Raw genomic sequence first — 57,379 nt, 5'->3', positions numbered from 1 at the left:
GTGTGTCTGGGTGTCCAACATACTTCACCCTTTCAGAGACAGCAGGTATGTTTTTTCTGGGTGTCCAACATACTTCACCCTTTCAGAGACAGCAGATATGTGTGTCTGGGTGTCCAACATACTGCACCCCTTCGAAGATATTAGGTATATGCTTGTAAAACGTGTGGAAATAAACTTGTGGAAGAAATAAATAAAACTCGGTGTAGGTTAAATATTTTTTTGCAAACCTTTGAAACCTAAAATATTTTTTTAAATATATAAACCTACTCGGTCTAGGTTTATTTGTGCAAATGTTTATGTGTTGTATTATATTAATATTCATAATCTATCATTTGTTTTACGTTCCAGTTTGAGCCTGGTTCTGCCGAGGGACACTCTCACAAGTGTCCCTCGGCGGGCCCTCGGCGGGCCCCCTCTTAGGGGGCCCGCCGCCTGCTTGGAATGATGAACATAACGACGTGCGCGTTCCACGAGCCGGGCTCGGCGCTCCCGGCGGCCGCGGCGGCACTCGTCCTCGACGCGTCCAGATATCCGTGGCGTTATAGGGGTCCCCCGAGGTCTAATTTAACTGAGTTATCCGTCGAAAACATCGTCCAGATATCCATGGCGGTATAGGGGTCCCCCGAGGTCTAATTTAACTGAGTTATCCGTCGAAAACCTCGTCCAGATATCCATGGCTGTATAGGAGTCCCCGAGGTCTAATTTAACTGAGTTATCCATCGAAAACATCGTCCAGATATCCATGGCTGTATAGGGGTCCGCCGAGGTCTAATTTAACTGAGTTATCCGTCGAGAACATCTCCCAGTGCATGCAAAATATGTAAAATTTGAGAGTATCTGGCAGTTAGATGCAAGCATGAGGCGTGTGAATTCATGCTTCCAGAATACGCGACAACTTATTGGAAGGAACGTTCGCCCATACTTAAAAAAATTAAATACTATGAACGAACTCCAAATTTATCTGAATAAATAATTACATGATTTTCGAGACAGCACAGCAAATATAAGTTGATATTCATTAACATTTAAATTTTTGAGGCTAATTCCGCGTTGTAACTGAGACCAATTCTTGTCCTATAAACTTAATTGAATGTTTTGGGTTCAAAATTCAATTCACCTAGTTCCTCGCACAGCAAGACTGTCCAGGGATTTTTTAAACCGTGTTCAAGGAATCACCGGCAGCACCTCAGCCACTGGCCCCGGAGAGAAGAACGTTATACTTTATTAACTTATTTGTTTCTGGTTTGCCGTCTAAATGATCTACAGGTCTATAATAAGAAGTGCAACATAGTCTAATGATTCTGATAAGAAAGAAGACGTAAAGTAAATTAACGATATCTTTATTAAGAACGTTTCGGAGACCAGCTCCACCATAAGTTCAAGAATTTTATAAAATAATAGTACAATTAGCAGGGAAAATGGATTATACACAAAAGAGATTAAAACCTTAGTAATAAGAAAAAACAACGGAATATAAAAATCTATCGGTTTACACTTTCAAGAGCATAAGAATGCGTTATTAAGACAAGGTTCCGTTTAAAAATATTGGATTTTAAAATCCATAAAAATCTGAACCAGCAGAGGTGGGATCGAGAACTCCCTCTCATACCCATTCATGTCGCAACGTTCAGAGCGAAGCATAGCAGAAAATAAACTCTAAAAAACATCGCGGCGCGAGCTCAAAAACACGATGAAAAAATTGTATAATAAATGGTAGTAAAACGGCGATTTATTGCAAGTTAGTATGTGAAAATTGAGCCAAACTGGCAATGAACGACAAGATGGTGTAATTTTACGGCCACTAAAACGTCGGCCAAGCCGTTTTTTGCCTTTTTTTGTGAACAGTGCGGCCACTTCAGCCGAGAGCAAATGAATGCTTCTTATAGCAGCTAGGGATCGAAGAAACGATCGGTTTATGAGTATAAAGAATGTTGGATCTTTGTTCTGGGGATAGTTCAGAATGAAAACGCGTTGTAGATTGTAACGGTTTCTGAAAACAAAGTATGAACAATTTGAACACAAAGTTGAGGTTATTCGAAATTATAAACAATATAGAGAAAATAATCCGAGGTTAACAAGCAATAAAATGATCATAATAAAAGTATGTGCTCACGTACCAAATTGCCGAACAATCTAGGGCAAGTTTGGTTAAAACTGAATTTTGCCTGAGCTCGTCAACTCTGGTCCTACCTAAAAGGTCCCAGCCTTATGTACACGGGAGAAGTATGTTCCGTAAAATTCTTTCAATGAGTACTTCATTTGAACTTGGAGGTCTGAATAAATGATACCTACTTATATTGTCACTTTACTTTTTGGTTGCAGATTCTCGTAATTTAAAAGCCGCATTGTTGTGATTGGTGAATATTAATTTTTAAGTTTCATTGTGACTTTACTTCAACCTGTATTTTTTAATTAATTTATTTGGCTTTAAAACAAACGTGTACGCAGTAGAAAATGTCCGTCAACATATTTCAATCTCTTGAACAACTACAACAACGGGCCAGACACATAAAGTTAATATAGAATAGATTTTCCTTGATTTTCTGTTCATTAATCCTACTGCAATCAAAATTACATGTTTACTTTCCAGTTTTAGCGTTATTCGTTTTTTTCTAAGATGACAACTACGCATCACCGCTGCAAGATAAGATAAACGAGGTATTTTTTATTGATAATAACCTCTCAATTGCCTCTTTATCCACGGAGAATACCATGTGGTCAAGCTGTCTATCAATGATGAGACATTATATGATGCACCGTAGCCTTAATTACACGTTACACTGACACTATTCGTCCTCTACAGTGTGCAGCGTACTGTACAATGTACTCTACCGGGCCACACACACGAGATTGTAGCAATAAATAAAACTCGGTGTAGGTCAAACGGTACATGGTTTATAGCAGGCTTCAAGCGTACTGCTATATGAACCGTTGCAGTCTTCATGTATTCAAAAAATTTATAGATCTTGGTGCCTGGTAATGAAACACTTTCTTAGCCAAAGCCCAAATTGAAGGCGGATGGATGTAGCGCTGATACTTAATTTTGCCGGGCAAATCTGGGTCAGTATGACCCACGCAACAGCAAAAAGTGTATCTGGGTCAATATGACTCATGCACACAACCGCAAAAAAGTGTATCGCCATTCGTATGAGACGTCTCTAATTTCTTTCAGTGTGCTCGGAAGAACGCCGTTTGACGTCTAAAGCGGCGCTTTAGCGACCGGTTTCCCACTGAAATCTATTATTATTATTCTACGAAACATTCATTGTGGCGTCTGGTTCAAACGAACTTCGAGGGCACATTACACACATGTTTAATAGCAAGCCATAAGTATATAGACACGAGAAAAAATGACACGAGGTAAAATTGACTAGAAGAAGTGAGCAAATGAATGCTTCTAGTAAAAATTGATAAGCGCAACGAACATTTAATTTGGAGGTGGTATCGAAAAATCTTAGTTAGTTCTTCAATTCGGCCGAGGAAATTGTGGAATTGCGAAGAAATGTGCCGTATTAATTTCCTGTTTTCACCGCCACTGCACGGTTATCGACACCTGAGCTCATTCTGGACATTTTTGATTTATATTTAGGCAAACAAGGCCTGATACGCAAACAAGGCATGTTTAAGTAACGTTTAATCTCCACCTAACAGTGGAGAATAAAATTGAAAAAACTAAAGACTCTATATATTCCCTCATCAGGAGCCTCATTCTTGTTGTGGTCTGAGATTCCAAGTTACGGAAATAAAAATAAGATGTTCACTTTTATCATAATTTTTGGTGAATACTCACGATTAGGCCGACACAGAGTTGCAGACTATGATCACAATTTATTTTGAATCTAATTAATTCAATAAAACCCTCCCGATGCAGGCGTTCATTCATTCTGACGAGGAATGGACACTGAGGAAAATTAATTAACAATTTTATTTACTGTATAGGTACGACAATTATGCATAACTGAAAATTGAACAATAATTTAATATGACATTAAGTGAGGCCTCACGTTAGGTAAGGCTCGTAATTTTTAATGATTGTTAAGCCTATAGGGCTATAAGCCTATAGGCTTAATTAGGCGAATTTTTCGAAATTCAGATTCCCAAGATTTTTATTGAAGGGTCATTTGAAACCATAGTTTCGGCAGGTATGACATGAGAAAGGTTAGGTATCTACTATAAATATTGACATAAGAAAAACAATAAATAAGCAAAATTAATTCCAAGTAAACCATGACAATTTCACGTCAATTTAATTACGAACGACTAACAAGTTGCAGCACTAAGTCAACTCACCGAAATATTACGCCACTAAGACAAATACGAAGTGCAAGTGACAAACTTACATCAGGTAAACTTCGGACGGACGACTGAACGTCTGAACTAAAGGACAACGTGATGCATACCTGTTAAATTGCGATTACAAAGATATATTATGATTTTATCAAAGATATTATCAATGTTTTAGAATGGAAAATTAGAAGAGTAAATCTCATATCAAAAGTATTCTGGTCCATGCTATTCTGCCTTATCTCGATTAAAAGTCACTTTTTAATAGCCATATAAGTGAGACACTGATATCGCATGCTTGTTCAATTTTGAGCGAGTTTAATTAAGTTCCAACGGAATTTCCCGTTTAGACTCACGTGGAGTCTAATGTGAGTTTCAATATTTTTAGTAGATGATGAAATGAAACAAATTTTTCTCTCAATTTAAAGGTAATTATCCTTTACGGGAATGTGAATGGCCAATACGTGTTCGTAATTCACATAAATCGAACAGAATTCTTGTGTTCAAGATTCCGATACATCGGATATAATTCGCTTAAGTACAAGTTACGAGGCTACTTCTTCTCAAGCCCTTGCATTCGTTGATGAGATGTTTACATGATTGTTTACTCTAGAAGACATAGATATGAAGCCTCGATAATCAGGGCTGCAATCTATAAGTACATATACATATAATGTCCAAAATGAGTTAAGATAGAAATGTTGATCGGAACATTTTCCCATTAATGTTACTCGTACTCAAGATGGCTTTCAACGGTACTTATATTATGCCACTTTTAAATTTTTTAGCCATCAGTGTCACAACTCAAGTTGCCATTAATCATGGCACCTTGGTTTAATGGGGAATATTATATAAAACAATGGTGAATATTAAATATAATATATTAATCACACAAGTACCCCTCGTTTTTTCTTTATTTCATTGTCTCACATCGTCTACATAAGGCATATGTAAACCAGCCCACGATGCCTGAGTGGATGAGAATGAATATAAAATTTCTTAAATTAAGAATAAGCATCGGCCAAGTCTGAATAATTCAGACATTTATTGGCACGCAAAATATGATTTTTTAACGTTCATAAGTTGTTCATAACAGATTAAATATTTTCAAATTCAATTTCTAGATCATGTTTCTCGAAATTTTATTGCTCGTCCTCTTGTTGGCGCTGTTGAGTTTTCTCAACAGGAAGCCTTCGTCAATGCCTCCAGGTGAGTCAAAACTATCTTAATTAATTCATGATTTAAATGAGCTCTAAGGCAACTTTGAAAGCAATGAGCTTCTGGCAACTGAAAGTAATAACTGCACATGAAACTCGCATACACGTCAACGTAAGAATTTATAGTTGAGAACCTCTGAAAATATTCGTACCTGACAGACATAACACATGGGATCCACATTCACGACGGCTTTAAGATCAAAGAATGCAGCTTTTAACTCCTACACAAACTATAAAGTGAATAAAAACTATAAACTATAAAGTCAATAGAATATAATGGCTATTCTCAGCTTGACAACTAATGAATTCTAATATGCATAATCAAATTTTAATTATTGTCTTACATTCCGGTACTCAAATTTAGATAAACACAAGAGCTTAGATACTGCATTAACTTATATAATTAAATTAAATAAACTTGATACTCTTTATAGCTCAGAAATGTATTAAGTATTGAAAGAATCGTACATCAATAATGCATGCATAATCAATAATGAGTTAATAAACGCACATGCTTGATATTCCTGAAGGTTCTTTTGGGTGGCCGGTGATCGGAGAGCTGCCACCAAGAAAGCTGTCCCTTTCTGAGCACATGAAGAATCTGAGCCGACGATATGGCAACATCTTCACGTGAGTTGCAGGCGACATGGCAACATATCGCCGTCATTTTTCCGGTGGTCTGGTTTTATCATATCGTGATTTGCCCCCGATATGACTAAATCTTCACGTGAGTTGCCGGCAATATGGCTACATCTTCACGTGAGTTGCCGGCGAAATGGCAACATCTTCACGTGAGTTGCCTGCTGTATGGCAACATCTTCACGTGAGTTGCCTGCTGTATGGCAACATCATCACGTGAGTTGCCTGCTGTAGGACAAAATCTTCACATGAGCTGCCTGCTGTATGACAAAATCTTTACGTGATTGGCTCTCATTCCAGAACGAAGTGGGGCGCCCGCACGTTTGTCGTGTTCGCAGACTTCGACCTCATCAAGAAAGCCTTCCAGCATCCAGACTTCCAGGGGCGGCCTGACTTTTTCTCCTTCAAGCTCCTGCAAAAATTTGGACGAAGAGGTTAACAAGTGTTCCTTTCACGTCTAAAGTAAACACGGAATATTTTTACATGATAAGGTTGATATATGCATAATAAATTTCTTTTAGTGACCGCACGCAAGCCACACATCGGTTCCATGTAATAAAAGTTGGTTATTCGAATGGTGACAATCGTAGCCCGTGCGGATACAGAAATAGCATTATATAAAACTGTAATTTTATACATTAATAATTTATAAATGAAATCAGTCTAGACTAATTTTGGTCCAAGTGAATGGAATTTGTATGTATTAGCCGTGATATTCATGGTCGGTGCAGACACATAATTAAAATTGTATATAATGATAATTTTATATTTTAACAATTGATTAATAACTATGCTAAAGACAAATATCGATCCCGAATTACTGAAAGCTATTTGTTTCAGGCGTGGCATTTACGGATGGGGCGGAGTGGTCCGAGAATAGACGCTTCCTGCTGCGGCAGCTCAAGTCCCTGGGGATGGGCAAGACCGTCCTGGAGGACTCCATCCAGCAGGAGGCGTCGTTGCTGGTGGGGCACCTCGAGAGGACCTGCCTGGACAAGCCTGCCGTCATGGACTGCGCCATCAACACGTCTGTTGTCAACGTCATCTGGCAGATGTTCGCTAGTAAGAACTGGTCTACTGACAACCACTGATTTATTTTTCAATTTCACTAAAATCAGTGAAGAATATCAAGAGACTTGTATGTAGATGGAAATTTTTATAATTTTAATGTTTCTAGACGGGCTTATTGTTAGAGGAATGTCGAAAGTTTGAAATGCATTAACGTCGGATAACGCAGGAATATATAATATACTCAATTTTAAGTAAAATATGTAAAAAGTACGTTTTTCCATCGTTTAAACACCACCATGTCCACCTGTCCCTCCCCGACGTCTGGTATCTTCGTTTTTGTAAAGGAATGCTGACATGGGCCACAAATTAATCTCTTCTCTTAGCTCCGGAACGAAAGTCTATAACATGCGAGCTCAAACATCCTTCTATCTTATTCTACATGTTGCGCTGGACTACTGTTAACTGGTCCAGCTCCGTACTATGTAGAGTGGCGAACTGTTGCCTACACTTAGTATCTTCGGCATTGAAGAATAAGCCTGGATAGGCCTGTCGCCGATTCTTTTACTTTTCTTGCTGGACTGGCCTTTTGATCAAATCTTTTCAACGGATGGTAGATTTAAAATTGCTTCTAGATTCCAGTTGTTCTGTAGGATACGAGGCATTTTAAGACTAAGCATATGCTCCTGCATGGCCTTGTCTAGTCTGTTCTTGAACGCATTCATACTCGGAGCGTCAACAATATCTTCAGGAAGGCTGTTCCACATGTCGGTGACTCGAAGCGAGAAGAAATGTTGTCGCGTGGATAAGTTGCACCGCAGTTTTTTTAGTTTATAGCTGTGGCCCCTGGTGTTGGTTCTTGTTTACTATACTTCGTAAGTATTTACCCAGCATTGCCTAACCTCTACACTTAACCACGCCCCTCTACCCCTTATCGCCTCGAATGACTGAGCTCACACAACTCGTACAATTCTGAACTAACTTTATTCCACACTCACGCAATATTAACGAACAAAGAGTTAGTTACTGTAACTGAAAATTTCAGCTGTGTGCTCTAGTTGCATGCATGCCAACGCCGCAACTATCAAGGCCATGCGTCGGGATTATCTTTTTGTGGGATGGTCGTGTGGTGCAGAGGCAGGTTGACGCAGTGGCCGAGTAGTTGAAGGCCTCTAGAGTGAATAGTCCCACTAGTGCGACATCCTTTAGAGGAGAGGCTACACTTAAAACTATATTGAGATACTTTATCCAAATGGCGAAGCACTTCTTACCCTTGTGTGGGCCATCTTGACCTAGTTTTGTCCAGTAAAACGACGTATCTGTGATACATGCAGGATGTCTGTCAGTATCTGGACAATGTGATCCATTCATTTTCTAAGCGTACGTTTATTTGATGTTTCTTAACGTTAACCTGCCGGACATCGGCTTCTCGTTTTGTGTCCTTCTGCTCATATTCATACTGATTTTTCCCTAAAAAAGGTGAAAAGCCTCAGGCTCGAATTCTCTCAGAACCGCACGCATTTCTGCGCCACTTAAAGAACATGAAAAAAATTAAAGCGATCACTGCTCATTGGCAAATGTTTGTCAGTTTTCATGTACAGCTGGTAATGTATTCTACTGGACTTCGTAGATCGTCTCTTGTTTATATACATTGTTTATTCAACTACCATTATATACATTTCAATATTAGAAGAATGATTACGAATTTAGCATGTATTTTATTACGCTTAATATTTCCCGAGGTACTCGCTATGAAGTGGGGGACTCTGAGATCGTGAAGTACTTCGAGGATATGGATGTTCTCATCGACATTGTACAGAAAAGAATGTTCTTTCTGGATATCTTTCCTGTCTTGACGAATGTGCTGCCAAAATTCATACTGAACATGTTCGTGGATGTGAAGCTCGCTGAAAGATACCTCCAAAAGTTGACTAGAATGTCGGAGGTGAGCTGCAAAGCATTGAATTACTGGAGATGTATAACAAACAAAATTTATTCACAAATTGAATTATAGATTATTATGATGTGAATACTCAAAGAGGTTACTGTTACCTGGGCGCTTGTAGATGATGAAAAGCAGCAACATAAGCAGAAATGCCATCAGTTCTGCCGAGACGACATATTAGGCTTTGAAAACCAATTAGAATCAACATTAGAAATAAAAATCTATACCTGCTTTTCATCGGATTCAGTTCAGACTATGACCCACACAGGACAAAATTCGAGAACATCTGGCCTCCCTGGACCCAGGCAACCCGCGTGACGTCATCGATCATTTCTTGCTGGAAAAACCTGACCGCGACTCCACTGGCTACCTCACAGAACACGACGGTGCGTGGGCTTTAAGGCGAAGGTACTGATGATGGCTAATGATGGATGATAATAGCTAATTTAATTTTTAAATTTATATTATTCTTAAATTAGCCATGAAGCTGTATTGTTTGGTTGCAGCTGATCAACTGCACGGCATGATGATAGAGATGTTCATGGCTGGGTCAGAGACGACGTCATCTACCTTGCGCTGGATGGTCCTCCTCCTGACAATCTATCCTGACGTGGGTGCCCACTGTGACGTGCTCTACCCCTCGTCACCACTGTGACGTGCTCCACCCCTCGTCATCACTGTGACGTGCTCCACCCCTCGTCATCACTGTGACGTGCTCTACCCCTCGTCACCACTGTGACGTGCTCCACCCCTCGTCATCACTGTGACGTAGCTCCACCCCTCGTCATCACTGCTCTACCCCTCGTCATCACTGTGACGTAGCTCTACCCCTCGTCATCACTGAGACGTAGCTCTACGCTTCATTTATATTACGTACAACGGTCCATCAGTTCTGTAAAAAACTTTAGCCTTAATTTAATTAAGGCATCGTGGTTTATATGTTATTTAGTGACAGTTGTTTTCGTCAGAGTTGTTCAAATGTTAGTTTTCTCGAATTTATACAGAAATGGAAGGCATAGTCTATCACGGGTTGGGTCAGTGACAAATATTGAATTTTTATTATCATTTATTTATGTATTTACACCAAAGATGAAAATGAATTTTTTATTTTATTTATACCGTAAAATTTAATAGTTATTTACTCTTTCAGTATTCATTTTAAATTTTGATCAATCTCATTATTTTAGGTACAGGCAAAGGCACAGCGATGCCTGGACGAAGTCGTGCCTCTCACTCGCCTGCCTTGCCTGGCTGACAAACCACAGTTAGTGAATAAATCTTTTATTTCTTTATTATAAGCTTAAATTAGTGTATAACTATAGTATAGTTTTGCTGTTTTCTGATATGTTACGCTCAAACACTGATAAGCAACATTAGTGTTGTATGGAGTTCATTATAGAATATTGCAAATCTAGCAGTAATTTGTATTAATTATAAAATATCATGAAATTACTATGCATTCAGCCATTTATTCCAAGATCATGAAAAGCTACCAATCGTTCCGTTAGAAAATATGTGTGCAATAATTCTAGGTTAATTTCCAAAAACTTGATTGCCTAGGCTAGTCCTAGAGACATTTTATCAGGAGGCCTCAAAGCGAAGCATATCATAGATTTTAAAATAACTGCGACTTGTGTCGTGCGATTTCATTATAAATTTGAAATGTGTAGAAAATTTTCATGGCTCTCAGAAGAAAAAGTTGTCATGACACCATATAGCTTCACGTTAGTTAACCTACATTTGCGGCTCTTTTCATGAAATACAATGCATTAACAATGCTATCCTCGGCTATTTCTGACTAAATTAGGGCAATAATATGCATTTAAAAATTACTTTTTAAAGACAACACTTCTAAAGAATTCAATGTCTTTGTTGTTACACATGTACAATGAATTTCTAATTTTATTTTCATATATGAAAAAATAATTAAAAATTTTTTCAGTATATAAAAATTTTCTGAATTTTCAAAATTATTTATTCTGTCAACTGATTCATGCATTGTCTCTGACTTTATGCAAGTGTGCAAAATTTCAGATTGATTGGACAGGTAGAAGTGTGTTAAATATTATTATAAGATTTTCAGCAGACAGACAAACAAACAAGAAGTGAAGTTAAAGAGAAGTGTTGTAATAATGGATTAGCATGGCTATTTTCGGTTCTTTTCATGATTGAATAAAAACGATTATCGATTAATAAATCTGTTATATGAATGATAAAATGATAATGTGCCCGCAGACTGGAGTACGTAGACGCGATGTTGCTCGACGTTCTGAGGCTGAGCTCCCTGGTGCCCACGTCCCTCATTCATGGCTCCACCTCTGACGTCGTCTTCGAGGGATACAATATTCCTAAAGTTGTTAATGTGTTGTTAATGAATCACAATAATAGCTACAATATTCCCAAAGCTGTTAATGAGTTGTTAATGAGTCACAATAATAGCTACACTTTTCCAGAAGTTTTCAATGTCTCAACAATAGCTAAATTTTTCCTAAAGTTTCTAATCAGTCGAAATAGTAGCTACACCATTCCTAAAGTCTTGTTTAAATATTTGAAGTGCACAGCTTTTGCTTTGTATCTGAGCGAATTGATTTGAATTGAAACCCTAAGGAAGTGAATAATTCGTTTGCAAAACTTAATTGCCTGTCAGGGTACCTGCCTGCTGGTGTGCAGTGAACTCTGCCAGAAGAACAAGTCCTTCTGGGAGAAGCCCGACCAACTTTACCCTGAGCATTTCTTGGACGAAAATGGAAAGCTGGATGGCAAGAAAGAGAACTTCCTGCCTTTTTCAATTGGTACCTTAATGCTTTTATGTAATACTTGATTAATGCTTCTGTGAAGGTTGATATAATTGAATTTAGTTTTTTTCCGAGTCTAGCGAGAGGTCTAGTAGATTAGATCTGAAGTTGTAGTTGATCGAGCAAACGTGGTTTTTGTAATACCCAATACTTGATGCTCAGCTTTGTTTTTTTATCATTACCCTATAGTTAATAATCAGTTTTTTTTGTTATTACCCAATACTGAATAAAAACACCAAATTAATAAACAATATCGCCATGACAGGACGGCGGCAGTGTTTGGGAGAGTCTCTGGCGCGCATGGAGCTCTTCCTCTTCGCGACGGCCATCTTGCAGAGGTTCAAAATCGAGGCTCCAGAGGGCGCAAGGCTCGAGCCAAAAACTGACCCTTTTTCGACCGTATTAAACCTTCCGGTTAAATTCGAAGTGGTTCTCCGGAAAAGGATTTGAACCGTGGATTTTTGGCGAAAATTAAACTCTTCGAGTTTAAATTGATTCTCCGAGGAAGGATCAAATGTTGCGACCGTACTTAACCATCCGGAAAAATTCAGAATGATGATCAGGAAGAGGATTTAATCCGCCTACTTTGTTAGTCAACCTTCCTAGTCTAAATAGGTTCTGTAAAAAGGGATTAAGGTTGTGAAATTCCATCAATCTAATGCACTTATAAAAAACTTTTGAATTTTTTCAGGGTTCGAAGGAGTTATCAAGGATCGAATTGAAATTATTCACTATGTTCATCTGAGAATAATTTTTGTAAAACTCTGTAGAGGATATAACCTTAATAATTGAAACAAAATATTTCATCGTATGTCAAACTTTTCAGATTTTCTAACCTTCATATGTATGTATATCCCACATGGAGCCATGATGTAAAGTGTGGTTAAATTACCTGGTTGTAATCGAGGCCTATTCAATAAATAAAGTAACAACCATTTATCTATAATCAAATAAAGGATAAATAACAACGAGCTAATAACGACAACGATAAATAATACTAAATTTTCAAATACAAATAATAAACCGTTAGTTTCCTTAAACCAAAGTTCCAATAAATCTTTGACTTGTCTTACCAAAACATTTTTTATATTCAAGATGTGGCTGTCAAGGCCTCTGTATGGCAACATTCTAACAACTGACTTTGCATACCTAAATGCGGTCACGTCAGAGATAACGTAAACCTAATTGAGAAATAACAAATATCCTACAGAGAAATAAAGACATCTGTACTGCAGTAAATATCCTACAGAGCATAAATAAATATAAAAAAAAACATTTTAAAAAGCACGTTTTTCTGGTCTTAACAAAACTAATAATGATGAAATAAAACAAATAAAAACTTTTAACAACCACGTTTCCTTTAATGGACAAAAAAAGAAAAACATTTACCCCTACATAACCTTAATTAAGTTATGTAAAATGTTATGTAATGTTATGTAAGAGTAAATGTTTTTCTTTTTTGTCCGTTAAGAAAACGTGATATTAAAAGTTTTTGTAATTGTATTATTTCATCATTTTTAGTTTTGTAAAAACCAGAAAAACATGGTTTTTAAAAATGTTTTTCTTATATATATATATCTATTTTCTACTTTTTAGTTTAACAATTTTAGCAATTCAAATCAATTTCTAGGGTTGGCAAGTCTGGATGTACGAGAAAAAACTCGATTCCCAACCGTGAAATTTTAATTTTTTTCACTTTTTTTATTTTTTTTTCAAAAAAAAATTTAAATTATTACTTCTGATGATCAAATCTTGAATTGTTTAAGCAGCATAAGCATGCATGCCAAATTACAAGTTTTTAGGATGTCCAGAAGAGCTTTAAATTAAGGTCTGAATTTTTGATGACAGACAGACAGACACGAAACGAAGCTAAGAAAGACGTAGTAATAAAGCTATATGTATTGCAGTAAATATCCTACAGAGCAATAAAGCTATATGTATTGCAGTAAATATCCTACAGAGCAATAAAGCTATATGTATTGCAGTAAATATCCTACAGAGCAATAAAGCTATATGTATTGCAGTAAATATCCTACAGAGCAATAAAGCTATATGTATTGCAGTAAATATCCTACAGAGCAATAAAGCTATATGTATTGCAGTAAATATCCTACAGAGCAATAAAGCTATATGTATTGCAGTAAATATCCTACAGAGCAATAAAGCTATATGTATTGCAGTAAATATCCTACAGAGCAATAAAGCTATATGTATTGCAGTAAATATCCTACAGAGCAATAAAGCTATATGTATTGCAGTAAATATCCTACAGAGCAATAAAGCTATATGTATTGCAGTAAATATCCTACAGAGCAATAAAGCTATATGTATTGCAGTAAATATCCTACAGAGCAATAAAGCTATATGTATTGCAGTAAATATCCTACAGAGCAATAAAGCTATATGTATTGCAGTAAATATCCTACAGAGCAATAAAGCTATATGTATTGCAGTAAATATCCTACAGAGCAATAAAGCTATATGTATTGCAGTAAATATCCTACAGAGCAATAAAGCTATATGTATTGCAGTAAATATCCTACAGAGCAATAAAGCTATATGTATNACCGCTGCTTTACGTACACCGCTGCTCTACGTACACCGCTGCTTAACGTACACCGCTGCTCTACGTACACCGCTGCTTTACGTACACCGCTGCTCTACGTACACCGCTGCTTTACGTACACCGCTGCTCTACGTACACCGCTGCTTTACGTACACCGCTGCTTTACGTACACCGCTGTTTTACGTACACCACTGTTTTACGTACACCGCTGCTTTACGTACATACCTAAAACGCCAAAGTTCGCTTTCTTCTTTTGTGTAATTTTGTATATATTCAAGTAGAAATTACAGATGGTCTGCGATAGCTTCAGCGGATTTTTATTCATGTCTTAACGATTACTATAGCAATTTTTCGTTTTATTTCACAAATCTTCAATGCAAGTTAGTCAAACTATCCGACACAGTCACTACTCTTTCCAAATTAACCGCCTTATCAAATAGTTAGCTTTACCATAGCAAGAACTATCCCAGATAACTGCCAGACCTACATTGTCTGCTTTACCGTAGCAAGAACTATCCCAGATAACTGCCAGACCTACATTGTCTGCTTTACCGTAGCAAGAACTATCCCAGATNTTAACGGACAGTATTACTCGTAGTACTATAATTACCGGACAGTATTACTCGTAGTACTATAATTACCGGACAGTATTACTCGTAGTACTATAATTACCGGACAGTATTACTCGTAGTACTATAATTAACGGACAGTATTACTCGTAGTACTATAATTAACGGACAGTATTACTCGTAGTACTATAATTAACGGACAGTATTACTCGTAGTACTATAATTACCGGACAGTATTACTCGTAGTACTATAGTATTACCGGACAGTATTACTCGTAGTATTTAGATGTCGTGTTAACTCTACGTACACCCTGAAATTGTTAATAGATAAGTTTACCGCTTTGTTTTTTGTTTGCAATATTATTATTAAATCAGTATACTAGTGTAATATACTGAGTTATCTGTGTTCAAGAATTTTCAAACTGACGATGGACAAAGATATTATGAATTTTTGTGGAATTTTTAATTATTATATAAGTTCGTAGTACTATAACTAACCCGAGACTAGGAGGGAGTATTTTATGACACGATACCTACATCGTTATAGTTATAGTTATATTGTGTTATCCCTATCCCCTTGATAAATATATTCATTACTTAATTGTACAATTATATCATTATACTAAACAGTGTTATCTATATTGTTTTATCACGCATTCATATTTTCTGGGTCACCGACATAGCATAACTCGGCATAAATAAGGTTCTGTTCACCGATAGTCGTTTCTTAATTACTTTATATTACGAACATCTAACGACATTATAAATAATTCCTGCGCCGGTCATACTGATAATCTTCGCTCTATAGGAGGCCAAGTCTCGAGACTTTTTCAAAAGAACAAAATAATCAATAATTGGTTTTCCGATTTGTAAATTAAATTAATAAAACCATCAAACAATGAACATGAACAATTTATTTAGATAGTGTTATATAATTTCCCATATTCTACTTTGATAACTCGCATGAGGAACTACTACGCTACCTACGCAAAATAATCTACCAACACACACCTTCCGCATTCCAAATTTTATAAATTTTAAACTGAAATGACAATAAACAAATTCCCAATTATAAATAAATGTTAATTGAAATTACACAAACTGCTATAAAATTACCCACGAGCTTTCCCTGAAGCATCAATCTATATATCGTTTTATTGTGAAATAATTTCATAACTAAGTTAACATTTCAGAACTAATGAGAGGCAAACACAATATACAGGAAGCCGTGGCCTACATTTCAGACATTTCATGGCCAACTGCTTCGTACCTGCACGTGTGTTTCTGATAGCCTCACTAGGCGCACGCTATCAAAATTACCTTCCATGGGAGCTGCTTTTTCTTGATCCAGGAATGTCATTTCTGGTTTGACCAGCAGCTGTAGACTCATGGTACTGATGAGTCTACGCACGAGGCTACGTACGTAGACTCATGGATCTACGTACACCGCTGCTCTACGTACGAGGCTGCTCTACGCACACCGCTGCTCTACGTACACCCCTGCTCTACGTACACCGCTGCTCTACGTACACCCCAGCACTACGAACACCACTGCTCTACGTACGAGGCTGCTCTACGCACACCGCTGCTCTACGTACACCCCTGCTCTACGCACACCGCTGCTTTACGTACACCCCNAGCCTGTTTTGGAACCGCTACCAAACGTTATTTATTTAGACTTGGTTCTATCCTTACTATTCTGTGAATGCGTCTGCTCCCTTAAGCTTTGGACCAGTCTTCTTTAAAATAAAAGTTCAATTTGTTTGTCGTTTTGTATAAGCCTAACAACGTACACCCTCTACGTACACCCTCTACGTACACCCTCTACGTACACCCTCTACGTACACCCTCTACGTACACCCGCTACGTACACCCTCTACGTACACCCTCTACGTACACCCTCTACGTACACCCTCTACGTACACCCTCTACGTACCTATATTTCATATAAAGTTGACAAAAACCTGTCTTTATTTCAAGGCCAACAAATATAAGCTAGGACCACTGACCTGATCTCCTTCATTGCATCGCTTACGACACGACCTGTCGGTTGTGTTACCTCTGCACTCTTCATATATGTTAATAAATGCACGCTTCTGTACGTAGTGAAGTAATTCTCTCATGTACAAAAAATTCTTTACATTGCAGCTCATTTTAAGCGTTTGCCCATAACATAGGAGATGAATGCTTAGAGATGATTTAATGCGTAAGCATTCGTAAGTTTATTATGGAACGAATTTTTCAACATTGCTGCATATATTGCACAAACTTTTAACTTCTTCCATCTTATAAATGACAAAACTACGCAAGCATGCCTAGGTAAGTCGTCAGCGATACCTGCGCTGAAACCATGAGTTGAATACCGTGAGTTGAATACCATAAGTTGAATACCGTAAGCTGAATACCGTGAGTTGAATACCGTGAGTTGAATACCATAAGTTGAATACCGCAAGCTGAATACCGTGAGTTGAATACCGTAAGTTGAATACTAGTTGAATACCGCAAGCTGAATACCGTGAGTTGAATACCGCAAGCTGAATACCGTGAGTTGAATACCGTAAGTTGAATACCGTGAGTTGAATACCATAAGTTGAATACCGTAAGGGTACGCACACAGTGAAAGCAGGTTTGCCCGCGCGGGCAACCTGCTCCAACCTGCCACAAGAATGAACATAGGATAGTAATGTAAGTGTTCACAGTGAAAACCTGTACGAATAGGCTTCTGTATTCTATGGTTTCAGGCGCCAGCCTGAGCAGGTAACCAGCACGCTGGCAACCTGCTCTCACTGTGTGCGTACCCTAAGTTGGCACCGTGAGTTGAATACCAAGAGTTGAATACCATAAGTTGAATACCATAAGTTGAATACCAAGAGTTGAATACCATAAGTTGAATACCATGAGTTGAATACCGTGAGTTGAATACCATAAGTTGAATACCGTGAGTTGAAATACCGTCAGTTGTCTGCATTAGCATAAAAATTCATTAATTTCGAAAAAAAAAGTTAAATTATTCAATAATAATTTGACAGCGCGTCTATATTCCATTTAGTCCACCCAAAATATTTTCCACTCGTAGAAAAATTATCAACGTTCCGCTAAGTGCTTTCATTCTCCCAGTTTCCTTCATTTTACGCAAGTTTCCTTCATTTCACGCAAGTTTCCTTCATTTCACGCATCTGCCATCGTGGGTGAGTTATACTCATCCTGCCATCGTGGGTGAGTTATACTCATCCTAGCTGCCATCGTGGGTGAGTCAAGTCTTCCGACTCTAATTAATTCACTAAATATTCTCATGAAAGAATATTGTTTCATTCAATATCAATAATGTATAGATTCGCATGCTCAGCGTAAATGATTTAGGCAAGATAACCCGAAGTTATAGGATTTCCTCCAGCCCTTTAGTTGCAAGGAAATATGAGTAGCATAATGAATTGATATTTCTATGATTCAACAACGATATGCTACTTAGTTTCCTTAATAACCTAACTTAATAATACATTCTAATATAATATAATATGATATAATATAATATAATATAATATAATGCAATATTATTTAATACCCTATGTTATCAATGTTATCACAACACGTGAAGGCTTAATATATTCAATTGGAGGTTCATAATCTAAACGAACTCAATTATCCTCATAATTGCCTTGACTGCAGTGGGCGGCGGTACAGCGGGCAGCGCGGTTGCCGCGCGGCTCTCCGAGACCGAGGCGACCGTCCTGCTGCTGGAGGCCGGGGGGTCGGCGCCCCCCGAGTCCGTAGTCCCGTTCGCCTGGAGCCCCTTGTTGGCCCTGGGGCAGGCCTCCGTCAGTGTCGCCTCCGAGCCTGAAGACAACGCCGCCTTGTCCAGTCCCGGCAGAGTAAGCCATTGCCGCAATGACAGCCTCGGGTGGAGGCCATTCGGTTTGCATCAATACAGGACCTTAAGGTATGGTGGTAAACGAGGTAGGGTGACAAATTAGGAAGGCTTACAAACAAGTAGGCTGATAAACAAAGTAGGTAAAAAAATTATCTGAAAATCGTGACGAGATTATCGCTAGATAATGGGTTCCAAGCGGTGGGCCATAGGTTAACTTTACCAACTTCACACTTAATTAAATTCATATTCCTTTCCGTGGATAAGCTCGTTAGAGCTCATAGCAGCCTATAAAGTCAAGTGTTGAAAGCCATAACACCGTATGACCACAACCACCGCTAGATCATGGTCAATTTAAGCATGGGCTAACCTATATGCACTTTGAAACAATTTTTCGCCCAAAACAAACCTGAACGGACCTACCCTAACCTGATTAACTGTTGGAAGTTAGAGAGGCTTGGCAAATGAGTAGGATGACCCAGTTATTGACTGGGAGAAGGTTTTGAGTCGGGGCAGCGTGAATAGGTTTGGCCAGGAGAGGCTAAGCCAGAGTAGGTAAGGCCAGATTCAAAACTACCTGCTTATGAGTGAAGAAAGTATTGACTGAAGACCTACGGCGCTATCCCCTTTAGGCAGTGTGTCACTGATCACACGGCCCAGGGCATATACTTTCAAAAAAAAAGTTCAGAGATCGTAAGTTCATCAGCCAATCATTGACGGTCTTTCAAGCAAAATCCACCAATCGTAGCCAAGAAAATAGAGCGTAAGTTCTTATGTTCAATTAGCGAGTTTGGAAAGTATGGCCCCATTATTACGGTGTTGCAGCCTGGCCTGCGGCTACTAGCTCTGGGGCTGCGTGTAGTAAGCGCATGCTGACATATTGATGAGGCTCTGCGTTGGCTTCAGGGCTTATTTAATAGTTTAATTTATGAGCCACGGCTGCACCGAAAAATATTTCAGATTCAGTGTAAAAAGAGAAAAGTTTAAAGTTGCATCGATTTACAGTGAACTTGTAACAGATATGTTGTTGTTCCGCAGAAAAATATTGCGTACTTCGGGCGAGTGATTGGCGGCGGCTCCACTGTCAACGGCATGTTGTTCGTGCGCGGCAGTGGATACGATTTCGATTCCTGGAAGGATCTGGGCAACGAAGGATGGGATTACCGTTCAGTTTTGCCTTACTTCAAGAAACTTGAGAATTACCAAGCAGAGAGAACACCAAGTAAAGGTACATATTACCTCATTATCTTCGTGTTGATGGGCAAGGCTATTGGCAAAAAAAGTTCAGGCAATAGCTGGACTTAATGCCATAGTCTGATGTCATGTATATGATTCATTCAAAATTTCCTCCTATAAAATCCCTGACCTATAACAGCATTAAACGAATATGATGATAACATTTAGAAAATATATCTCAGAACAACTCAAATTACAGTGAATTAATCCCTACTTTTTATCATTTCTGAGCAATTTTTCTTCTCCAGAGACCACGGACGCAAATTTCGAGCGTAATTGTGACGGTAAAAATAGAAAAATTGCTTGTTCAGGAATCTTGATCGCACAGCCCCAATATATGTTATCATGTCACTGGGGAATGATTGACAGTAAAAAAATCAAATGAACATCCCAGCCAATGGGAACACATGGGAGGAATATCCAGTGTCCTCGCAAGCCTCTAATTTCACGTGGTTATGTTGGGGATCGCGTGATGGATGCTCAAAAAAAGTCCTCGTCCTAGAAATAGAATTTTATTTCTAGGATCCTCGTCCAAAGAAAAAGTCCTAGAAATGTAATTTTAGGTTTTTAATCCGCGGTACAGTGGAAACTAGAGAGCACTGAGCTTTTTTGTGGATGTTTTGGATTTTGCCACGTGTTGGCATAGTCGTTTCTTCTGTCAAAAATAATCTATGAACTGAATTTCGTGAGGTTATTCGGAAATATATTGGATCTCATCTATGTAGATGATTAATGAACAGAGTTGTAATGCTTGAAAATTGAGGTGGTTGAGAATTTAAAGGTGTGAGTATCAAAATTATTTAATGAAGATTAGTGAGTAGAATGTACAAAGCAAACAGCAAGCTGTACAAATCATGTAATTTCTAGAATCAGAATTAGCAACAGCCAAGTTAGCCTCATCTACGCGACACCATTACTATTACTATTGCCATTACTATTACTATTACTACTATTATTATTACTATTACTATTACTATTACTGTTACCATTACTATTACTATATACACTATCACTATCACTCTTACTATTACTATTACCATTACTAATACTATTACTACTACTATTACTCTTGCATAAGTTACTGTGGCAATTCCCTTTCACAAAAGTTCGGAAGCTTGAATTCTCGGACTCTACTTCGTTCATCTTACTTCAATTGTTTAGTTGGCTGTCATATTAGTGCAAACGTTCGAATAGTAGCTAATAACTTTGTTCGTTACGACTAAAATTTTACTTTTCCGCCAGAGAAATACCGAGGTTTTGCGGGCCCAGTTTCCGTCTCCCAAGTGCAGCGGTGGGGCAAATTGCGCTCGGCTATCAAGGCCGCAGCTGCCGAACTCGGTGTCGCCTTCAACACTGTGGGCGGCAAATCCAACATCGGTCAGTGAAGCACCGGTGAAACCAATTACTCTGCATCAGTCACTTAACGCAGTATTTATAACTAGTGTGACCTATAGAATCTAAAACTTAAATCCTAACAAAATTGGGTTAACGTGTTGGATTATTTCCTGAAGTCGCTATACAGTCGGCTTCAGTTATTCTGGGGTTGTAATTGTCCACCCGATCGAAATCAGCCCCTGGTCAGAAGCTCATTTATAGTGTCCTGAAAGTAGATAACTGCGTCCTGAGAGTGAAACTAGTGTGTCGTGAGAGTATGACAAGGGCTGGCCTGGCCGAGTCATACCTCTCCGCTTCATAGAAGCGGACATTAGCGGCTGATTTACGTACTTCCCGAGTCCTAGGCGGCACCTGTTGCTGAATCGGGTCTGGATATCCAAACTTTGTTAGGGAAGGGTCGTTGCTCCAAATATTACGAAGAGCTCCAATTATAACGACAGTACAAAAGTTCCCACACTGAATATGTAGTACAATTCACCAATCCCAACTTAAATTAACCTGCTATTATACAATCTTTTAACTAGTTGCGCTGTAAGATTATCTTTTATACGTCCAGGCATCTCGTGGGCTGATTGCGTGTGTGGACAATCACTCGCCAATCATCACCGCGTGAGTGGACAATCACTCGCCAATCATCACCGCGTGAGTGGACAATCGCTCGACAATCATCATCAGGCGAGTGTGAATCTCTGACCAGTTTTACGAAGGCGTCTGCAATCCCCTGCTAGTGGCGGCAATCATTCATTGCATGGTGTTGATTATTGCTTACTTGCTGTTGCTTTTATCAGTTGGTGGTTGAGATACGATACTTCATTCGATACTTCATTTCACTCTCGCGAAATGCTTTTCACCAACTCGCTTATTGCAGATCACCTTTGACCAGCAGAAGCGAGCTCGTGGAGTCGAATACAAATTCAAAGGACAGGTGAGTCGTTTAATAAACACGACCTAATGAAAACACGACGGTTATACTCATTGTAAACACGACGGTTCCTCGTTGTAAACACGACTTATTGAAGTATTAAAATCACTTGACTGCTTAAGTCGCAAGTTTATCAAAAATTTAAGGGGAGCGTCTGGGGTCAAATTTATCTCGGTTATTTACAGACGGATCGATTCGAAATTTGGTATACGTATGTAAAACGAAATTCTAAGACTTTTTTATTCGTGTAAATTTTTCAAAAAAAATGAAGGAAAACGTAAAATTTATAGAAAACGGCCAAAAAAGGGGTACTTTAGAAAACCTATCTCCTCCTAGGATTTTAAAGCTACAACATCGAAACACATATCATTCGATGCGTGAAGACCATATCTAAAAAAGTGTGTATGCGTTTTTTGAAATTCTCATTTTTGTGGGTGTGGAAGCATTCTTTATAAAGTTTTCGGAAATTTTTCGATTTTACCCCCCGCCCCCCCCCTTTTTGCGGAATAAAATCTAAACTATAACGAAATTAGAAAAACGCATACACACTTTTGTAGATTTTTTCAAAATCGAATGGTGTTTGTCTCATTGATGTAGCTTCAAAACTCTAGGAGGAGATAGGTTTGGCGTGAGAGAGGTTTTCATGTTTTCAAATTGTTCAGTAAAGGCGGAAAACCGTGGCGCGCTATGTAAAGGCACGTAACGTAGCTTAAATACCGAAAGTAAGCGTTAGCTCACTTCAAAGTCAGTCAGCAGTGCAGATGATAACTTTATCGACACCTCTCCGCATGATATCTGTCGGGTAACTGATCTGTAGGTCCAGCGACAGCATATTTATAGAGCTTAGCCGTAATTATCTCCATAGGATTTTGTGAAGGGACCCCACCACCCTCCCCCCTTTCGGGATCTGTCGTGAACGCATAAATCAACGCACAGAGATGGTTCTAGTACCGTTCGATGTGGCAGAAAGTAAGCTTTAAGATGAGCATAAAAACCGGAAAAGCCAAAAATTTCGACTTTTACCCCAGACGCTCCCCTTAAAAGCAAAGAAAATAGCCAGAAAATTCACCATTTCTTAAAAAGGAAAACGTTTCGGAGACCAGCTCCATCATCAGTTCAAAACCTAAAACACAGGTATAAACAATTAGCAATAAATTCACATTGAAGCATAAATCGTCAAATGAGAAACAAACAAGAATGAAGCAAATACGAGCACAAACCTATCTATTTACAATTTCGAGGGGATATGAACTGTTAGCGGCATTTAAAATAGGCTTTTGTTTAAAAATATAAAGGGACTCTAAAATTCGCAAGTCGGAAACACCGGTCGTGGAGGCTAAAATTCGAAAATCATTATCGGACACTGGCACGTTGCACTGCTCGGCATGGACGCGTACTGCTGAATGAGGGGGATGCGCAAGCAGGTTTCCTGTTCTAAAACTCCTTCCTTTATACTCCGCTAGCCTAGTATAAAAGTTACGAAATGTCATACAGACATACGTAAATGCGCATAGCGCACAACTATATTGATAAACTAGGGACGATCGCATAGGAACAGGGAGTGTGTCTTTATGCCTGAAAAAAGAACTGATTATAAGATTATTCACTAGAAATACACGAAGATTTATATTTGGGAGGTATTTAGAGAACAAACCTTTCAACTCTTTAGCCATAGACTCAGAAGCGGGAGTCTATGGCGGGTGGTAACGCTTCTGAGTCTAAGGCTAAAGAGTCGAAAGGTTTGTTCTCTAAATACCTCCCAAATGTAAATCTTCATGTATTGCTGGTAAATAATTTTAAAATCAATTCTTTTTTCAAATATAAAGACACACTCCCTGTTCTTATGCAATCGTCCCTAGTTTATCAATATAGTTGTGCGCTATGCGCATCAGCGTATGTCGGTATGAAATCTCGCAACTTTTATACTAGGCTGGCGGTACATAAAGGAAGGAGTTTTAGAACAGGAAACCTGCTTGCGCATCCCTCTCATTCAGCAGCACGCGTCCATGCCGAGCAGTGCAACGTGCCAGTGTCCGATAGTGATTTTCGAATTTTAGCCTCCACGACCGGTGTTTCCGACTTGCGAATTTTATAGTCCTTTTATATTTTTAAACAAAAGCCTATTTTAAATGCCGCTAACAGTTCATATCCCCTCGAAATTGTAAATAGAGAGATTTGTGCCCGTGTTTGCTTCATTTTGTTTGTTTCTCATTTGACGATTTATGCTTCAATGTGAATTTATTGCTAATTGTTTGTGCCTGTGTTTTAGGTTTTGAACTGATGATGGAGCTGGTCTCCAAAACGTTTTCATTTTTAAGAAATGGTGAATTGTCTGACTATTTTCGACTTATTGAAGACACGACAGTTCCTCATTGTAAGCACGACCTATTGAAAACACTACGCTTCCTCATTTTAAACAAGACGTTTATCAGAAAATAAACGACAGTTTCCACACAAGCACACACGCACCCTTCATAGCGATACATGGAAGTTCTCGATTGTGACTTACATATGTCGATTGATATCAGATTATTTGAATAAGAGAAAATATCGTTAGGTTTAACGCTGAAATACAAGGCGCCCAAAATATTTGTTTGTCGGGAATATGGCTCCCGTTAATATGGTCCCGGGGCCCTTTGTAGTGCAATTTAATGTAATGTATTGTAATATATTGTAATGTGATGCATTGTAATGTAATATAATGTGATGCATTGTAATGTAATGTAATGTGATGCATTGTAATGTGATGTATTGTAATGTGGTCCCGTTATCCCTACAGACTCACAGAGTCATGGCCACGAAGTAAGTGGTGCTGTGTTGTTTGTAATGTAACGTAATATAATTTATTGTAATGTTTTACCGTTATCCCTACAGACCCACAGAGTCGTGGCCACGAAAGAGGTGGTGCTAAGCGCCGGGGCGCTGTTCACCCCCCAGCTTCTCATGCTGTCGGGGGTTGGGCCCCCCCAAATGTTGACAGAGAAAGGGGTGAGTGAACTGCATTACAGGGGTTAATTAATTAATGATTGGCGAATGGAAGGGGCGTGTAAACTGCATTGCTGGGGTTAATGTTTGGTGAATGGAAGGGGTGAGTAAACTGCATTGCTGGGGTTGATGATTGGTGAATGGAAGGGGTGCATGAGCTTCTATTTTATCGTAATTTTAGAATTTGTCGAGTGCAATTTGTATTTGATGTTTTGGTAGCCCAATATTAAATAGTGAGCTCTAAATTTTTGAGCGCAACTCATTTTCGTAGCCAGTTTACCGCCAGTATCTCTTCTTTCGAATCGAAATAGATTTTCGCGGTGGCAAAATTTAACATTGAAAGCAACGATAATAAATTCGATCGATAATTAATTCGATGGTGGCCCAGTGGTTACAGTTCAAAGTACCAAGATTGGAGCAGAGAGGCGCGGGTTCGATCCCAGCTCTGTGCGACAGTTTCTGGCCAAAATCGGCAAGGAGGCCGGGCGGTTTTAAGCACATCAAAATTGTAGCAGTGAGTTGCGAGTTCGAGACCGTAAAATGCTGTAAATGTTCTGTGATGTTAAGAATCAGCGACAGGCCTACGGCCTAATAAGCGCTGAAACCGCTATTTTAATAGTATGAGTTTGGCTTCGCTGGGCAGATCGAAGTGGTTTCGGCGCTGCCTGGCGTGGGCCAAAACCTTGACAACCACCCGGGATTTGGGATGCAGTGGCGGGTGAAACCTGGTGTCACAATATCTATTAAAGATATTTTCAACCCGAAAACTTACATCGAATACAATTTAAAAAGAAGCGGTGGGTGGCATTTCTTGCGGATGTACACGAGTTCGCACAGAACGCTGCAAACAATATTTTTGAGTTTTTCCAAAAATTTTTAGAGTGAGACATTTTCCAACCCGTATAGCAAATTGATTTGAATTCAACTTTAGGTTTAGTTTTTAATAATAATAGAGTTTTCGTTGAAAAATGATTTTAATTTACTTCTAAAATGTCAAAAATGGAGGGTTAGTTTCTGTAGTTTAAGCAATTAAGTCACAAACTACAATCAAAAAGTCTTTGAAAATTGTTAGCCTTGAGATATATAGAATGGAAAGAAATTACATTTATGTCGCCGTCTGTTCTTTGGATTTTTTTTTATCTGGATTTACTCATCACTTTCCAATGATGTCAGGCGACGTTTAAAAAGAAATTTCCAGATTCTTCGTATCGTTTCGTAAAGACCAGGGTTGGTGATGAAGACGAGGCGCTTGACTTGGTGGTGTAATACGATATTTAGCGTAACAGAGATGACGTCGTTGTGCAGACAGAGACAGCGTCAGTACGCTGACAGAGACGCAGATAGAGACGGCTTCAGTCGACCAGGCACGATATTTAGCGTAACAGAGATGACGTCGTTGTGCAGACAGAGATGCTGACTGAGACGCAGACAGAGATGCTGACTGAGATGCAGACAGACACTCCAGACAGAGAAGCAGACAGAGATGCTGGCATAGACGCAGACAGAGACGGCGTCAATACGCTGACAGAGACGCAGATAGAGACGGCTTCAGTCGACTAGGCACGATATTTAGCGTAACAGAGATGACGTCGTTATGCAGACACAGATGCTGCCAGAGATGCTGACAGAGACGGGAGTTTGCACGTTGCAGGGGCAGGAATGTTCGCCGATGTGGGGTCACTGCGAAATATGGCTATGTTAATACACTATTCACGACACCATTTCACAAGTGAGCAATATACGTATCACGTGAGCTTCTACGGCATGACAAAAATTAATTACTCAAAAATTGCAATGTCTCTGCGCTAACTTTACACTTAACACAACTGAATACAAAAGATATTCTAAGAGCGGGGTTTCTAAGTTAAAGAACTTACGAGAGATGCTGGTAGCTCGATGTGAGAGAGAGAAATGGACGATAGAAAAGAGGAGACCGTAGAGGGAGGGAGGTGCAGGATGTTGCCAAACGGCTGAAATGAGATTTCTTTGGACTATTCTTATGATGATATGCAAATTATTAATGCGATAAACATGATGTTATGGGTATTAATATTAATATGATAAACATAAAATTGGTTCTATGTGGCGAGATCCGCTACAGTACCACACTTTGGTATTAGTAACACATAATTGTTTTTAGTGTATTGTATTGATAATTCGTATCATGTTCTTTGTGTATTGTTATTGGCAATTTGTATCGTGTTCTTTTTGTATTGGTATTGGTAATTGGCATCGTGTTCTTTGTTATTGGTAACATAATTTAGATAAAGAAGAACACGAACGAATTCAGAAATTCATAGGGATGTCAGGATAGGATGTGTGATTACACACATTGATAGATATGATCGAAATTGAAAATATTATAGGAGCTAAAAAGTTTGTGCTTAATTATAGTACACGTGAGTCGTATTTTAACTTATATTATTCAAGTTTTAAAAATTATGATGATTGCTGAAATGTCGGCTAGAATAGTGAATTATCGTTCACGGGCGGCTGTAAAATTACTAACATATATGTGAAGGTAATTATAGATACGTGTTACGCCTCCTGTTAAAAATATTCTTGTCCATTATCTGATTGTTAATAAATATATGAACAGATTTACATTTGGTGCTAGCTTGTATGATTAATAAGGGGACTTACTTATGATAGTAATCAACTATGTACTATAAGTCACAAAATCCTTTACCTACAAGCAGAAAGGAGTATTCAAATAGAATGAATTAGGACTTGATATTTGCATCCCATTACTAGAAAAGACAAACAAGCTATAGGAACACAAAATGTAACATAGCTCGTTCGTGGAAATCTTCTCTGTTGCCTTCTTTGTATTAATTTGAGCTTGTTTAGTTTATGAGATTATAAATTTATCACTTTTTTACTTCAGGAGTATTGTCAGAATCAATGGGGAGCATGGCTCATAATTTTGTGAATCTGGGAGGAGGAAACCCAGACTGGCCTGACCTCGACCTTCCCTGGACGTTGGCACCCAGCCTCCCGACACTAGAGCTTGAAAAAAAGGTGAAAAGGCAACAATTAACTTCTTTGCTTGGCTCTAATGTTTTTTTTCCATATGTTTCTATGGCCTTAATATTTTCTTGATTAAAATTAGGACAATGAAACATACAATACGATTCTGAATAAAACTTATTACTTTTAGAGTAGACGTCATATACATGTAGGTGCGCTGTTGTGAGTAAATTAGTATCCCTTCTGAATCTTTGAAGCCTAAAATGTATGTGTCAATCACGAATTTAAAAGCAAAGAAGACGCCAAGAAAATTCATCATATCATCATTGAATTTGCTTAGCATAGCATAGTGATGTCAGCTCTCAATAATATATAGACCTGATGTTGCTTGTCACCGATTCTTGTACTTTTCGTGACTTGTCCACAGGAGATCTAAAAACAGGCCCGACGACCGGATCTTTTCCAAACGACGACAAGCGATAATGGTGTTTTCTTTGCTATAAAATTCTTGGTGAAGTTGTGTTTTCAACAAAATAATTGTATGTATTCATATGACAATGCCAACAGGCGAATACCCAACTGACGGTACCGCACGTGCTGCGGGACACTCTCGCCACACGCGTTGTTCTGATGCGGCCCCGCAGTCGCGGATTGGTCAGTCTCAGGTCCGCTGATGTGGCCGATCTTCCGCTGATAAGAAACAACTTTTTTCAGGATCCGTACGATCTTAAATTGATGGTCAAAGGTGCGTATCTGTGTAGTATAACAACCTCAGCATGCGACCACCTGCTGTTGCGTTGAGTTCAAGTCCGTTAGTAGACAGTTTAGATTTGAAGAATTAAAATTTCATTAATGCATTCAGCCTTAATCAAATTTGCTGACTCGCCTGCTCTGAATAATTCATAATTCATTTCTTGCTGGCACAACTGATTAATGTTTCAATTGAAACTCGATGCACTCTCCTTAACATTACCGCAGGCATACGAGAGACCTTCCGAGTGATGAATACCACCGCCATGCGAGAAATTTTGCTTCCCCAGCCTGACACGGTGAGTTAATGGCTAATTAATGGAAACTAATGTATCAATGTGGCGGAATATAATAATATTGTTGAAATTGTTCGCTTCGATCTTCTTTACACTCTGGTCCAAGAGAAATAACAGTATTTACAGATAAATTTTCTTTTAGTAAATTTGAAACTGACGTTAAATATATTTAAGATTTAATAAAATTCTGAAACAAGGAATTTAGTGACAAATAAGACAATTAATTCGAAACATTTGAGTGCAGAGTCTTAAAGCTTGCCTGCGGTACGGCCGAGACACGGACGGCTATTGGGAGTGCTTCGTTCGACACGTCGTGGGGCAGGACGCCCACCATTGCTGCACCGCTAAGATGAGCCCCCCCACCGACCCAATGGGGGTGGTGTCCCCCAGACTCCTGTGGGTGAAGGAATGACAGTTCACTAGCAGCTTAATGTTCTATGTATATAAATTAAAGTGAACATACTCTGACTGCCAAGGACCGACTGACCCACTCTCGCTACATGGGACCGAAGGGCCCACTCAGACCTTACAGGTCCGACTGACAGACCGACTCATGGCGTGAGTTCTAGAAAATAAACAAAGCCTCGATTATCCGATTTCTAATCATGGATAAAATATCCAGACTATTTAACTGATTTCCAGCAAAACTTGACATAAATTGAAAAGATTACAATTTAAATAGGAAATCTTCCAGAAGAGTTACGTTTCAAATTAACATAAATGAAAGCTGTCCATTTATTTTACAACAGAGTTCGCGGAGTGTCGGGCTTACGGGTTGTCGACGCGTCGGTGATGCCTCACGTGGTCTCAGCGAACACTATGGCTTCTACGTACATGGTTGCTGAGAAAGCTTCCGACATGATAAAGCAAGATTGGGGATACCCGGTCCAGCAACTGTATTAAGCAAGATTGGGGCTACCCGGTCCAGCAACTGTATTAAGCAGGATTGGGCTACATAGTCCAGCAACTGTATAAATCAGGATTGAGGCTACCAATTCGGTCCAGCCATTCTTAGAATTGGATCCATCAATTGTAAGAACAAAAACCATTAGAATAAACCAGTTCAAGATATCATCCCCTCACGTTATTTTCAGCCCCAAAGCACTGATGCTGGCTGCGTCAATATACAGACTCTTCGGAAAGCGCGAAGTGATATGCATATTTGAAAAGATTGGGCGATCCATCGCAGCAATAATTATTTTCTAGTTTTGACTACAAAATTTGATGGTTCAAGGCACACAAGAACATGCGGGTCAAGGCAACAACGCAAAATGATGCAATAAATTTTACATTTCAGGAATGTTTTTCAATTAGCGGCCAAAGAATTGGTTGACTCTGACTTCACTAAAGTCTTAGTGCACGGATAACTGATGCAATTACCGTCATCAATACCATTCTTATTTAAAGCTATACTAAGTAAAATTACCGTGAGTCGCCAATAGTATTACCACGGACTTTCTATTGATGTATTACCTGTTTATTATTATAATTACTTTTTAATATTATTTAAATGCTGATAGTTGTGAAATTTTTGTATAGAAACGCCAAGGTCACGACGCTGAAAAATCAAGAGTATTGGGCGATGATGAATTAATTGATGTCCCATAATCAAACGAAATATTATTGACCAACGAACTTTTGCGTATAAAATAATATAAAAGTGAAATGAATATTTGTGATCATAAAGCGAGCCCAAAAAATTGATTGAAAAAAAATCATTGATAAACAACAGACAAAAACGACAACAAATTCTTGGAACAGTGAAAACAAATTGAAATGATAATTTTTTTATCTTAGCTCTGTAGAAGATAAAAAATTTCTAGACTGGACCTCACAATTTTTTTACAGGAATAACAAAAGTTAATTGATAGAGAGATAAGTACAGAGAAATGAATGAGTTCGTTAAAGAAGTTATTAAAGAGTAATTAATGAGTTCGAAAAAGAGGTCATTACAGAAAAATTAATGAGTTCGATAAAAAGAGGTTGTTACAGAAAAATGAACGAGTTTGCTAGACAGAAAATTACAGAGAAATATGTATTTTGAAAGAATGGTTATTGCAGAGAAATAAGAGAGTGTAACTGAATGCAGAACGGTCGGCGCGGTGGTAATTGAACATTCCTCAATAAACAATGCATGGATTCGTGCGTACGACGCCTGGAACAAACGATTGAGATCGATTACCGCAGTAATGACATTGCCGTGGTAATATCATTGCGTTTTTTTTTTTGTGATATAACCGTAGAACTATGACTGAGTTTTTTTATATTACCATTGTAATATCAATGCTCTTTTTTAACTGTTTCCTAAATTTTCATGTCAGAATTTAACCTGCGGTTCTTTAATGGTTGAACAAATTATAATTGATAAAAAAATATGTTTTTAGTTCGTTATAAGCTCTCTCAATACCTCGTCTCTATTGATTTAGTCCGAAGCAGGCAAACCAACACCATAAACACCTACCAACACCATAACCACCTACCAACACCATAAACGTCATGTACCAACCAAACCTAACTACCCCCAATTGATACTAAAGCTTTTCTCTTGCACGTGCAAGAAATTAGATAATATCACAAGCGTTGCATTTCAGGGCAAACCACGCTGAGCGAGGTCAAGTGGGCAAGAAACTTGCTTGTCCAGTTCCCGCGTTCGCGCCATACATGTTCGTATTACGTTCCGAAATTTTTTACTCTTCAATTGCCGCTCTAATGAGATTAAGATTTCCTGATTAGTGATTTGAAACTCTGCACGAGGTAGTCCACTTTAAGACCTTCATATATTTAGCGCATTTTCTCATTTATGGAAAAAATGCACTAATGTGCTAGTCATGTCCGTCCGTCTGTCTGTCTGTCTGTCCGTCTGTCTGTCTGTCCGTCAGTCAGTCTGTCTGTTCGTCTGTCCGTGACTTCACGTTTTCGTCGACGAGAAAATGCGCTTTCTGTCACTCACTGCAGTGAGTACTGAGTTATATTTTTTAGGTATTTGTGTTTAATATCTGTGGTCTCAGCTGCATCTACCAGCCTTATCACAATCAGGGGCCAGGGCCCTGGCATGGCTTTGTTATGGCTCTGTCAAGGCTCTGTCAAGGCTCTGTCATTCATCGTCAGTTTACACGTGCCAGAATCAAGGTCGTACGGGACTACCGTTGCGTCTTCCATAAAAAATTTTTACTCCACGTGCCCATTTGTTGCTGCTCTAGATTCTGTCAGCAATGCCAGACTGTCTTCACTGAAGGTTAACCGCTTAATTCACAGACCCAAATGTAAAAGGTTTGCTTATCAGAGGACGGGATTTTTCTAGAATATCCTTGATCGGGTGCACTCTTTTTGAATTTTATCAATACAAAAAAAATTAGCGCCAGTCCTCAGTCCTTCGCTCGCCGGGCATAGTTGAACTACAAATTCTGAAGCAGTCGGTCTTACGTGCTCTGTGCATTGCTAATCTGTATTGTAAGCTCATCTCTTACATTAGCAAGAAGAAATGTTCGTGAATTGTAGAGAGAAGTAAGGCGCTGAATGGAAAAAATCTCATATCAGATATTCTGCGTCTCCGGCAGATAAGCCCTAGCCAGACGCTGTCCTAGTTCGGTGTACACTGAAAAAAATGAATGTTAAACTCGTCTGAACAGCGACACACTTACCCACAGCACGAGCTGTGAGCGTGCGTTTAACTTATATGCCTACACAAGGGCAAAAAGTGTCTGAAGATCAACCACGATATATTTCAAAGTCTGTGCAATATTTTTATAAATGATAATTCGATTTGTAAGGCTTTGTGATATATCCAAAACAGTAGTCGGTCACTCTATTTAAGGTTCTAGTTTCACTCGTTTGCAATTCAATAATTGTTCATTAATATAATATCATTTTCTGACATTGATGTAACATTTTTCGTAGTTCTTTTACTCCGAAAAAATGCCTGGGTGAGTTGCAATTGCTATTCGAGCAAATCTATATTCAACCTTTACATATGAAAATAAACATCACGAGTAAAATATCATGACTTTGACGAATATGAGTGATGAAAATGAGTGTAAAGAACATAAATTGTAAAATTTCGATGGTGCACAGCCAATATTTTGAAAAATGCTATACTTACTTTAACTCACGTAACATCTCCTTAAGAGACAGAATAATTATACGTGTTCTGCAATACAAATTTATTTTTCACAGTGGTTTCATTTCACGCAAGTCGACATTTTATTTGATCAGAAATTTACTGGTGAAACTTGCCACGTCAATCCTACGCATCCTGCTCGTCTCGACGCTCATCAGGGATGTTCCTTATTCCTTCCCCTCATCCTCACCCGTCACCGGGAGCTTCGACTTCATCGTGGGTGAGTTATACTCATCCTGCCATCGTGGGTGAGTTATACTCATCCTGCCATCGTAGGTGAGTTATACTCATCCTGCCAGCGTGGGTGAGTTATACTCATCCTGCCATCGTGGATGAGTTATACTCATTCTGCCATCGTGGGTGAGTTATACTCATCCTGCCATCGTGGGTGAGTTATACTCATCCTGCCATCGTGGGTGAGTTACTAATGGGGAAAATAATTATTCTGTCAGTCACCAATTGTGCAAGTTCTCCCACTTAAAGTGATGAGAGAGGCCTGCAATTGACATCTTAGGTAGACTTCAAATAGGAGAGACAAAATGTGAAAAAAAAATTTGAGAAAATCATTTTGTCGAACTTTTAAAGATGTTATTTGCAAAAAATGGTGGAAAATAAGTATTTGGTCAAAAAAAAAAGTTCATCTTAATACTTTATCGTATATCCTTTGTTGGCAATGACAGAGGTCAAACGTTTTCTGTAAGTCTTTACAAGGTTGGTACACACTATTGTTGGTATGTTGGCCCATTCCTCCATGCAGATCTCCTCTAGAGCAGTGATGTTTTGGGGCTGTCGGCGGGCAACACGGACTTTCAACTCCCTCCAAAGGTTTTCAATGGGGTTGAGATCGGAAGACTGGCTAGATCACTCCAGGACTGAGAAATGTTTCTTACGAAGCCACTTCTTTGTTGCCCAGGCAGTTTGCTTGGGATCATTGTCACCCAGCCACGTTTCATCTCTATTGCCCTTGTTAATGGAAGGAGGTTTGCATCTAAAATCTCACGATACATGGCCCCATTCATTCTTTCGTCTACACGGACCAGCCGTCCTGGTCCTTTTGCAGATAAACAGCCCCATAGCATGATTTTGCCACTCCCATGCTTTACAGTTGGTACACTGTTAGAAAAATTACCGTTCAACGGTATTACCGGCGTTTCAGTGGCTGGTCGGCACGTCACCGTTTCCGTTCTTATTTTAATTTAACACTAGAAATCCGTAGATCATCTAATAAAAACGGCGAAACAGTTTATTTTCACGGGGCGGCCGGCCACTAGAACGCCAGTGGGACCGTTTTTTTGCCGTTTTTCTAACAGTGCATATGTGGTTCTTTGAGAAGAACTCCGCACTCGCTTCCCTAAAAAAACGAGTTGTGTTTTTACCAAATACTCATACTTTGGTTCCATCTGACCATATGACATTCTCCCAATACTCTCCTGGAACATTCAAATGCTCTCTAGCAAACTTGTTACGTGCCTGGATATGGACTGGCCTTATAACTAAGCAGGGGGACTTGTCTGGCACTGCAAGATCTTACGTTGGTCCCAGCTTTCTGCAGGTCATTCACTAGATCTCCTTTGTGGTTCTGGGATTTTTCCTCACCGTTCTTGTGATCGTTTTGACCCCACGGGCTGAGATATCGCGTGGAGACCCAGATCGAGGGAGATTAGTAGTGGTCTTGTAGGTCTTCCATTTTCTGATTATTGCTCCCACAGTAGATTTCTTCTCACCAAGCTGCTTGCCTCTTGCAGATTCAGTATTCCCAATCTGGTGTATGTCTACAATTCGGCTTCTGATATCCCCCGACAGCTCTTTCGTCTTCACCATAGTGGAGTTTCGAGTGTGACTGTTTGGGGTTGTGGGCAGATGTCTTTTATACTGTTAACGACTTCAAACATGTTCCATTAATACTGGTAATGAATTGGGGATAGTGAAGTCTCTTGAAAAAAAGAAGTTACAGGTCTGTGACAGCCAGAAATCTCGATTGTTTCTGGTGATCAAATACCTATTTTCCATCATCATTTGCAAATAACATTTTTCTAGTCCGACAAATGATTTTCCTAATTTTTCTCCCATTTTGTCTCTCATAGTTAGGTCTACCTATGATGTCAATTGCAGGCCTCTCTCATCATTTAAGTAGGAGAACTTGCAAAATTTGTGATTGACTAAATACTTATTTTCCCCACTGTATACTCACCCGCTATATTTCCACGAATTAAATTATCTACAAGCGATCATGAAATTTAGAGCACATCTCTCATTGGTCTTATTGAAAAATTTAATTCAAGCATACCAAGCTTTCAGCAGTGTTCCGTTTCGCAAAATTGATTGAAATTAAAAGCGATGTTATGCTTGAAAAATTCTCTCTTAAGTAACACGTACAGAACTCCAACAGATGCGGAAATACAATATGTGAATAATTTATTAAGTATATGATACAGGGTGGGGCAGAACCGATTGAACAGTTTTGAGGTGTAATAAAAGAGTAATGGAGGTACATAAATAAATAAAAAAATAAATAGCGGTTTCAGCGTTTATTAGGCCGTAGGCCTGTAGCCGATTCTTAACATCGCAGAACATTCACAGCATTTTGAGGTCTCGAACTCGCAACGCACTGCTACAATTCTGCTGTGCTTAACCGCCCGGCCTCCTTGCCGATTCTGACCAGAAACTGGCGCACAGAGCTGGGATCGAACCCGCGCCTCTCTGCGCCAATCTTGGTACTCTGAACTTTAACCACTGGGCCACCCTGCCCAGAAAGAAGAAAGTTTATTTTCCTCGAGGTTAGTATAACATGCCATTTAGCATGCTAATGTTTTGAAAACAATATCAGGAAGATGGTGGCCGTTAGCTGCAACACACTGTTGGAGTCGTTGTCGGAAGTTTCCTACAGCACGTTCACACTATTGACGAGGTATGGCCATAACCTCTGCAATGATCCGTTCCCTTAGCTGTGGTAGTGTGTGAGGGCGACTTCTAAACACCCTTTCTTTTAGATGTCCCCATAGAAAGAAATCGCAAATGCTCAAATCAGGTGGCCTCGTAGGCCACTGTAAATCACCCCTCGACACCAGACGTCCGGGAAACATGCGTTTCAAAACATTGAGCGACATTCGGGCTGTGTGAGCTGTAGCCCCATCCTAATGGAACCACACGTTTCCCAGTGCTTCATTTTCAACAATGTTTTCCATTCTGGCATGCAAGAAATTTTGCAACATTGCAGCATAGCGTTCGGAATTCACTGTCACGGCTACTCCCTGCTCCGAGAACGACTCCAACAGTGTGTCGCAGCTAACGGCCACGTCCCTTCTCTGATCTCTCTGACATTATTTTCAAAGCATAAGTATTCTAAATGGTATGTTATGCTAACCTCAAAGAAAATTAACTACCTTCTTTGTGTACCTCCATTACTTTTTTATTTTGCCTCAAAACTGCTCAATCGATTCCGCCCCACCCTGTACCAATTCTCCCTGAAGAATTTTATGGCGTTGTAATTTATTATTCTGAAATTCTCTGAGAAGTTCGAGCTTAATTTGCTCCGCATTAGTGATAATTGTTTCTTTTTTCAGTGTCACGACTCTCTACAGTAAAAATTAACTGTCGCGCTCATTATTACTTTCATGAACATACAGTGGGGGGCGGTACGGCGGGCAGCGCGGTGGCCGCGCGGCTCTCCGAGACCGAGGCGACCGTCCTGCTGCTGGAGGCCGGAGGGTCGGCGCCCCCCGAGTCCGTAGTTCCGTTCGCGTGGGCCCCCGTGTTGGCCCTTGGGCAGGCCTCCGTCACTGTCGCCTCCGAGCCAGAAGACAACGCCGCCTTGTCCAGTCCCGGCAGAGTAAGCCATTGTCGCAGTCCGGCGCTTGGCAGGAATAGTGTAGTGTCAGTGAAGGCATTCCTGGAGGCACTCGAATACTTTCTGGTTAATCAATAATTTTCAATTGTATGTTCACTTCAGTAACATGCCTACTGAGTAGCACAAGATTATCTGGCAACTGCCGCAACACGTCACCCCCCTCGTCCAGCGGTCTACCGCTAAGATAAACACACGAGACACTCATTCAGTGACACATTCATTCATAGGCTGAATGCATCAATCAGAAGATGAATGCACAAAATAGAACATGTTACACAAAAATATTACGGCTAAAAAGTAGTGTGGTACGCAATGGTATCTGTTGACCCCGAAGTAGTCTGTACAGTCTATCAAAAAATCGACCAGCACTGCTGCTAATATTAATTCATTTATAGCGACAATACGATTACAAACAAGTACATATAATTTTATGTACTAAAGTGGAACAACAAAGTAAAGTACAATTCGACTTGATTGCCAAACCATAACATATTCTTCAATCAAGTGTTTAACGACCTTGCACATCAGCAGTAACTGTATATATTATTATATCTATATGTTCTAGAGAATATTAAAAGCCGTAATGGGTGTTTTGTACGCCATTGTACGAACGGTGCGTGGAGTTTTAGAAAAAGTGTTTTATTTTAGTTGTCTAAGTTATAATAGTTACTTCAAATCTGCCCTATAAAGTATGAAAATATTCATTTAAAATGCAAAACTCCATGTTGGAGGGATACATAAGCTTTGAAATGCTCAAAGAAATTCATCGGTAACAAAGAGTTGACCTAAAAAGGTTACACGGTCATAAGAAAGGCGAGAGATATTCAATACTGTAGTGCTTGGCAATTAAAAATAATGTGAACGATTTTCCCGGCAGAAAAATATTGCGTACTTCGGGCGAGTGATTGGCGGCGCCTCCACTGTCAACGGCATGGCGTTCGTGCGCGGCAGTGGATACGATTTCGATTCCTGGAAAGATCTGGGCAACGAAGGATGGGATTACCGTTCAGTTTTGCCTTACTTCAAGAAACTTGAGAATTACCAAGCAGAGAGAACGCCAAGTTTAGGTACGTAATTGAGGTATGTTCTTCATGTGTAGAGTCCCGACTGATGGGATATATCCAGTCAAGGGATGGCTGTTGGGGGATTTACTGCATGTGATATGATGTGATAAGACGCTCTTACGAGTTCCTAGATACAGAAGAGATGAAGCAGTTGTTTGTTGCTGTCGTGCGCCCGAATCTAGAGTTGGAAACGTTGTGTGGTCACCAAGATTTGAAAAGGACAAAAAAATTAATAGAGAATGTTCAAAGACGTGCAACAAGGATAATTCCAGGCTTAAAGGGCAATTCCTATGAATAAAGATTGTAGATTATGAAGCTTCCAAGCCTCAGTTATCGACGTCTGCGTGGGGACCTTATTGAAGTATACAAGTATACTCATGGCTTATACAAGATCACTGAAGGATTACTTGAATTTGAAACAAGAACCAACACCAGGGGCCACGGCTATAGACGAAAAAACTGCGCTAGACCTTCTCCACGCGCCAACATTTCTTCTCGCTTCGAATCACCGACATGTGGAACAGCCTCCCCGATTACGTCGTTGGCGCTCCAAGTATGAACGCGTTCAAGAACAGACTAGATAAAGCTATGGAAAAATATATGTTCAGATTTGAAATGCCTAGCACCATATCGAACCCGGTGGAAGTCTAGTAGCTACTTCAAACTATCATCAGTCATGAAAAGATCCGGTCAAATGACACGATTTTAGATCTTCTGTGAACAAGGCACGAAAAGGAAAAAATCGGCGACAGGCCACATCAGGCCTACGCTTCAGCGCCGACATCACTATGTTATGTGATTTGATATGATATGATGTGATATTATGTAATATGATGTGATATGATATGATATGATATGATATGATATGATATGATATGATATGATATGATATGATATGATATGATACGATATGATATGATATGATACATTTTCATCGGCTGCCTATAGAGGCAAAAAGTTATCTTCATATTCACAATGTCAGGAGTCTATTCGACTCTTATTCTTCTATGGCAAGGTTAGCTTCAAAGCAGTTTATCCAAATTGGGAGCTTGTGCTCTATATTATACATTGTTGCGCTGCAAGTGTCAGGCTGGCTGCTTGGAACAAAAAATGGCCTTAAGTTGCACCGAGCAAGCAATTGCTCCAGTTACTTGCAATCGCTGCGGAAATGGACGCGCGTTTAGTCGCTGGGGCTCGCTCATTTGTTATCTATATTGCTGACACACTCAAAGAAATGAATGGGTCATGTACTCCAGTGACATTTTCATTGACGTGGCCCGAGCAGAGAGCGAACGTTACACTGATGAACTTTTTTGCAAGGTCAAAGTGGATCAGTTTGCCACACACATTAGTATTATATGCATCGCACATATTATGTAGACAAAGTCTCACTTATTTCTCTAAGTGTAAGGTCAAGTAAAGATATAGGGTGCTTTTTTAGGTAAAATTTCGAGTTTTATTTGATATGTTCACGTCAATGGGTTATTGATCATTATTATGATGTTATGACTAAATATCGTATACGTAATTGTTCGCATGAACGATCTCAATCTTCTAAACATTGATATTTTCAATTGTTAATTTAATTATTATCTCTTATTTCAAATAAATACGAGAATTTAAACCTTTGTCTTTTACATTTGGCACTTCCATTTCTAATTTTTTCTTGCTTTCGAATGAGAATTGACGTTAGTTTTGCATAATTCATCTTTTTCATTTAACTTATATTTGTTTCCAAGCTGCCTGTGTAGGGGCGAGCATTTTACTCATAACATTTAAATATTTTCATATCATGTTTTACTTTTCCGCCAGAGAAATACCGAGGTTTTGCGGGCCCAGTTTCCGTCTCCCAAGTGCAGCGGTGGGGCAAATTGCGCTCGGCTATCAAGGCCGCAGCTGCCGAACTCGGTGTCGCCTTCAACACTGTGGGCGGCAAATCCAACATCGGTCAGTGAAGCACCGGTGAAACCAATTACTCTGCATCAGAGTCAATTAACTCATTATTTATAACTAGTCTGACTTATAGATTCCAGAACTTTAATCTAGAACATAATTTGGTTGACGTCTAGGCTTTTTCCTTGAAGCCGGTATAGTCGGCTTGAGTTATTCTGGGTCTACTTGGCCACCCGATCAAAATCGGCTTCTGTGCAGAATTTCATTTCATACTTTATAGTGTCCATCAAGAGTATGATAACTGCATGTTCTGAGAGAATGATAAGTGTTTCCCGAGAGTATGCCGAGTGTGTCCTGAGAGTATGACAAGTGTATATCCTGAGTGTTACTCTCCTAAAGTAATCAGCTTATAGTTCGGGAGCTTTGCCACGCGCGAATTGACAAAGGTGGAATGAAGTTCAGACTTGATTCGTGTTTCCTTATATTTAGGCGTCGAAACCTGCACGTACAGGATTTTATTAAAGTACGGTACATACAAAACACTGAGATCATGATTAGTTTAAGGGGAACGTTTGGGTCAAAAAATCTATAAATTTATCTTTTCCGTTTTCTTGGCTCATTTTGTAGCTGCTGAAAATGCGAGTCTAACGCAGCAAACCGCATGAATGTGCGTGCTCTAGTTTTTGCGTAAAGCAATTTCAAAAATATTTAAAATGCACATTTTTTTAACAGTATGTTCAAAGATTTCTTCAAATTAAATCTGGATTTATTAATAATTGTTCTCGTTAATTGCAAAGTGTTTGCACTCGTTTGAAAGCTACAAACATGACGCCTTCAACAAAGCTAACACCAGGAGATATAAATGAAATAATTTTTGCGTAAGGTGGCTCTGAACTTTTATAAATTACCATTTTGTAACAATATTCACAAATTTTCCTTTAAAAATTGTATATATAGAGCATTGTTCTCGTTAGTTGCAAAGTGTTTGCACTCGTTTGAAAGCTACAAACGATGCACGCTCAAAAAAGCAAATACCACGGATGTATATTGTACATGCAATGTTTTTTGCGTTAGGCCGTTTGAACTTATATAAAATGAAAATTTTTTTATATACGAAAATCTAAAAAATGTCATATTAGTAGCATATTTTTCATGTTAAACTGGATAAGATTAAGGCTAGAGACGCGTGCTGGTACCCTGTAAATATAACTAATTGGCAATGTGATAGCTTGGAATTCAATATAAAGCAATTTTTTGACGTAATCTTCTTTTTTCAATAAATTCTACTTATTTGGCTCCCATAAACAATTAAAATTTCCAAATTACGCCAGCTTAAAAATTAAACTCCCAATATGATATTCAAGCTACAGCATTGAAAGATATACCATTTGATTCGTAAAAAATGTCTAACTTACGGTAGGGAAAATCCTCCGATTTAGAGTATTTATATTTGTTATGGAAAATACTTCGCGCATTTAATATTATAGTTGCTCTAAAGTTTATAGTTACTCTCTTGAGCTCCTCGGTCAACGATATATTAACATTATTTTTACACGTGAACGTGCCACTGAGAGTATGACAAGGGTTGGCCTATATTCGAGTCATCCCAAGCTTGCAAGCTGCACAGAAGCTGCACCTCAAGCTCGGCCGAGGCGGGCATTGGCAGTTGATTTACGTGCTCCCCGAGTGCGGGGCGGCACCTGTTGCTGAGTCCGGCCCGCATCCAAACTTTGTTAGGAAATGATCGTTGCTCCTATTATAACAAGCGCATCGATTAAAAAAAATTCCTACACTAAATATGATGTCTCATTCACCTATACTAAACTAAATTACCCTGCCATATTACCACCTTTCAACTATTTTTGCTGCAAGATTATCTTTTATACGTCCAGGCATCTCGTGGGCTGATCTCGCGGTCAAGAACGGAGTTCGCTCGTCGGCGTCGGAGTCTTACTTGCGACCTGCAGCAACGCGCAGCAACCTGCGCGTCCTGACACGAGCTACAGTCACCCGGGTGAGTGGGCAACCAAACCTCCCCTAACCTAACATAACTGAGCCTAACCTAACCATAATCCGCAACAAACTCCTGTGTACAACCCAACAAAGCCCTGATGGGTTCCCTCCCCTCCGTTTCGACCCCAAAACATCCACCAAACAGCAACAACCAACCTTATGCGCGCATTGCCTTCTGCATCTGCGATTTTTATTATCATTTTTTTAGTACTGTTGTTATTTCTATCTACTGGTGGAACGTATACTTTGACGTCTTGTAATTGAGCGGAAATTCATTTCACTTTCGTGCACTTATTTTCACAAGCCCATTTGTTACAGATCATCTTTGACGAGCAGAAGAAAGCACGCGGAGTCGAATACACTTTCAACGGGCAGGTATGTCATCGACTCGATCATTAATAAACACAATTTAATAAATTATTGGCGCATACTATCAACGTATGATCTTTCAATACTTTTAATCAAATGGAACAACTACTTACACAGTAAAAAATTGAACATTTTGATCAACATTACTTCCAAGCGAGGTTTCCGGACTTTGAATGACTACTTACGTAAGTTCAGTGCGGGATTGTTCATAACATGTGAAAAAGAGAATGTTTCATACGGTTTTAGTGGAGAAACTTTGACCGCCTCAGGAACTTGTTAGTCGGAATGTTGTTACCGCTAATGTGGTCTCGGGGCCCGCACAGTCCCACAAGGTCGTGGCCACGAAGTAAGTGGTGCTGTGTTCTTTGTAATGTAACGTAATGTAATGTAATGTATTGTAACGTAATATAATTTATTGTAATGTGGTCCCGTGGTCCCTACAGACCCACAGAGTCGTGGCCACGAAGTAGGTGGTGCTGTGTTCTTTGTAATGTAACGTAAGTTAATGTATTGTATTGTAACGTAATGTAATTTATTGTAATGTTTTACCGTTATCCCTACAGACCCACAGAGTCGTGGCCACGAAGGAGGTGGTGCTAAGCGCCGGGGCGCTGTTCACCCCCCAGCTTCTCATGCTGTCGGGGGTTGGGCCCCCCCAAATGTTGACAGAGAGAGGGGTGAGTGAACTGCATTGCTGGGGTTAATGTTTGGTGAATGGAAGGGGTGAGTGAACTGCATTGCTGGGGTTAATGTTTGGTCAATGGAAAGGGTGAGTGAACTGCATTGCTGGGGTTAATGTTTGGTGAATGGAAGGGGTGAGTGAACTGCATTGCTGGGGTTAATGTTTGGTCAATGGAAAGGGTGAGTGAACTGCATTGCTGGGGTTAATGTTTGGTGAAAGGAAGGGGTGAGTAAACTGCATTACAAGGGTTAATGATTGGTGAATGGAAGGGGTCAGTAAACTGAATTGCTATGGTTATGATTCATGAATGGGAAAGGTGAGTCAGCAGCCTTAGAAGGTTTAATTATAATTGTATAAAGTGCGAGTCGGTAAGATTATTGAATTGTGTTTTTTGGCTTCGCTGGGCAGATCGAAGTGGTTTCGGCGCTGCCTGGCGTGGGCCAAAACCTTGACAACCACCCGGGATTTGTGATGCACTGGCGGGTGAAACCTGGTGTCACAATATCTATTAAAGATATTTTCAACCCGAAAACTTACATCGAATACAATTCAAAAAGAAGCGGTGGGTGGCAATTTTTTGCTGATTTACACGAGTTCGCACAGAACTATGCAAACAATATTTTTTAGTTTTTCCAACAATTTTTAGAGTGAGAACATTTTTAACCCCAGTAGAAAATTGTTCATTTAATTCATCTTTCGATTTAATTTATAATAGGAATGGAGTTTTTGTTGAAAAATGCCTTAAATCTATTTCTAAAATGTCAAAGTTGTAGTCCGCAGGAGAGTTGGAGAAGTGTCGAATCGGTATGAGAGAGTTTAAACAATTAAGTCAAAAAACTACAATCAAAAAGTCTTTGAGCACTTTGAAAATTGTTGGGCCGTCTGTTCTTCGGATTTTTTTATCTGGATTTACTTACCAGTTTCCAATGATGTCAGGCGACGTTCATACAAAAAATTTCCAGACTTCGTTTCGTTGCTAGAGCGCTAAACATCAAGTTAAAAAGAAAATTATCTTACTGGCCACTTTGATCCGCCTAATTATTATAAATTCCTATTATGTGCGTTTGTGATTTGAATACAAAAGATTGAATATAAATAAGAAACGTAAGAAGGTGAAGCGTAGTGCTTGGCTACGTTAAAAAGAATTGTTGGTTTAGTTAGTTAAATCCTGTAGTCATGTACGTACTCGCAGGTTGTTTATAGTTTCTCCTCGTATCTTCACATAGTTTGTCAAGAACAGAAAACCTAGAATGAATTCTCTGATAGGATAACTTCACTATTTTGAAATGAAGGTTATATCATGCTTTATAACATAATTTGTATATAGAAGAACACAAACGAATTCGGAAATTTTATCAAATCCACAGGGATGTCGGGAAGTGTGATTACAAACATCAATTTATATGAGTTTATATGATTAAAAGAGCTAAAAAGTTTCGGCTTAATTGTAGCACACGCGAGTAATATTTTAACTTACATTATTTAGCTTCTAAGTGGAATAATTATAATGATTGCTGAAATGACAGCTTGACTAGTTAATTATCTTTCACGAGCAAAAATATTATATTACTATCATGTATGTGAAGGTAATCATGATACTCCTCCTGTCAAAAATATTATTTTTCTATTATAAGATAGCATATATACATTTTTACTGATTTTTATTTAGAGTTATTTTATATCAGTAATAAGGAACTTGCTTGTGATAGAAATCTGCTACTATAAGTCACAAGATCACTTACATAAAACTAGAAATGAGTATTCAAATAGACTGAATTCAGATTTTATATTTGCGTCCCATTCCTAAAATAGGCAAACAAGCTATAGGAACACAAAATGTAACATAGCTTTTTCGTGGCTATCTTTTCTGGTGTCTTCTTTGTGTTTAATGTGAGCTTGTTTAGTTTTGAAGCTTTTAAACGTATCACCTTTTTTACTTCAGGTGTATTGTCAGGTCCATTTGGCACAATAGCTCATAATTTTGTGAATCTGGGAGGAGGAAACCCAGACTGGCCTGACCTCAACCTTCCCTGGACTTTGAGACCCAGCGTCCCGACACCAAATATTGACAAAAAGGTGAAAAATTCTACAATTAACTTCTTTGCTTGGCTCTAATGTTTTTTTTGTCCATATGTTTCTATGGCCTTAATATTTCCTTGATTAAAATTAGGACAATAAAGCATACAATCCGAATCTGAATAAAACCTATTTCTTCTAGAGTGGACGTCATATAATTAGAGCTGGGCAGCGCTACTTTGAAATGTAGCTGCGCTACCGCTACCTCTGCTTGCTCTAAATGTAGCGGGCGCTACCGCTACACCCTCTAGATTGTAGCGAGCGCTACCGCTACAGTAAAATGTAGCCGCTGCAAAGGCCAAAATTATTGGAAATCTCTAAATATTTATTGTTTTCCTATTGGGATTTACTCATAAACATTTAATTATTATAAAACATTTTCAAAACATATCAATGCAACTTTATTGCAATTAACCTAACCGAACTAGTACGGGTTAGATACAGTAAATAAAAGTTACAGTTATTTTTATGTTTTACCTTCCTTACATGGATGTCTACTTTAATCTACCAATCTCAAAAATGATCCACATATACATATAAAAAATCAGTCTTTTATTTGTATATATATGTGGATTCATTTTGAGATTGGTAGATTAAAGTAGACATCCATGTAGGGAAGGTGAAACGTAAAAATAACTGAGTAAAAATGACTGTAAGCAAACTGAAACATGATAAAAATACCTGTAAGTGGTAACTGGTAACAACTTAACAAGAAACAACTAACATGTTGACACTAGCTAGTAACAGGCTGAGGTTGACAACATTACACCGAAATCTTTCGTTCAGTTTTAGTCTGTAATTTATATTATGTATGTATCATGCTGGATTTTAAATAATATTTAATAATATTAAGTAAAATCTAAAGGCTTTATCTATAAATGTAAACCTCGTATCGCTACTTAAATATGTAGCAGGCGCTACCGCTACCGCTACATTGCCTTATATGTAGCGCCGCTACCGCTCCTGAAAATGTAGCGGCCGCTAGTAGCGGCCGCTACATGTAGCGCGCTACTGCCCACCTCTGCGATATAATATACTCTTAGATGCGCTGTTATGAGTATATTAGTATCCCTTCTGAATCTTTGAAGTCTGTGTTTATCAAGAATTAAAAAATGTCATGATGTCTTGCGCCGGCTGTGGCTGCAGGCGGACGTGTGCTACTGAACTCCGTTTAAGAAATTCCTCGATCACTGCGAACTTCGGCCCATATCGCAATATAACTCACGAATGGAGACGAAATATGGAAAAAAAAACACAAGCTGGAAACAAGGGTGGAAAAAAAATTTCACAAGCTAAACAACACCGTTAGGCCCTAATGAATACGTGTACCAAGCTTCATCAAGTTTCGTTTATTAGTTTGGGAGATGTTCCTTGATCATTGAATTTGGAAATTGGCTGTGAGACCGGCCGCGAGTCCGACCGTAAATTTGTCCGTGACGTAAACCCAGGAGATGTTTAAAAAAACTGATATGGGTGGAAAAACCCATCGCTGGGGGTCATGTGCTGCATGTGTTAGGTACAAATCGTCAAACCTGCCAAACAAGGTTGATAAGTTACTTCACATTTGTCGCTCGCACTCACTAGATGTCGTCTTCTTTACCGAGACCTGGCACGACGCTAACTCGTTTGCATCGCACGTCTTCGCGCTGAAGGACTCAAGGTAGTCGAGCGCGCGCGGCTCCGCATGCAACCCGACGCCCTGGCGACGAATTACGGTGGAGAGCAACCGCCGCCAGCGGGGGCGTGCACCTTGCCGTTCTTGACATCGGCGCCCGACCCACCACTTTTGAGCAGCTATGTGCTGGGGTCACCTGTGCCTCGTTTACGGGTGTTGCAGTCACCATCTACCGTCCTGGATCGGTTGCAGTGTCGCTCGATTTTTTTCGTCGAATTGAGCGATGTCTTTACCAGACTTGTGACTTTGCCTGATCATGTCCTTATCACCTGCGATTTTAACGTTCGACTGTATGAACGACCTTCTGACCGCCTTTGGCATGGTTTGTCACGTGACCTTGCCGAAGCACGACATGGGCGGACTGCTGGACGTCGGTATCACGCGTGCTGACTTTCAAAGTCTGCCAGTCGACATCATCGGTGATAGCAATATACGACCATCGATTCCTCCGGTGGACAGTACCATGTGTGCGCCCGGTGCCAGCGAGCAAGACCGTTACTTGTTGTCCGTGGCGCGGTTTCGACGGCGATGTCTTACGCGAAGGCCGCAGTATTCCCGACTATGGCGGCCTGACTCGTGGTTGGCACTATTAGTCAACGATCTCGTGCAACTCTACAACAAAGTGCTGACCTGTAAACTCGATGACCTCATTCCTGCACGCACAGTTCGGATACCCCAACGGGTCTCCGACCCATGGTTCGACGATGAATGTCGAGTCTCAGAGCGGGGGATTCGAGTGCTCCAGCGGGCTGTATACCGGGCGAACAGACGCGGCAATCCTGCTGTTGCCGCTGCTGTGGCCTCAACCTGGCGAGATGCGTGGCTCAATTATCTAGACCTTCGTTCTAAAAGTCATTTTGGCGTCAGAGAATCAACGCGCAACACAGTGACCTGTGAGTCCACAACGCGTTCGCTGCATAAACTCACAGGGAGAGGTCCTTCAGAGGCTTCGGGTGACGTAAGCGTGGATGAATTCAATGCGATTTTTGGATACAAAATTTCTGCTGTGCGAGCGTCGTCGGCCAAGGCTCTGCCGGCAGCATTTGCCCCGTACCCGTTCGACTGCGTGCACCAAGAATTCACTCGAGTCACAGCAGACGACGTCATCGCTGCAGTGTGCGCGCTGCCTAACAAGCAGTGTGCCAGCGATCCTCTGCTGACGTCGTTACGGGGAATGTTATAACCCTAGCACCTTTTCTGGTTGAACTTTCCAACCACTGCCCCACTGACGGTGTTGTTCCGATGAACTTCTAATCAGCTTACATTACGCCTCTATTAAAAACCAGACCTTGACGTTTCCGATCCTAAATCATATCGACCCATCTCCAACCTGCCGATTTTGTCGAAACTCCTGGAACGCGTGGTGGCGCGACAGCTAAACAACCATCTTCAGCAGTCTGGTCTCATGCCTCGCCTCCAGTCTGCATACCGTCATCTCCACTCGACAGGAACCGCTATGCTGAAGGTTCTATCAGACATTCGGCGCGCAGTAGATGGCGGCACTAACTTTACTCAACCTGTACTTTGAAAGTGTAAAGTGTACAAGCCCTGTTACGTACTAGTAAAGTGTACTTTGGTCTGTTACTCAACCTGTACCTGTACACTTTACTTTGATACGGTCGAACACGCCACTTTATTGCGTCGACTTGACGTATCATTAGGCATGCGCTACACAGTGCTGCTGTGGTTCGAGTCCTATCTCGGCAATAGATTCAATGCATTCGACTCGGGAACTCTTCTTCTACGCCATCGTTGGTCATTTGCGGCGTACCACCACAGGGGTTAGTTCTTGGCCCTATCATCTTCCTGTTATAAACTGTCGACGTATTGCATATAATCGATTCACATAGTTTGAATCCGCATAGTTCGCCAGCGACATCCAAATTTATGGCTACGGTGCACCGCGGCTGACGCCGCAGCGTTGCAGGATCGAATGTCTGCCTGTATGGACTAACCGACGCCAGCTCATTGCATTATTTTAACAGACTTTATTTGGTTTGCGACTGCTCAGCGCCAGCATCATTTTCCGGCCAACCCTGTTTGCGTGGGCAACGAGTTCGTCATGCCTGCGTTCGCAGTTCGCAATCTTGGCATTCTGCTGGACTCGGAACTTTCAATGAACATGCACATGGCCAATGTCACCACCGGTTGCTCTGGCGCTCTGCGACGAATACGTAGCATCAGCCGCTGTCTTTCGAGGCCGGTCCTTCAGGCCCATGTGGTGGCGCTCGTTCTGACCAGATTGGATTATGTAATGCTACACTTTATGGACTGCCGACCACGGCACTTGATAAAATGCAATCCGTAATGCACGCTGCTGCTCGACTCGTGTGCAATACGCGGAAATTCGACCACGTGACGCCGATATTGCGCGATCTTCGGTGGCTGCGCATTCAGCAGCGCACGCAGTTCAAAGTCGCTGTTCTGACGTTCCGATGCCTTCACGGTCTGGCGCCTCCTTATCTCATGGAAGGTCTGCAACGCATGTCGGACTGGCCTTCTAGAAGACAATTGCACTCGTCATCAACAGCGGACCTCGTCGTACTATGTACACGTCTGTCTACCGTCGGCGATAGAGCGTTATCGGTCGCCGCCGCCAGAACCTGGAACAATCTGCCCGCTTCCGTAACTTCGGCTCCTTCTTAGCAGGTGTTTCAACGACGCCTAAAGACGGAACTATTTCGTAGAGCGTATAAATCTAGTGCTAAGTCATTTTATCCGTTACCATCCTTTCTTGTGTCTATTTATTTTCCTCTTGCTATTAATCTTGTGTGTGACGTGCCCTCGAAGTTTGTTTGAACCTGACGCCACGACAAATGCTTCGTAGAATAACAATGATAATAAAAGCATAGATGACGCTAAGTAAATTCCCAATATCGTCATTGAATTTTCTTGATGTATTTTTTTGCTCTTAACGTTTTGGTGAAGTTTCGATTTTAGCAAACTAATGGTATGTGTCCATATGACAATGCCAACAGACGAACGTCCAATTGATCGGACTGCCAGTGCTGCATGACACTCTCACCACACGCGTTGTTCTGATGCGGCCCCGCAGTCGCGGATTGGTCAGTCTCAGGTCCGCTGATGTGGCCGATCCTCCGCTGATAAGAAACAACTTTTTTCAGGATCCGTACGATCTTAAATTGATGGTCAAAGGTGCGTACTTTCTGTAGATGAAAGTGGCAACTTGCGGTCATATATAGTTTGAGTATGGCAACCTCATAATGAGATTAACGAGTTGTTGCCTTAGGTCCAAGTACCTAATTTTACAGTTAGTATTTGGTGAATAAAAATTGCGTTATTTTATTCAGCCGTGATTTAATGTCAAAACCCAGCTCATCTGAATTATCGATAATTGAGAAGATATTACAGTAATTACTTGCACAGCTCATTAATGTTTCAATTAAAACTCGATGCACTCTCCTTAACATTACCGCAGGCATACGAGAGACCTTCCGAGTGATGAATACCAGCGCCATGCGAGAAATTTTGCTTCCCCAGCCTGACACGGTGAGTTCATGGCTAATTAATTAAAACTAATGTCAATGTGACTGACTATAATTTTGTTCAACATGTTCATTTCGATCATTTTGTTCGTAGTCCAACAGAAGCAAAAGAATTTCAAAAATTTTTAGAGTAAAAAATTTTCTTTTAGTGTATTGAAAACTGACAACAAACACATGATACCGCAATGTTTGCCTTCTAGGTACTAAATGTCGCAATGAAATAATAATAACGATGATAATATGTTCGAAGCTTTGCAGACTTATGTTTCGGTACAATTAATTTCATTTTAATTTGGTAATGCAACGAAAAACGAAGAAGCGACGAGACATAAAAAAAGCTATAAACTAAAAAAACAGCGTTGGAACACATCCATGCGACAACATTTCTTCTCGCTTCGAGTCACCGACATGTGGAACAGCCTCCCTGATAGCATCGTTGAAGCTCCAATTATGAACATCTTCAAAAACAGACTGGACGAAGCTATGCAGGAGCATATGTTCAGTCTTAAAATGCCTAGCAAATTACGGAGCAGGCAATAAGTCCAGCAGCTATCTCAATCAATCGTCAGTTATGGAAAGATCGGGTTCCAAAGGCCGGATCCCTTGTGAATCAAGTCACGAAAAGTTCAAGAATCGGCAACAGGCCATGGGCCTATTTCTTCAACGCCGACACTTCTATTCTTTTCTATACGAATGAAGGAACAGCAACTCAACGAACCCAATTTTCGTGCCGGGATACATACATACAAACGCTGGCTCATGGCACGAATTTTTGAGTCGAACAAGAAAGTCTTGATATATAATTCATTTTCTTTTAATGAACAATCTGGTGGTATTTAGACTGAAGCAGGAGGGAAATATGAAGGTAAAATGTTAAGGGATTATTGGTCAGCGCGTTTCACTTCAAAGAATGAAAATACATTTCAGAGTGAACTCACAATACTTATAAGCTTCTAATCATTGTGATAAATAATGTAATTAATTCGAATACGTTTGAGTGCAGAGTCTTAAAGCTTGCCTGCGGTACGGCCGAGACACGGACGGCTATTGGGAGTGCTTCGTTCGACACGTCGTGGGGCAGGACGCCCACCATTGCTGCACCGCTAAGATGAGCCCCCCCACCGACCCCATGGGGGTGGTGTCCCCCAGACTCCTGTGGGTAAAATATTAACGGTTCAATAACGGTTTGATTTTATATTTATATAGGAATGGACTCACTCTGACTGCCAAGGGCCGAATGACCTTCTCGATCTGACTGAGGATGGAAAGACTGACTCACCTTGACTGCCCGGGAGCGACTGGCACAACCTTTGTGCGAAGTAAAAGGGTTTATACACTCGCAGTAAAGTAGCCTTATTCATAAACTTGTAAGAAATTAACCCTGCCATTATACTCGCCATGAGTTAATATTGTCCTTATAATTGTCTTCAGTTAACCCTGTCCATTTAATTGCCTCACTTAAATCGATGGCGCAGCCGTAGGCCACAAATTCTACTCTTAAATAAGCCCTGGAGCCAACGCCCAGCTTCACCATGCATTAACTTTACTCAGCCTCAGAACTAGAAGCTGTAGACTACGCTCGAACTCCGTAATCCAGACAAGCGATACACTGCCGAAAGACAATAGCGCCGTAGGTCTTCAACCAATGCTTAGCATGCTCGCTCATAAGCAGGCAGTTCCTCATCCGGCTGTACCTACTCCGGCCTAACATCGTCTGGCCTAACCTATTCACGCTGTCCTGGCTCACAACCTTCTTGCAACCAATGACTGGCTCTTCCAGCACACTTGGTCCGCCTCACTAACTTCCTGCAGCCCATTAGGTTTGGTTAGGTCCGCTCAGGTTGGGTGGTGACATTTTGCAGCTTGTGTAGGTTAGGCCTGAAGAGGTTAGGCCGAAAGAGGTTTGGCCAGATGTAGTATGGCCATGCTTACCTTTAGCAAGCTTATTTCGTGACTTTGGACAAATAGCGCTATGACGTTGAACACTTGACTTCATTGGCTGTTATGCTCTCTAGCGTTCTTACGCACGGAAAGAAATATGAACTAAGTGTGAAGTTTGGCATAGCTGGCCTCTGGCATGCGCTTACTTAAATCTATCATATATTCGTCCCCCAGAGTTCGTGGGGTGTCTGGCTTGCGGGTTGTCGACGCGTCAGTGATGCCTCACGTGGTCTCAGCGAACACTATGGCTTCTACGTACATGGTTGCTGAGAAAGCTTCCGACATGATAAAGCAAGATTGGGGATACCCGGTCCAGCAACTGTATTAAGCAAGATTGGGGCTACCCGGTCCAGCAATTGTAATAAGTAGGGGCGAACCGTTGTAGACCAACAAAAGAAGGGAAGATGAATATACCAGCAATGGTGGCCGAGAACTACACTGGACGGTTCCGCGTACGCTGCTAAAAAACGTTGAAAATTTTGATGTACGATTATAGCATCTATTCACGATGACTCTTAAGTTTCAAGTTTAGTTCAATACCGAACGGTTTCTATATCTTCATTTTCCTTACATGTTTCGTGACATTTATCAGTCAAAATCAATAAAAAATTTTAAGTTGTGTCAATTAAATGACAATTCACTCTATCATTATCCATGGGCCTATTTCTTCAATGCCGACACTTCTATTTTATGCTATTCTATTACACATTGATTGCGTTATACCAATCATCTGTCATGTAGATTATAATTTTTATCAGATAATCCTTTTTCTTGGGTAATTAATTGTGTTAAAGATTGTTTTTTTAAATTGAATTTAAACAAGAAATGTGGTTTCAATTACCCTCAGCAGGCATTAGGCAACGGGAGTGGGGGACTTGAGCTCATTGGGGGAAAGGGCAGGGTTACTCTGTTTACATTGCTAAACAGCTGACCGAGTTGACTGGCAGTGTAGTAAGTAAATGTCCCCGAGCGTGGTGTGAGGGTTGCGCGCTGCTCCATTTACCTAGCCATTTGCTCCTCTGTCACTTGTGTCCTCGCCCACTTTAAACTATGAATGATTGGAACGTGTTAGCCTTTAAGTTTAACACCAACCAGTCAGTAAGGGGGCAGTCCCTCTTCACGCCAAGTCGCCAACGGATTTATGGCCGCGAAGGATACTGCACTTGCCACTTGTAACATGCCATGGCATGGTCAGAGTCAGAGGCTCAGAGCCTGCTTCCAAAACAAATGGTTAATCTCCGATTCAACTGTTACAACAGTGTTGAGTGACGAAACAATTTTTTGTTAACAAATATCTACAAAATAGATGTTGATTCAGAAATGCTGCTATGTTATCATTCGGAATTTCGGGCCTCTGACAAATGCCAATTACCAAAATACCAATCGTCTCATTTATTCATCTGAATTGTGAATGATCTGACCAACTTCCAAGTGACCATCATTTCATAGGCTACATAATTAATGATAAATTTACATAGATAACAATCATCCCAAAGTTTCAATGCAGAGATTCCTATTAAAGGATAATAAATCAATTTATAATTGTTTAATCCCTTTTATAGATATAAATGAACATCATTCAATTTATTTTAAAAGCGTTTCATGGAAGTGCATTAAAATATTTCTTTTGAAATCAACCAAGTCAAAGTAACACATTAAATCATTTAAATTTTAGGCTTCCAAAAATATTTCAAACCTCTATCATAAATAACATGCTTAAGGGTTGACTTATAATCTGGCCAAAATTTTTGGATTTTGGCTTCTCCGGTTTTTATTCTCATCTTAAAGCTGACATTCTGACCTATCCAATGACCAATGGTACCAGAACCATCTCTGTACGTTGATTTATGCATTTGCAACAGATCCTGTAAGGGGGGAAGTGTCTGGGCCGCTTCAGTAAAGTTAAGGCGGAAATTACACGGCCAGGCACCATAAACGGGATTGTCTGATATAAAGCGGCCAATTATGACATTCTCCAGTTCTTATACTCATCTTAAAGCAGCTTTTATGATGCATTCAATGGTACAAAATCATCTCCGTACATTGATTTATGCGTTCACGACAGATCCCGCAAGGGTGGGGGAATTCTTTAGCAAATAAGATAGGGGGAAATTAGCTGCCAAGCACTATATATAAAGTGTCTTCTTGAGCTGCAGCTCAGTTACCCGCCTGACGTTGTATGGTGTGGTGTGCGTGCAGTTGCTCCCACCAACTTTGACTGGAATCAAGCTCCAGTAAAATTTAGTTTTGTATCCTTGCTACATTGAGTAGCTATTCCAATGGGCGCGGGACTTTGTCGCGCTTTCCTGAAAAGGTTACGGTACTGATTCTCATGGCAAACTTATCCTATATCCCAAACCTATCCAAACCTACGGTGATGAGACATATAGGTACCATTTGATTCTCAATGAAAATATCTATCAATTTATCTTGGCATTCTTCCCAATTTTCCTATAGTTTTGAAAATATTTGAAAAGAGAGGGCTCGGGGAAATTGAGGAAAATTGAAAAAATTTTGAACATTTTGCAAAAAATGCTCCCCCATCCACAAAAATTTGAATTTCAAAAAATGCAAAGATAAATAGAATATGGTTTTTATGCATCTAATGATGTGTGTTTCAATGTTGTAGCTTGAAAATCGTAGGAGGAGATAGATTTCTACAGTACCCCCTTTTTCTTGTCATTTTCTAAGAATTTCACATTTTCTTTCATTTTTTCAAAAAATGTACTTGAATAAAAGCTGTCAATTTTTCAGTTTTACAATGGTGTACCATGTTTCAAAGTGATCCATCTGTAAGCAACGGGGAAAAATTAGAGGCAAGGCACTCCCCTTAATCATTATCTTGCACTGAATACCTATACAAATGATAGTCAGATACTGTCAACCATGATCATTCTAGTAGATTAAGGTATGCACCAGAAATGAAGCTATATTAGTTGCACACAGGCTTTTGTCATGATATGTAGCCCTGCTTCCCTGAATTGTGTGTTTAGTGTGCATCATGAAAAACATTGCTTGGTAGCGTGAGTTGTAATTACTTAATGAAGTTTAGTTCATAAGTCTAAATTTAATTGTTGAGTGCAAGCTGCATTCATGCAATTTTCAAGCGATTACCTACTTCACAGAAATGTAACATACCCATATGTGTTTTAAGCCATTGAGAAGTTCATTTTTTTGCCTCAAATAACGTTGTTAGATTGAGAAGTTGGTTGTGGTTGATCAAAACTAATATATGAACCATTATTTTTAGAATTCCATCCTGCCAGATATCTTTAGATCACTCTCTGCACCCTGCCAGACATATCTGCTAATCTTCCCCTGGTCTCAGATATTAGTTAATATCTTAGAATATGCAAAGAAAGTGAATAAATAGCCATTGACTAGATAACTCTTCATGGTTCATCTTTCATTTTAATTGCTCCAAATCTTGGATGTCAGTGCCACCAAAGTTTCAACAGCATTTAAGTTTGCCAACCTTCAATAAAAATTCTCACTTAATGTTGCAAACTTATTGCTAGATAAGTTAAAACAAATGGCAATATTTCAGATTCAATAAAAAATATATACCTATGTCATGTTTACAGTATTTCATTATAAAAAAAGTTCAATTTCACTCAAAATACATGCTTTAGGAGCCTCATGATTTTAGTAAAAAATTATTCATTATTTCAATCCTGTGGACTAGGTATTTAGCCAAATTTTTCTTAAAATTGTTAGGTGTTGACAACTAATGAATGTTTCAATAAATTGTTTATGAAAAATTATTCTAACCTTCAACTGGAACTTGGACCTTGAGTTTATCCAATTTTCATAGGTTAAGAAGTTAACAGTATACATTAGGTTAATTTTTAAGCAATGAATACATGTTCCAAGCCATGTTAAGAAATTTCAGAGATAAACACATTTGCCAAGCCATGCAAGTGTGGAAAATACTTATGGGAAAATACATATGGGATGATATGTAAAATTTTCAGATTTACCCCTAAATATGACATGAAATAATCTTTCTCAAATTTAGTTAAAATTGAATTCTTGATGAATTATGATTTTGACTTATGGCATGCCAGTAGCCAACCTGACTGCCACTATGAGTTTACTACATTTCTTGTGCAAGCCTTTTGACAGTTCTAAAGCGACTGAACCACCGAATTTCAAATTTAATTGTACTTTAATTTGTTTTTATTTAATTATATATAAAGGTCCAAGACCTAAGACTTCAAATCACTGTAAATTTGAGAACCTATATTTTGTATACCAATTCCAGCATAACAAAAATACTTTAAGGTGTAATATCAGAGATGCCCTCAGGTAGCCCTAACATAATGATGTCCAAACCTGTAGCACTTAGTCTTCATAACATACTGTACCTGAGACAAAGTTATATTTTAAATTTTTACCTAAGTTATATATTCATCATATTGCACATATATACCATAAAATAGGGGGACTGGGACCATTCATAATGCTTGCCTTTTTATGATACAAATAACCACAAAGTAAATGTGTAAAATATATCTCTTTATTGCATTTGTTGGTTATTGCCTGGAAGGTACTTCAAGAGTCATCAACACAATTTTTCTTAGGCAAAAACTTTTTGAGTGTAGGGTTTTTTTTTGTAAATATCATAATTTCCCAAATCACCCCATCAATGGCCAAGTCACCCCATCAATGGCCAAGTCACCCCATCAATGGCCAAGTCACCCCATCAATGGCCAAGTCACCCCATCAATGGCCAAGTCACCCCATCAATGGTC

General features: G+C 39.7%; 4 protein-coding genes across 6 annotated transcripts in view; 3 read left to right on the top strand and 1 right to left on the bottom strand.

Moving 5' to 3' along the window:
* Positions 1 to 5,369: 5,369 nt before the first annotated feature.
* LOC108680559 (cytochrome P450 2L1) lies at positions 5,370 to 12,655 on the top strand. Its single transcript, XM_018169415.2, has 11 exons — positions 5,370 to 5,493; positions 6,032 to 6,131; positions 6,441 to 6,574; positions 6,981 to 7,202; positions 8,891 to 9,093; positions 9,362 to 9,479; positions 9,600 to 9,703; positions 10,281 to 10,357; positions 11,329 to 11,446; positions 11,741 to 11,885; positions 12,154 to 12,655. Exons 1-11 carry the CDS (start codon positions 5,412 to 5,414, stop codon positions 12,336 to 12,338), a joined length of 1,488 nt encoding a protein of 495 aa, XP_018024904.1. The 5' UTR covers positions 5,370 to 5,411; the 3' UTR covers positions 12,339 to 12,655.
* Positions 12,656 to 16,274: 3,619 nt separating this feature from the next.
* Positions 16,275 to 30,516, top strand: LOC108680558 (glucose dehydrogenase [FAD, quinone]-like). The gene is made up of 13 exons (XM_018169414.1): positions 16,275 to 16,299; positions 18,690 to 18,892; positions 19,927 to 20,116; positions 21,367 to 21,501; positions 22,076 to 22,194; positions 22,388 to 22,444; positions 25,316 to 25,429; positions 26,070 to 26,223; positions 28,314 to 28,447; positions 28,964 to 29,141; positions 29,375 to 29,445; positions 29,687 to 29,838; positions 30,192 to 30,516. Exons 1-13 carry the CDS (start codon positions 16,275 to 16,277, stop codon positions 30,343 to 30,345), a joined length of 1,686 nt encoding a protein of 561 aa, XP_018024903.1. The 3' UTR covers positions 30,346 to 30,516.
* Positions 30,517 to 32,837: 2,321 nt separating this feature from the next.
* LOC108680563 (glucose dehydrogenase [FAD, quinone]) lies at positions 32,838 to 53,406 on the top strand. Of its 3 annotated transcripts, XM_018169427.2 has the most exons (14): positions 32,838 to 33,365; positions 33,655 to 33,779; positions 37,186 to 37,388; positions 38,284 to 38,473; positions 40,283 to 40,417; positions 42,256 to 42,377; positions 42,695 to 42,751; positions 43,309 to 43,422; positions 43,836 to 43,989; positions 45,370 to 45,503; positions 50,157 to 50,334; positions 50,618 to 50,688; positions 51,688 to 51,839; positions 52,800 to 53,406. In XM_018169427.2, exons 1-14 carry the CDS (start codon positions 33,358 to 33,360, stop codon positions 52,951 to 52,953), a joined length of 1,797 nt encoding a protein of 598 aa, XP_018024916.1. In that variant the 5' UTR covers positions 32,838 to 33,357; the 3' UTR covers positions 52,954 to 53,406. The 3 variants fall into 3 exon arrangements, with proteins under 3 accessions (XP_018024916.1, XP_018024915.1, XP_047738375.1); XM_018169426.2 differs by having other exon boundaries at positions 32,838 to 33,779; XM_047882419.1 differs by lacking the exons at positions 32,838 to 33,365; positions 37,186 to 37,388 and having other exon boundaries at positions 33,663 to 33,779.
* A 3,498-nt stretch (positions 53,407 to 56,904) lies between these two features.
* The window catches only part of LOC108680557, a 24,579-nt gene continuing 24,104 nt past the window's right edge, over positions 56,905 to 57,379 (bottom strand). Inside the window, exon 8 of the mRNA XM_018169413.2 lies at positions 56,905 to 56,960. Coding sequence (XP_018024902.1) covers positions 56,905 to 56,960 — 56 coding nt within the window. The remainder of the gene's footprint in view (positions 56,961 to 57,379) is intronic.

The sequence above is a fragment of the Hyalella azteca genome, unplaced genomic scaffold (genome assembly GCF_000764305.2).
Source record: "Hyalella azteca isolate HAZT.00-mixed unplaced genomic scaffold, Hazt_2.0.2 contig10411, whole genome shotgun sequence".
NCBI lineage: Eukaryota > Metazoa > Arthropoda > Malacostraca > Amphipoda > Hyalellidae > Hyalella > Hyalella azteca.
This window is presented reverse-complemented; position numbering and strand designations above follow the sequence as displayed.

Bases quoted from the DNA above. Each gene is read 5' to 3' on its own strand.
- LOC108680559 (XM_018169415.2), top strand. From the start codon at position 5,412: ATGTTTCTCGAAATTTTATTGCTCGTCCTCTTGTTGGCGCTGTTGAGT. The intron at 9,480-9,599 runs GTGCGTGGGCTT...GTTTGGTTGCAG, and splicing joins CTACCTCACAGAACACGACG to CTGATCAACTGCACGGCATG. The intron at 11,886-12,153 runs GTACCTTAATGC...TCGCCATGACAG, and splicing joins CTTCCTGCCTTTTTCAATTG to GACGGCGGCAGTGTTTGGGA.
- LOC108680558 (XM_018169414.1), top strand. From the start codon at position 16,275: ATGGCCAACTGCTTCGTACCTGCAC. The intron at 22,195-22,387 runs GCGAGTGTGAAT...CGCTTATTGCAG, and splicing joins CGCTCGACAATCATCATCAG to ATCACCTTTGACCAGCAGAA. The intron at 29,446-29,686 runs GTGAGTTAATGG...ATTTGAGTGCAG, and splicing joins TGCTTCCCCAGCCTGACACG to AGTCTTAAAGCTTGCCTGCG.
- LOC108680563 (XM_018169426.2), top strand. From the start codon at position 33,464: ATGAAAATGAGTGTAAAGAACATAAATTGTAAAATTTCGATGGTGCAC. The intron at 40,418-42,255 runs GTCAGTGAAGCA...TTATACGTCCAG, and splicing joins GGGCGGCAAATCCAACATCG to GCATCTCGTGGGCTGATCTC. The intron at 43,423-43,835 runs GTGAGTGAACTG...TTCGCTGGGCAG, and splicing joins AAATGTTGACAGAGAGAGGG to ATCGAAGTGGTTTCGGCGCT.